The sequence below is a fragment of the Hippocampus comes genome, unplaced genomic scaffold (genome assembly GCF_001891065.2).
Source record: "Hippocampus comes isolate QL1 unplaced genomic scaffold, H_comes_QL1_v1.1 scaffold82, whole genome shotgun sequence".
Lineage (NCBI taxonomy): Eukaryota > Metazoa > Chordata > Actinopteri > Syngnathiformes > Syngnathidae > Hippocampus > Hippocampus comes.
In genome coordinates this window covers 1,099,900-1,171,988 of record NW_017805135.1, presented here as the reverse complement: position 1 = coordinate 1,171,988, position 72,089 = coordinate 1,099,900, and the positions used below count along the sequence as shown (strand labels likewise).

The following is a 72,089-nucleotide window of genomic DNA, read 5'->3' as shown; positions in this document are numbered from 1 at the left end:
AGCATCCGGGTTGGGCTGCTGCGGTTCGAGTTGTCGACAATTCCAAAAACGCTGCGTGGACTTGACGCTAGTTTGCGCCCTGTCGATCATGTGTGTTTATTTGTATAGCTGTGTGCGTACGTGTGGCAGCAAGGAAACAAGAGAGAGAGGGGCCTTCTGCTTGCCGAGAGGAAATGGTCTCCGCGCATGCGCAGCCGGACGATCGGCAGCTGGCTCGGCTTCACGGTCGGCGAGCACAACCCAGCGGCCAATATAACAGGCAACAATCAACCGATGGTCGACTTGTTACTACCAACTCGTGTTTGGCGATTCTCGTCCGGATAAGACGACTCATTGTCGGGGTATGGGTCATTCCAGGAATGAAAAAAAAATCCTGATAGTCTCGCCACCCCATGTAAACTCAAATAATCCATGTGCAAAATACAACCACAAGCACGAGTTTCGATATTTATTTTTGGCCGAAGGAAAAAAAAAGTAGTGTAATTGTGCTGTTGATCAAGAGATTTTAAATATTATTCAAAATACCCAATGGACATTTAAAATAGCTTGTTTCTCTTATTCCCTCGTTCTTAGATTCAGGAGTTGGTGACCTCTGATGTAGCATAATTGCGTAAATCATTTCAAATCAAGTCAAATTTATTGATAGACCATTTCATCATAAAAGCGCCTCAAAAGGCTTCACAAACCCACTGTTGACGAATATTAATTTTAACAACATCCCCAGATCTTACGGGCAAGGAAAAACTAAATTAAGAAAAAACAAGAAAAATTAAGAAACCTTGCTAAGTGGCTTTAGATGGGGGATCGCCTTTCCAGGATGAGCAGACTGCAATGGATGCATACATTTAACACAAAATACTTCTTCATGGGCCGCATAGAGTCACGTTGAAGGATGCAAGGGTCACTTTGAAAATGTCCGACTTTCATAAACATACTAAAACCAATCACTCAAGCAATTATTTATTGTAGTTTTTTTAATAATGCCAAATACTGTACAGTGATTACAGTATATGTAGAGTGGGGCAATTTTCAGGGACTCAAAAACATTAGTTTGCAGTCAACGACTTCCTGAAGTCTGGAATTGTGTTATGTTATAGTTTATCCACGAGAGGTCAGCATTTGTCTTTGACAAATTCAGATAAGTGTATCCAAATTGAAGAGCAGCCACCCTCGTTTCCAATGATGATGTTGATTCGAAAAATTCCAGAGACATTCTTGCCAAGAGACTAAATGCGTAACTTAGACCTAAGATGCCGTCACATCACACCTTGCAGAGGAAATAACCACGTAACCTGACCTCGAAGATACGAAGCAGGTAGACACCCACGCGGCTTCTCAGGGCGATGCCTGTAAAACAAGGACCTGATTCCGAGTTTTAAAAAAGCCCCCCTTCCTCCACATGAGCAGATCTTGTTCCCATCCTGGAGCATACACTTATTCCTTCTTCTGTTAGTCACTGCTATCTGCTCAACAAAGGGCAAGATCAGCGGCTTTCTGATTCTGATCAGCGGCTTTAACAAAACGTAACAAACACAAGGCAGGCCATACGTTCTGTCGCTGTTGTTAGTTGGGTTCCAAGAGATTTTCCGAATGTAAAATAAGGTTCTTGGCTCAATGAAGTCAAGGAAAGAACTAGCTTGGACCAAGTCAAAACCAGGAATTTGTGGAGTCAAGACCAAGTTAAGACTATGAGGAGTTGAGACCAAGTCAAAACAAGGACTTTGAGACGCTGTGACCAGGTCAAGATCAGGATTTTGTAGAGTGAAGCCCAAATCAAGATTTTGAGCAGTTGAGAACCGGTCACGATAAAGACTTTGAGAGATGGAGACAAAGTGAGTCCAGTGGTTAGCGCGTCGACCTCACAGTGCAGAGGTACCGGGCTCAATTCCAGCTCCGGCCTCCCTGTGTGGAGTTTGCATGTTCTCCCCGGGCCTGCGTGGGTGTTCTGCGGGTACTGCGGTTTCCTCCCACAGTCCAAAAACATGGCAGGCTGATTGAACGCTCGAAATAGTCCCTAGGTGTGAGCTCAAATGGTTGTTCATCTCTGTGTGCTCTGCGATTGGCTGGCGACTGGTTCAGGGTGTCCCCCACCTACTGCCCGAAGACAGCTGAGATAGGCTCCAGCAGCCCCCGCGAACTTTGTGAGGATTAGCGGATCGAAAAATGAATGAATGAATGAAGTAAAGTATAACATGTCGAACAGTTATTGCGGAGTTCCGAGTGTCCGCTGTTACTCAGTGCGCGTTTGTGGCGCTCGAGCAGTCACGTGATGGCAAGAATGCCATGAGCCGCGGCAACCTGTGCTTTCCGAATACTCTTTTTAGTGTACGGATGCAAATAGCCAAATAAGGCTTGATGCTAATGCCAAGACCTTAACCGCTTGCATGTCAGAGACCAAGCGGGCTCATGAATGACTTACAGTATATCCCGCACTCCAGCTGCCCAAACAGTGAAGGCTCAAACTGCCTCCCCCCCCACCTCGTTGTCCTCAAGTATCCTTGACCACAGCACTTGACCTCGCGACTGTGGGATGACGCAACAAAGGTTCAAGCAGCTGAGCAATAAAAGCTTTCAAAGGATTTATCGCATGATTACTGACCCCGATTTAACGTTTTATTGCGATACTTTCCAAAGACAACTCGAATGGCACATGTTCGAGAGCAGACCTCGGGCAGGCCAATCAGTGATGAGTGAAAATTCATCGAATGCCACACGATGCTCAGGATCGTTGTCAGACTTCTCAGATCCGGCGGGATCATTTGAATCAGGTGTGTTGGAGGAGGGAAACATTTAAAACATGCTGGATAGGGACCCCCCGAGGACCGGCGTAGGACACCTCTGCTTTCGTTCTATAACTGGCAGTACTAGGCGCCAACTGCCACACACAGTAACCTTTTTTAACTAACTCGGTGTTTATTCTCATCATGAAGAGTGGATTTCTTTTTTCTTGCGCTTATCACTTAAACAGCGAAAATTAAAAAAATAAATGAACAATCTAACAAATGGATAACGAAAATCCAGCTTTGAAGTGGTTTCGTAACTAACAGACGGAAGGGGCGGACGGACGGGCTGACATCAAAATAAAAAGTGGTTTGAGGTTTCAACCATTATGATAGATTTTCCTAATGCTGCCGACTTACTAAATTGGTAAACAAGCACCCAATTAACCAACGGTAATCATAAAACAACTGTTATGGATTACATTTTTTTTTTTTTTTTTGTATCGTCCTGCAACACAGCGAACAAACAGAGTGACGGGGAACAAATTTCAGTTATTTCTAGCATAATCTTCATAATTCACTGACTGGTTAACAGGCTTTATATGTTTTAGTTTAATAGTTTGTCTCAAAACCTGATAACTGACTGACTGACCGACATACCACCCAATGGCAATCCAACAGCAATTCTCATGTTGTTATTTGGGTTTTTAATTATTGCAAAATTCTTCTCATGTTTTAATGAACTAACTACAACTGCAATAACAAATATGGATATATTTTTTAAAAATAACTTGAAAAAGGAGTATTTTTGGCCTCATATTTCAGATCAAATTATCTTTGTCCACCTACGTTGGGTGTTTTATGACAGTGATTTTTATTTTTTTTGGTTATATTTCTGTCTATTGTCAAGTACTGAAAATCAAACACAGCTGTTCAAACTGGAGGTTTGCCTTAGAACTACTAACGCGCTCCTATGCTAATACATATTGTCATATCTCTTGTCTCTTTTCCGCACACCACCCGAAATCCATTTTCTAAATTTTGTGAGTGGCTGCAGGCTACCGATCCCTTCAAAAAACCTGTCCGGCACTTTTGACTACATTCAAAGAACTGAGGCGCAATCTCTTATGTGGTTTTAAGAAGCCATTATCCACGTGCTGGGTTCTCACGCATCCTCCGAAGATAGATAACATAATACAAGGCACATATGCCTTTCTATTACGAATGACACCATCTTGTTTCTGTGCAAACTGGCGACCTTTTAAAGCACAGATGTCAAACCCAAGACCCCCGGGGCCAGATCTGGCCCGCCATGTCATTTTATGTGGCCCGTGAAAGCAAATCAAACTTGTCAACTTCCATGATGCTTGCTAAAATCTCCACCAAAATTTTAATTTCTTTCTTTAATACATAAGAGAGATATTGCAAGCATTTTCTTGTTACCAAACACTCATTACGGTAACTGAAACAATAGTTGAATAAACCGTTATTATTGACGTTTTTTTTCTGGTTTCAGTGATAACTGCCCTCCAAGGGAAACGGTAACTACAATGTGGCCTACGACAAAAATGAGTTTGACACCCCTGTTTGAAAGAGACCCCTCGCTAATCCCCCCGTGCTGCCCTGCTAGTGGCACATTAGCAGGGCAATGAAAGTCAAGCTGCAGGGAACTGCCCGACTCAGGATGTCTTTGACAACTAACGCTGCTGGGAGCCTGTTAAGTCCATAATGGCCCCCCGCGGACCTCTCAGCTCGCTCGCCAAGAACCTGATGGCCCCGCCAGAAATGTGCGCACACCATCACGCTCGCGATCGTCACGCAAACACGCACAAGACAATTGCATGAGCACACGTGGATCCTCATCTTGACCCTATTCCCTGCCGCTTATTGTTTGGCCCCGTAAATACTGTTGAGGGTGCGACAGGAAGAGTCAAGCACCTCTTGTCATGCAAACGGCTGCTTGGAGTGTTAGGCCAGCAGGAAGTGGGAGTTGTAATCGTGTGCACTAATTGCCGCTCAAGTATTCTGACAGGTAAGAGGCTGTTCACACGACACCGCTTTGGCTCTTTTGTTGACATGCCGACGCCAAAAGAGAGCATTTACCGGTAAGTGCTGTATTATTTTTTTTTGGCCTCTTTCTCACGTACATCCCACAAAATCGCCACGCCTGAGTCCTAAGAGAAGTAAATGCTGCATGCGTTTCACAGCTGCTTAAATGTTTACAGTCACCTATCTTAAACGTTTAAACAGTCAATATTAGTAATAATAATAATAATCCCCCAAGCAGCTCAATATCATTCAATTTGTGTGAGCTTTCATACAGCAACCTGGCATCCCACCATTGGATAATTAGATGATGTCATCACCACCACCTGGTGTATGAACTACATTTTGGACAACGACATCGTTTTCAACACAACGAGGCCGGAGGAATGACTTCCCCCGTACAGGTATTGCCACATTAATTTTATCAACATGTCGCATCAGCTGATTTGTCTTTGATTTTTTTCACAGAACCCGGCGTTCCAAATGTTCAAAAACAAAGTCGTCCGTCAGCGAGCTGCAGCGGGTAGTCGTGAGTATGCAACCGAGCTAAAATAAACTTGTGCTTGGAAGCGATCCCTCAAGCATGACCAGTGCTGACAGCTCACACATGATGGTTGGATGTGGGCCAAGTTGGACTTTCACAAGCATGCATTCCGCGTGGTGCTGCCATGTCAGGAAGACGCTGGAGGGCAGCGCATTTACAGCACAATTTGTTGTCATCTTCTCTGGTGTTAGTTTATGACAGCTGGGCCCTTTCTCGTCGGTGACTGTCTAGTGTGGGACTTTATGGAAAAATAATGCACCAGTCACCATGAGGGTTTGGACCAAATAGTCCACCGATCGCCGTGTGGAGTATGTCATGTCGCATTTGCGATTATTGAAGAGCAACTGAGCAATTACAAAATGCTTCCTCTACCACTGCAGTATTAAGTTGTAATTGCACCGGTCACCACTAGAGGACAGATCTTGCTGATTAATGCTCACAGGTTCAACTCCACTAGAGAAGAAGACTGGAATGGAGTTGGCAGTCATGATTGGTTTACTGGTGTTTTTGAGTCGTTGTCGTTAATGGGAACACTTCCATCATAGAGGAAAAAAAAGGAGAGTTTCTTATGTAAGTAACAGGAAAAGAAAACTAGCATGTCCTGGTGAAGAACAAGGTAATGATTGCCTTAACCTGATCTTGGGCTCTTGCAGAACTAACCATTCCGCTCTCATACAAATTTAATGCATAATTGAATTAAGATACGCATTGAATGAATATCTGGTAAAATAAACAAACTCAAACAAAAATGATTAATGTCCATATAACGATCAGCGGATCAGGTAATCGATGGATGGAAGGTATACGAGAACATCTAAACTTTTTGTTCCGTTAATTGAATATTGGCAAGCGTCTGCTCACTCCAACTTTTAATTTCAATTTGAATGCGATTGGTTAATTCCGAACACAGTTCCAGGGTGTGGGTTGAAAATATTAAAAAATATAAAAATAGTATAAAAACCCTGTTTGTTTTGAATAATTTCATGAATGTTTTTGTGTCTTGTATTCTGAGGTTGTTTCACCGAATCATTCTAAAGACGAATCACTGACTGCAAGCGTTGGCAGTCTAAATGTTGGCAGAGCGTTAATCAATCCGTTGCTCCGCTTCCCACCTCGTCACCTTCTTCAGATTGACATGCATCATGCAAACCTTGGACCTGCGGTGTCGTGCCACACACTTATCATGTACTGTATATGTGTGTTAGGTTATGCAAGGCACGCCGGTTCCTGAAGAGAAAGTCAAAAGTCACCCTCATGCTAAACAGTAACATAGTGATGGTATCATGGAGTTTCATCCACAGTGGGAACCATTTTGTTCAGATTTCAAATAAATTCGTCCCTTAGGAAACATTGGAAATGGAAATAATTGGTGCGTCACATCACATTTTACCATTATAAAATGTTAGACACATGTAAAATATGTGTCCCTTCATATAAAAATGTAGCAATCACACAAGATTAGCGATTTGGGATTTTAATTTACAAGGATAAAAAGTGCGAACGCCAAAACTATTTTTTTTTGGAGGGGGAGGGGGTCATAGACTTACAAGAACATAATTTTTTTGCAGCATGCATTTTGCTGTCATTGATAACACTCAATGCTTATACTAACAGCATGGCTGTGAACAGAAGTGAGAGTAGATCGGGATTTTTCTGAGCCCTCTCGTAACTTCTTTTCACAAAAGTGTCAATCAAGTTTAATTCCCGCTAAGAAAAAGACAACATGAGCAAAATCGTGTTTGCGTGGTTAACATAGACAAAGACACAGTGGCCAATTATATGTTACAAAAGTGGAGATTTATCCAAATGTTGGAGTTTTATGTCCTCCCAATCTGGAAATATTTTGCCGAGTTTGCCTTGCTCAACCCGAACAAAGATCCGGATGGGGTGTGATGTAAGAGGCGGAATTCATTTTCACATTCTCTGTAATAAAAATAATAAATAAATAAAATAAAAATATTGTTTTCTATTATTTCTGGTTTCATTTTTTCAGTTTGTTGAAATAAAAAAGGTTTTAGAAGCTTGTTGAGTATCAGGACATCGGCCATGTCACTCTTTCCTAGTTGAAAGAGATGAACCACCATAGAAAATATTAGCTTCCGGTTCGACCGCGATTGCTGCCAATATACCAATCCAAGTGACCTACTACTTGGTAAAGTTTAGATAAATGTAAGCACGCAAACAAAGTGAAATGAAGTGAGGGGAAAAAAAAACAAGAAAAGAAAAACTGGAAAAACCTGGCCTTCAGCCCTTAGCTCTCACGCTAACCAGGAGCCGGGGAAGTAAAGTCACACGCTACTTGACATTGTGACAGCCAAAACACTGCGGACTGTCACGCAAGGTGAGAAAAGAAAAAAAAAAAAGAAATGCCCAACTAAACAAAAACCACAACAACAGAGACAGACAAGACTTATTATTTATTTATTTTTTTTGCGGAGGAAGTCATGTTTCTAAAAGTGACCCAAATGTGCCTCTTAACACCGATGAGTGAGGGGAGGATCAGGGAGGGGATGGCGAATTGGCACGCTCACCTGCGAAGGCAGTGGCCATGCCACGTTATTAGCAAAAGCAACAATGTCATCGTTGGCTCGGAAATGTTTTGTCACGCCGTACATCGGCATATGAAAAAGGAAGTAGGCAGCGCTCCAAGCCATTAACTGGCAGCTTCTACTTTTGACAAAGCCCAGCAAAAACTACAAAAGAGGAGGATGAACACTGTCGAGAACATCGTTCATTCGGGTGTGGGTCTCTTCCCTGTCCCTCAAAAGCATGTCTAGCATCTCCACTTTGTGTGTATTTTTTGGTGGTCGACTGGTTCGCACGTCGGCCTTCACAGTGCAGAGGTCATGGGTTCGATTCCGCCTCCAGCATTCCTGTGTGGCGTTTACATGTTTGCGTGGGTTTTCTCTGGGTCCCTCGGTTTCCTCTCACATTCCAAAAAGACGCATGGCAGGTTAATTGAACAATCCAAATTGTCCCTAGGTGTGATTGTGAGCGCGAATGAATATTCGTTCATCTCTGTGTGCCCTGCGATTGGCTGGCAACCAGTTCAGGGTGTCCCCCACCTTCTGCCCGAAGACGGCTCGGAAAGGCTCCAGCACTCCCAGCGACCCTCCTGAGGATTAATAGTTCAGATAATGGATGGAAGGATGCTGGTCAATGAAAAAAAAACAGGAATCTCCAAATTGTACTTGCAAAACAAATGTGTTTTGGGGTTAAAAAAAAAAAAAGAAGTTACGAGCTTGTATGGAAACAATACAAAATTAAAAACACCGAACTGTACTGTGAATATAACATTTCTGATTAATTTTTGTTTGTTTGTTTGTTAAAAACAATCGAAATTTAGCTGCGCATCTTTTTGGGTTGAACAGCGATATTATATGATTAGCATAACATTGCTCTCAAATGAAAATGTTTTGTTCCTTTTGTGTTATTATCTAAAATGCAAAGAAAAGTCTTGTTATTGTTTTTTTATCTGACAAAAATGGAAAAAAAATCGATATATATATTTTTTTCCACGACAAGAATAATGTAAAATAAGCAGAACATTGCCGTCCAATGAAGAACATGCATCCGTAATTGGACGTTTTTTTCCCCGAAACATAACGACAAGTCGCATCCTTATTTTGGTGTTAAAAATGTGAAAACTTAAGATAGCTGGAGATACATTCTTTTTATTCACAATGACTATGGCTGAACTGCTATTATTATTTTCACCATTGAAAAAAAAAAAATCGTGATACAGTACCGAATCATATCCTAATGCAGGGACAAACTTTACCTTACAATGAAGGCAGTTTAGCTCTCGTGCATTTCACTTGGACTTGAGAATACAATTCTCACTTGAACTTTGGAGATCTCCCGTCGTGCTCTCCCACACAGATCAATGGATGATATCACAGGAAAATTCCTGAAGGGCCCACCCTGCTTTCCCTTGTTTGTGGCTGAGGAAAGAGGAGGGGGTTGGGGGGGGGGGCGGGTCGGAGGATCAGCGATGGGGCTTCTCAGGATGGTATGGCATCGCGTGTAAAGGCGCGGGCCCCGCCCGGGCCCCTAGGCACGTTGACCCAGTGCAATTTGGCCAGCGCTACCCAGCCACACGCCTGAGAGCGGGAGATTAAAATAAAAACTCCCCAAGATAAACTTCCACAATTGATATCGCGCAGGCCGTTTCCAAGCACTCTGGGACAACACTGCTTCCTGTCCGGTCGGGGTGCAAGGGCGGGTGCGCGTTTCCTGTGCTGAGCTGATTGGGGGAGGAGGACAACACAGAGGCATGAAAGGCATTGGACTTCTCTTAACTAGCAGAGAGCCAATGGGAGGGAGGAATGTTTATTGATCTTAGTCACACACGTATTGTAAAGAGGAACTTTGCTATGAGCCGCTAGCACGCTATGGGAATCGAGACTGGGGGTGGGGGGGGTTGTTGGATGCATCGGAGGACTTTTCTCGCTGCGGTGCTCAAGCATTTGACCAATATATACTCCTAGGAGTTAATTCTTGCCAACACAATGTGAAGAATTCTTCAAACACAAACCCAATAATTCCCCAACCGTATTTTAACAAATACACTGGAAAGAGTTAAAGACTGCATACACAATAGGAAAAATTCCCCAACACTAAACCTTGCCTGACCCTAACCTTTACCCGACCCCAACCCATATCCTGAACTCCACTGCCTGATCATACCCAAGTCCTTCCCGTACGCCAACTCTATCCCCTACTCAGGATCAGACTAATATTTATTGCTCAAATATGTTAAAACACACAAGGAATTTGTCTCCCCAAAAAAGTGCATGCTTTATTCTCGGATGCCATTTTGAGATCCGCAAGTGACCTCCTCCATTGTGTGTGAAAGTGAGTTGAACTGATGAGTTGTGCACACATGCTTCCTGCTGACCCTTGGAAAACGCTTATCTGCGCTTATCGCAGAATGCCGAGCCATGCATTGGAAGAGGACGTTGACAAAACAACCCAGTAAAAACTTTCTTCATTTTTATTTATTGAAAAGGTAAAAAAACAAAAAAAACAACACATGAGCATTTTTGTAATGGGGTTTTCTGTTTTATAAAATATATATATATATTTTTGAGAGAGAGAGAGAGAGTGTTCCGTCAACCTGCCATGCATGTTTTTGGAACGTGGGAGGAAGCCAGAGTACCCGGAGAAAACCCACGCAGGCTTAGCTCCTAAGCAATCGGCAAGACGCAGACCAGCACTACATTTTTTTTTTTTTTTTTATCCACTGAAAACAAACATTTAGTCATGTCTTTGCGTCTGTCAGATTGGGTTTTGTCGAGATATTGAATTGTTCCTTGTGAAAACACAAAGAACAATAGCCAGTCAACTGGTAAGAATTTATCAACGTCGCATTGCCCGCTTGACATTGTTTTCCTCTGGCTGGTTTCCATTCACTTTGTCCTGCTCTTCATTAGTCATATCCTTCGCATGCCATGGAAAAGTCGTTAGTAAATTTGCAGACAGACTAACAGCTCGTTTTTACTTGGGTTGTCATCAAAATCTGCAAGTCATTGCGGCAGTTTGCGCTTGACATTCTTACTGAGAATGAGAAAAAAAAACCCGAATTGCACAATGTGAGCGATGTGACTGTGTCACGTTTCCTTCCGTTATGTTCATCGAGCCTAAAAATAAATCCATGTCACGGAGTGTGTGATTCCCATGATGTCAAAATAGGAAATTCATTTCACAATGAGTCAGCAAAAAAATAAAATAAAATAAAAGGAAATTCACTTTCACAACGAGTCAGCAAAAAAAAAAAAAAAAATGTAATCAAAATTCAAAAGTGACCATGCATGACTTTTATCCTTGTATGGCAATTAGAAAAGTTCTCCCAAATGTCTGGCCTAATAACATGTTTGTGACATGTTTTAAGCCTGTCTCATGCAAGTGAGGGACTGTACCGAATATCCTGTGCCAATGGAGGGTCTGTTTTTTTAATTCTGAAGATAATCGGCTGAACTATAGCATGACACCGTATACAGAAGACGAGGCCGGCAAAACGCTCCCATCCCTGCGAACGGAGAGGAGCTAGTTTACAAAAGTAGTCAGCGAACTAAGCAGTTTGATCGCTATATTTAGCAACTTTTCTGACCACCCTCGTGCTGATATTTCAAGTGACAAGCGGCTTTATTCCTTGCGGAGAAACAGAAAACATGAACAGAATTTGCAGAGGTCATTTTGCGTCACCTGTGCAACTCTATGTCAAAAAAAGAAAAAAAAAAGCTGCAGGTGCACCAGTATTCTTTCCTACTTTTCATCCATTTAATGCCCAGGAAAAAAAATATTTCAAAGCCTGTTTGATATCAGGGGAAATAAAGCAACCCCCCCAAGTAATTTGCTTGTTTCTATTACTGAAAGGGGGGAATTGGAAATCCCATTTCTTTTTTCTACATTTTGACAAATAGGCAGATAAAAGCTGTATGTGGTTTGATCATTTCACACTCGATGGGTGGTCAGGCACACCAGAGACCCAACCGTGTGTATTTAAAAAAAAAATATATATATATATCATCTTCAAACCAGCTTCTTGCTTTTATGTAAATTGGATGTTAAAATTTCACTTAAAATACACCTGTAGCAGTTAGTTATAGCCTTTAAAATTGTTTGGCACCAATCTCAGACTTTCTCACCTGAATGCTACCTCAGGAAATGGAAGGCAGCTGACCTCCATTATTGTGCTTTTTGGTGCATGTTGTATTCCTTTCCACATCCCTCCGGAGAAGCTCAGCACGCGGTAAATAGACCAAACACCATTGGGGCGGTCCTTGGCCTCACTGCCCCCTTGTTCCTATTGCCGCAGCACAAGACACAACATTAATCAACACGACCACACATTGTTTTTAGAAATGAACACAATACACATGCTTGCAATTATAAAGGATGTTTCCAGAGAATAGTCTGCGACTTTGTTTCCCAAAGTTCTTACTCAAGATAAACAAATTTGCTGTGTTTTTTGGAAAATAAGTTCCACAGAAGTCCATCCATCTGTTTTATTTCTATTTTAAAAATGGTGCTTGAATTTACTCAATTTTATTTCATCAAGAAATAAAATCATTTGGATCCAGCTTCACTTTTTTTTTTTTTAAAGTAGACTATCCAGCTATCTATATCCAGATGATTCGATTGTGTGCAGCCACTTAACAAAATCAAATTGAATAAATTCAACTCATTAGTGTCATCACTGAAAGGGCACATACAGTACAAACAAACAACCATTCACACTGACATTCACTCATGGGCAATTCCAATTGATTTCAATGAGCAATTGAATAAGAATGGTGTGGGCCATGCGTTTTGTATCAAGCACTTCTGTTTTGGAAAAAAAAAAAATAGCATTTCTGAAGCAAAATAAATTAATGATCTCTTTCAAGAAAAGAGGCTAGATTTTTTTTAATTGACATACAATTAATATTTACCTACCAGTGGCGTCATACTTCTTGTTTGAGTTAAGTGCAACAGCCTACAGCCACGCAACCGACCATTTTGCCGAATATTGCCAAAAAGCTCCCAAAAGGCCCCAAACTATTTGATGCTCATGCAAAGCAACATTGGGAACAGGGACGTGTGGTGTGGATTTATACAGAGCAGGTATGTTAAATTTATTCAGTGTCCAGGCTTTTTCTACAGCTTTGAATTGTGGTCCGGGTACAAGACATTATTTACAAAATAAGATGCTGTACAAATTAAGCTGCACTAGCTCATATTGTAACTTACTGTTATGATTTATAACCTGTTGAATATTCATGTCACTGTATATCATCAAGAAGACACATTTACTGTGTAGCGTATCATTTCAAGAATAATGAAAAAAAAAAGAATTTAATCGAAGCTGGATAAATACAACAAAATAAAAGATTTAAAAATACATAAATGACTGCAAAATAATCTGCTATCTGCTTTGAAACAATAAATTTCTGATGCAAACGTTTCGCTTTTTATTCCAGCAAATGTTAGGCGTATGCATATGTATGGGGGTGCCAAGAAGTGTAAACGGAATTACAAAACGATATATAAAGAAAAAATCGTCAGTTTTCAGAGAACATATTTTTATTGCGTCAACCATCACATGTTCACTTACACATGTGTAATCATAAAACAATAGAAATGCAAAATCTACTAGCTTACTGTTGCATTACAAAAAAAAAATCACTTTTTGGCATTCTTGCAAATCAAATCAACATGTGTGCCACACATCTGAATACACGCATGTGCGTATACACACACACACACACACACACACACACACACACACACACACACACACACACACACACACACAGCAGAATAATTTCCCCTCAAATATATACAAATATTAGCCCCATAAAATTGCTTTACAAAATACTTAATAAAAACACAAACGTCACATTTTCGGATACAAATATAGCTTCAGTGTCCTCACATCCACATTATATTGGGTTATAAATTACAAACGGTCTAAGCTCATTTGTATTTCGTTCAGAGTCACAGAATAGCAGCGGGACTAAAAACCACAACAAGGACACCGGTAAAAAATATAGCTTCAACGTCGCCTGTACATTACATTCTGACAATATGACCCTGTTTGTGTGAGCCATATATATGTTAAAAGTCGTTTGTTATATATATATAACAGCATTACTGTTGCTGAATTGTAAAGTGGCATCATAACCAATCAGTGTTGCTGCTATTACAATAGCATTTGGTCCAAGAGTCACTGAAAGTGACTGAACTGCTAGACTGGGTGGGGAGGCGGGACCAAAATAGAAACGCACATCACACACAGAGGAGTACAGTAAAATCCTGCACATTTGTGTTTGGCAATTCAGAAATGAACAGATATTCGCATTTTTTGGTTCGCTTTTCCTGAAACGCCAGAAGATTACACAAGACGCTGCCAAACTCCTGCTTCAATTGGTTCGCTTTTCCTGAAACGCCAGAAGATTACACAAGACACTGCCAAACTGCTTCAATAGGCTGCTTAAGTAGTGCAGTAAATTGGTCCAGAGGAAGAAGAGTATTCCCCTGCTTATTTGCAATCCGATACTCCAGGGTCATTTATATTTTAGAGGTGAAATGTAGCCTCCGAAAAACTCACCTATTCACTATGTTTTTGCTCAGACCAGATGTGAATGATTATTTAAGGTGGAGCCGTCGGACAATATGAACTCAAATGCAGTATAACGCGCATTGTACATCACTGGGATAGTCATTGCGGTTGCTTATTTTCTCAGCTCCGCACATCGTTCATATAGACGTTTCTCCGCTGTGTCTTCACTGCACGTCAAACGGTCGCATGGTAGCTCTCAGGTGGCAGCGTTTGTGCTTCATGGTGAGGCCATACTCGGGCGTCATGTCGACAGGATCGCCGGGCATGGTGCGGAAATGCAGCCTCTGCACAATGATGGCCAGGAAGAGGAAGACCTCGTGCCGCGCGATGACCTCACCGATGCAGCGGCGCTTGCCCATGCCAAAGATCATCACCTTCTCGCCCTCCTGCTTATTGAGCTCGGTGCCATCATCACTCAGGAAGCGCTCCGGGTTGAAGGTGGATGGATCTTTCCAGATCTCACTGAAAGTTGCAGAGCAACCATTGTGGTAAGTCTCCATTGCCAGCCGTGCGATAAAAAAGTTAGCATTCTACTTACGGGTCTTGATTGATTTGCCATTGATTGATAAAGACGCAGGTGTCTTTGGGAATAAAAAAGCCGTTCAGAGATGTGTCCTTTGTGGTACTGGAAAGACGGCAGCGAGGTCATGCATTAAATGTCACGCTAGCCCAGCGATAGCATCGGACGCCTTCCGAGAAGTTAACCTTACCAATGGGGGATAGTGAAGGGCAGGAATGAGGAGTGACGAAAGATTTCCAGGATGAAGGCCTCCAGGAGGGGCAGGTTGACTTTGTCGGACAAAAGAGGAGAGCGGTGAAGTCCCACTTTGTTCTCTGCAAATGAAAAGATTCGGTGAATAGTCTGCCAGGATGCGGAAGGGGGAATTCCACTTTCAGGGACTTACTCAGCTCTTGATAAAGCCTTTCCTGCATCTCCGGATAAGCCACCAAGTACATGACAGACCACGACAGGGCGGTCGAGATGGTGTCGAAACCTAGGGGACAATCAAACATCATTTCATTTATTTAGAGGTGACTTTAAATCAGCACTGGTATAGCCTCAAGACCAAAACCAAAGGTAGGACTGGACTCTGGACTCTGGTCATCTGAGGCTATTACTAGAGTGATGAAATGACTGGAGGACTCAGGTGGCTTGGGTGCTGGAAATCTCCAGTGGCTCGGATGCCACCTCCCAATCTTCAGTAGCTTTGACACATTAGCCTACAAAGATCTCCAAAAGCCTAATCAACCTAGATCCGAACCACCAAATATCTACAGTAGCAGCACCACTCCAGCCAGCCACGGGAGACCACCGGTCCCACCAGAGATCTCCCATAGCGCCAACACACAAGTTCTCCAGTTGCCTCTTCAGACAAGAAAATCTTGAGTTGCCACCGGAGATCTCCAGTGACCTAACCACAGAAGATCTCCAAAAATCCGAGGCACTGGAGATCTCCTCGAGCCTCATTCTAGCCACTGCAGACCGACCCCAAGCAATGTAAATGGGTGGAATGCACAACTGCTTCGACACATGGGAGAAGTAGAAAGAAAAGAAGAGCTCCAACCAACCGGCTCCAAAGAGGTCATTGACGATCCCGACGACCTTGCCATCCGACACCTGGACATTGGAGTTCTCGTCAAGCTTCCTGTCCTCGCAGTGGTCGATGAGAGAGTCAGTGATGTCCCGAATGTTGTCCTGGAAGTCAATCAGTTGGACAACTCTGATTAGTACAGTGAAAACATTTTTTTTTTTTTTTTGTCGGGGATATCGTTCACAATCACCCTGTGTATGTATATATATATCTATCTATATATATATATATATATATATATATATATATAGATATATATATATATATATTTATCTATATATATATCCATGTAAAAAAAACAACAGCTTTTGTGCACAGTTTTACCCAACTACTTCTGCTGTTAACACATAAAAAGTTATTAAAACAAACACAGTGTAAACGTGTTTGAACATAAAGGAATCAAATGAATGATAGAGTCTAGGTGTTAAACTGTCTAGCCAGGGAACACTGTATGACAAAATGGAAGAAACGGTGGTTTAAGATTGGTGGTTGGTACCTTGTTGAAGGTGGCGTAGTGGTCAACCACAATCTTCCTCACAAAGGCGTTGAAGCGGGCGTTGAGGCTTACAAACGCCCTCATGGTGGCACTCGGCAGGTACTGGAGAGCCGGGATGAAATCGGCTGGGTTGCCGCTGCCCACCACTTGGGTGAACTCGTCACTGAGGTTGACCAGGCCCAGAAGCTCTTGGTCGTCGTGGTCGTAGCGGCGGCCGAAGCACATTCCGCAGATGACGTTGGCCACAGAGACGACGATGTGGCGAAAGGGGTCAAAGCTGCCGTCGGCCTTCATGACTTTGTTGAGCTGCTCGACCAGGTACTCGCCTTCCTTGCAGATGTGTTCCTCCAGCATGCACGAGTACTGCGGCGAGGTGCCATTCAGGGTGGCAAAGGAGCGCAGGGCGCTGTAGGCCAGCTTCCGGCGCGCCCGCCACACACCTGCCTGGTCCGTGCTGAAGGCCAGACTCTCGCCGTCGTTGATGAAGCGGAACGTGTACAGGTCGGGCCTGCCCGAGAAGTCCTCTCCTTGTTTGATGAGCGCCTGTCGCACCGTTTCGCTGCCGCTCAGCACCACCACGGGACGCATGCCAATCTGGATCTTAAACACGGGGCCGTAGCGCTTGCTCATGGCGGTCAGGCTCAGGTAAGGCCTGTTGCCCACTTGGAGCACGTTGCCGATGATCGGCAGGGGTCGGGGCCCCGGGAGCCGCCGCAGCCCTTGCGGAATGTCGCTGCGGAGGAACTTCAGCAACAGGTAGACCAGACACAGCGTGGTCAGGGCCACCAGGCTCTCCGACACGGACACGGCCCCCACCAACGGCAGTATCATTAGCACCATGGCAACGTCCTTTATTATTTTCTGGCTGCAAAAATCAAAGCACCTGGAAATAGAGGAGGCAGAGGTGTGTTAGTGCAGAGGCAGGTTGCGCAACATGTCGACCAGCTGCTGTGGAGAACGAATGAGGACTGCACGTTATTTTACCCTGCATGTGATGCATTGCATGTTAAAAAAACGAACAGAAATTTAACAGTGGAGATCCAGCAAAACATCTGCAAATTTCCTCTGATGACCCAATCTCTATCTCACTCGAGTCCACGTAAGACACTTGTGAAGTCTGTGGTGCAGAAAGTCAGCTTACCCTCAAGCAACCAGATGAGCAATGCAATCCAAGAGGACTCCAAAGATGTCAAAATAGTGCTCAGACCCAAGTTCACACTCCTTGTGTCCCCAAAAGAGAGAATGGGATTCTGCTTTATAGCGTGCTCCTCCACTCCATTGGCTGCAGCCCGTGATGTAATCACCCCTCCTTCTCTTTGTCATGAATGAAATCTAGTGCGCTGAAAAGGTGTGTGCGCGAGCGCCTGGGTGATCGCATGTTTCGAAAGCTCTCTAATGCATGCGCTCAGCGGCATGCAACAAAGCAACAGACGTTCATTGCTTTATCAAGGCCTTTTTTTCTAGTTTTGCCGATGAAGTCATCACGGGGCCGTTATTGGTCTAATTACCATGAGTTGAAAAAGTATGTGAGAGCAATTTAACTGAAAAAAAGAAGTCGTACAGTGACAAAAATAAAGATGTAGAATGAAGAGGAAAAAAAAAGTTTTAATGCAATGACAAAAAAAGTCAGAATGTTAGGAGAACAAAGGCATAATGTTACCAGAAACAGCAATTGTTACAAGAATGAATAATTTCCTTCGGTTGGATTCAAGCTACAGTAAATCTGCCAAACCTAATTCAACCATAATGTTGTAAAATAAATCGTTATGAGATTAAAGCTGCAATGTTGTGAAAATAAAAATCTAATGTTACGAGTGACGGGTCGTAATTACGAGAATAAAGTTGTAATATGTCACGAGAATGAAAAATTAATGCAATGAAAAAAAGGTTGTTAAAAAAAAGTACTGTCATCAAAATAACGTGAGAATAAAACTGTGGTATTACCACAATCAAGTTATGGGCTTCGATCCATGTTACCAGCTCAAGTCTGGCGCAAGGTGTGAGGTAAATGTGCACAGGGGCGGGCTAGATCTCGTTTTGGTATTTTTGCTGATGCACACAGTTTGAAGCAGTTTAAAAAGGGCGTTTTGGGTGCAAACACGGCCGACTAGATTGGCCGCCAATCGAAGCGCGTCCTGTCATTCCCTTTAAAATTGGCCTGCAAGAGGTACACGGTCCTTGACTTTGCGGTAGAAGAAACTGATTTGCTGGAGCCCGTGGAGGAGGTCGAAACAGACCTCCACAGACGGATGATGTACAGGGAAGAAAAGTTGCAATGTTTAAAATATTTCAGTCGTTATGTTACAAGATTAATAGGTGAAGAGCAAAACATCGTGATAAGAACTTATCTGCCAGTCTAATATCCCCGTCGCTAAAGCGATAATGATATCATTTATGGTTCATGATGTGATGCCTGCCTGTTAACGCTGTGTTTGATAAACCGCTTGCAAATCCAACAAATTTCAATGACTGCAGCTGTTTTTGTGTGCGCTTTTAATACTTGAATTTTGTTGCATTTTACTCAATTTTGACCACCACCTTGGCCTGAGGGAAGAGGGCTGGGACAAGCAAGGGTGGGGGTTGAAACCAATCGTGCACGTGGAGACTCATAGTGTGAGGGAGGACTTGGGGGTGGTTCTGTTTGAGAAAGGGCATCAGTGACAACATCTACCACCCAGGCAGCACTAAGTCCTGATAAAACACTCAGGTCGAATGCCATTGCGTGCTAGTACCTGTGAGCCCGAGTTAAACATTGACCAGTTGCGTGAGAGCGCAGTGATCAAACCTTCACCTCCCCTTTGAGGTGGCGATGCTGGGAAGGAGCGGGGGCCGGTGGGTGGGAGTAGGGGTGTGGGGTGGGGATTCAGTGTGTCTGTGCAAGTGCAAGGGTTGACCATTTCAATGCGATCATTTTGCGGAATGGTTTGTATGCAGCTAGGAAACAAACACTTGATGTAAATGTTAGAGGTGTCAATTTGTCACGTGAATTGCGAATAATTAATTACAGTCATATTCAGCGCGTTATGTTTTTTAATCGCATTAATCTAAATTTTAATCTCTAACTTTATTGTTTCTGTCGGTGGGTTGCCTTTTTATAATATCTCTTTCCATGTGTTGACTTCCTGTGTTCGAGTATTTGAGGGTGGGGAAACAACTGTCAGTCACAGCCTGAATCGGACATTGATTGGCTGTCATTATGATGTTTAACCCTTTTATGCACCCTGTGACCTGGTAACATGATAAGCTGTCCACTGTAGTAACCGCTGTACCTGAACGGGTTAAGTTGAAACGATAAAAAAAAAAAAATTAAAGCCACATCACATAGAAATCGTGTTATTGTTCCCTTTGGCATTATAAGTATCCACCTAACCGAGACAGAAAGAACTAATGAGTAGTAATGAGAAACAGAAATAAAGTTGCAAAAATGAAAGTGGCACTGCTACAAGGATGAAGAAAATGAGGAAAAAAAAATCACAATGTTGCAAGATTAAAGTCGTAATGTTACGAGAAAAATACGTAATGTTGGGAGAATTCAATTGGAATGTTTCTTGAGAAAAATATAATACATTGCATTTCAGTCGGAATGTTACAAGAATAAAAGTTGCAAAAGTATCAGATCATGTTACAAGATAAAGCGTGATGATGTTACCAGAAAAAAAGGATGCAATGCAACAGGAATAAAATGATAACTAAAAAAAAAAAAATCAGTGCAACTTCCCAAAAAGTTGAAAAGTTGACATTATACGGCCATTTTTTTTTTTTGTTATTAGATATAAATCCTAATGTTACAAGATAACATTTTCACAGAAGAAAGTAACAAACTGACGAGATTAAAGTTGGGATTTTACAAAATTGAGTGTGACAAGATTAGTTATAATTTCAGGAAAATACGATCACAGCGTAATGAGAATAAAGTCAAATTGTTAACACAAGAAAGTCGTCAGGTTACGAGAAAAAAAAAGGTTTCAACATTACCTAATGAGAATAAAGTTAGAATGAAAAATGTTGTGAGTTCAAAGTCAGGATGTTATTCCCCGCCCCCCTCCAAAAAAAAAAGGTTATGAGAATTTTAAAAAGTCACAACAAAAATATAATGTCATCGGTTAAGAATTTTTAATTGAGGAAAAAAACTGGAGTGTTATTAGAAAAAAAGTTGTGATACCAGAATGAAAAAAAGTCGTAAAGTTACAAGAATGTAATGTCACGAGGGATAGGCTTAATTTCGAAAAATTGTAATATTACAAGATTCAAGATGTAATAATTCTACTTTTAAAACCTAATTTAACAAGAAGTTCTCGTGCCACGAAAATAATGTTGTAATGTCGCAAGATTAACGCTGCACGGTCGCAAGAAAAAATGTTGGGGGTGTGGCAAGATACAAATTGCGATGCTAACATTTCCTAACATTGAAACTTTACTTTCTCTTATCTTTTCCATCATGATATTCAGATTTAAATTTAAGCGAAACCGCTGAACTGATGGGGTCCTATGTAAAGAACTTTGATGAAACAGTTAATGATTAATGCTCAAGTTTGAAAGGATTAGTTGCACATGTGGCATTTTCGTGCAAAAACAAGCTCTCCATGCCAAGATTGTGCAACAACAAGCGTTATGAAACAAACAAATAAAACACTCACACACACACACACACACACACACAAAAAAAAAACAAAGCCAAAACTGTGAATTGTTATATTCTAATCTGCTTTGTTTCGTTTTTGTGGCATTGTATTAATATTAATAGCGAGATGCATACTGTAGCTTGTTCTTATTGGCTTACTTGCAAATCCTGCCTTGACACAGCCAAACAGTTTTTCTTTTTTAAATAAGGTTTCATCTTGACCATCAACAATAAATAGACAAATAAATGAATACATGTATAAGTAAATACATGAATAAATATTTTTTTAAATAACTGAAAAAAAATTTATGAAATAAATGGGTAAGCACAAATAAATAAATAAAACATGAATAAACAAAAAATAAATGTGTGAGTAAAAACACATACTTTAATTGAATAAATAAATAAACAAACACAAGATTCATCCTCATGATATGTTCTTGATCCCAAGAATAAAATTTGTCTGTGGAGGGGGAAAAAATACCCCCCCAAAAAGAGGGAAAAAAAATTGATATTAAACAAAAAAACATTTTTCAAAAGCAAAATTTGGGACGAAGAAAAGACAAATAAAAGAAATCAATAAAATTGATCTTAAACCGTTAAAATGTAAACAATTTATTCTAAACAAAATAAAATAAAATAAAATAAAGTATGAACTTAATGTTGGAATAAATATGAAATAAAACTCTTAAAATGAAATACATTTATTTGAAAGTGGTAATGTAAAGTCAAAATGAAAAACCCCCAGAATTAAAAAAAAATTAAACAAAACAGAAGCTCAAATATCATTCAATATTACAATAAATTAGTAACAATGATTGCATTTACATAAATAGTTCAAAACAATACAATGAGTAATATTAATATTCAACATAAACATTACGATTCACATTATATACATTTAAAGCTTAAATAAAATAAACTCTAAAATCATTGTAAGCAATAATATTACGTTAACAAAACTCACCAGTTAAAAAATTGTTCAAACACAATAAAATAACAAAGACAGAATTAATTTAAAAACACAAAAAGGCCAAAAAATATAAAATAAAATACAAGCAATATCTTATTCTTCCATGTAATTCACAAATAAAGTCAAAATAAGATGAAGAAAAAATGAAAAGTAGCATTTTATACTTTTATACTTGCAATGATACAGGATGCACATTGAGAGCACACTGGTGACGTCAGTTGTAAAAGATCATAAAAATCAAATGAATACGTAGCATAATGTGTATGGAAATAAGTGTATAAATAAATACATATAGGCTAACTGAGGCACGAGACGAGCGAAATAGCTGAAATGGATGGAAAAAAACAAATCAAAACAAAACAGTCGAGTCACGTGACGTCCATCAAAACAAAACGCGCTAATTACGATAGCGTGGCCAAAGGTAGAGAGGGGCGTTAAACTGTTATTGTCCAGAGGGTCGGTGCATGCGGACAGAGTGCGAGAGAGAGAGAGAGAGAGAGAGACAGAGAGAGAGAGAGAGAGAGAGAGAGAGAGAGGGAGAGAGAGAGAGAGAGAGAGAGTACTGTGTGTGTCCGTGTGTGCGTGCGTGCGTGCGTGCGTGCGGCTGCGTTTGCGTGAGAAGCGGAGGCTGGGTCCAGAGGGAGGGGAGGGTCTCGGACTTGCGGACAATCCTAAATCTGCCGGCTCAAGTCACGCGAAGGCGGCACCCACTGCAAAAGACACACAAGGCTCTTAAACTGGCAGAACAAAGAACAACGCACGACCACCACTCCGATCTGTGCGTGTGTGCGTGAGCGTGTGCGAGTGTGTGAGCGGAGCAGGCGAGGATCTGGCGGCTTTGGAGTCATGCAATGTGCCACTCAGCTCTCGCTCATCGGACTCATGCAACACGAGAAGGCAGCGAGGAACAGGGCTCTTTCAAAACAAATTGAACAAATCAGGATTAAGATGATGTCACAAGTGTGCGGCTGCACCGGATTCGCTTTCGAGCTCCGCGTTGCCAAGGAGTGCAGTCAGATACTTTGATTTTGCCGACAAAAACAGTGTTGTGTTGGGCACAAAAAGCGATATATCTCCAGGGAAAGATGTTTATGTCTTCAAGAGAAAAAAAGCTGTCTATTGAGAAAAAAAAAGGGAGGGGGGGAAGTACTTTTGAGGCGTCTTTTAAAACGTCACAATTTCAAAGGAAAAGGGAAAAACGTCCATTTTGCGACAAAACTTAATTTATTGGGGATTTTTTTTGGGGGGGTTGGGCATTTTTAGAAGACAAAAATGGAAGAAATAAATATTTTTCAGAAAGTTGTTTTTGTGAAGATGATTTTAGAATATATTTTTGAATTTTCTTAGATTTTCAAGGAAAAGGTATTTGGGGAAAAATGTCAATAAATAAATAGCATAGTATTCGATTTTTGTAGTGTTTTTTTTGGGGCGGGGTTGTAGAGGATTTAAACGTTTCAAGGAAAAAGTCATTCTTGTATTTCCAAGAAAACAACATATTTTTGAGGAAAAATGTCATATTTCCAAGATTAAAAACAATATACATTTTGTGTAAAGAAAATGTGTATTTTTGTGAAATTATTTTTTTTATATTTTGCAGGTGGGAAGCTTATAGTTTTGAGAATTCAAAAGTTACATTTTCAAGGAAAGGCATGGAAATTATATTTTGAGGGGAAAATAAATAAATAAATAATTTAGATTGAATAATTTAGATTTTTTTTCCATATTATATTTTTCAGGAGAAGTTGCATATGTTTGAGAAAATAAAAAGAACTAAAATTTCAGTCAGAAAAACCACCCAGTATCCGGTAAGTCCACCATTTGGCTGACATAGTGCAACAAATTAATTGCACAAGTGTGCCTTTGGCTGCCCGCAATAAAAGGCCAACTTCAAATACGCAGTTTGTTTTATTGTGTGTGTGTGTGTGTGTGTGTGTGCGTGTGTGTGCGTGTGTAGGTAGGCCACACAATTGGACAGTAAGTTCACATAGCAGAGGCGTGAGCACAGTTGAGGAATGACTGGTAGAAGCTTCTTAAACAGATTAAAGTGATCACATGTTCCCCCGCAGGAAGTGAGGCGGGTCTGCTACTGTTAGCAAGCTAGCCAGGGTAAGCTGCAGGGAAAGCTTCAAGACACACACAACAGCAGATGAGTTGGAATGTGGCCTCATGCTCCTGCTGGAATGAATGAAAGTGAACTCCCGGTGGCTTTTCAGGCCTGGCTTCTCGAGACTTTTTTGTGGGACTACTTGTGATAGAAATGCCACCCAAATGTCTTGTTGTAAAGTGAAATCAGCTTCTAGGGGCTGATTTTTTTAAACAATTTTGAGACACGCTACTCTGGAGAGCTTGAAACCTAATTTGCGGACTTCCCTGTGAACTTTTAGGGTCAACCTTTGAAATTTTATAGAAAGTGCTTGGGGTCTTTTTTGACCCCCTGTTTGGAAAAATTTGGTTAAAAAAATACTGTAATCACTCAAAAACTAAAACAAGTATTTACAAATTCATCCAATTTGAAGAATACATGGAAGATTACACAATGAAAATATTGAACATATTGCAAAAAAGGAGCCCTAGGTAACTTGAGCATCTAAAAGTTAAGTCATATTTTTATGTTACATTTCACGTAAATGTTCCATTTTTTTTAAAAATTCTTTCTCCACAGACAAAATTATTTTCCAAAAAGAAAATTAATATTTGAGGGCTCAGGGATGTTAAACTAATTTAGTTCAGGGGCCACATTCACCCGAGTTGAGCGTGAAGGGGGGCTGGACCAAATGATGACATTTCCATTTTTTTTTCAATTTTTTTTTTTTTGTGCAAATAATTACAAATACATTTGGGAAATGTGCTTCATTTATTTCGTTTTATCTCTTGCAAATGCAATTTCAAATCATATGATGAATCTGAAATTCTGAAAACAAATTACTGCAATTTCAACAATATTATGAATCAGTGTTTCCATCATCAAAAAAAAAAAAAAAAAGATGTTCGGAACCTCTTTGAAGTGAATGTTTTGACTGGTATATGCAATAGTCACCCTCTTCAAATATTTCTAATGGAGGTACTCGTCACGGAACATCTTCCTCACAGTGCAAAGCTGACATTCATCCTGAAGTCGGCTAACTTTGCTCTCGGTGTCTTTTATCCTTCAGTTGTCAAATCCTGATTGAGAATTTCAGAATACTACGGCCCGTGGGAAGTGGTCATTGAAGTGGTCGTCAGTGCGCCCTCCAGTGGACAATTTTAGCAACAAAAGTTATTTCATTGAAAATTTGGAGCTTATGTGTTCTATCCCGGTACTGTCTTTGCTTAGTCTGAGCTTGACAGCAAGCTAAACTCTGAATAGACAATGGAAGACATGTCCTCAGAGTTGGTTATTTATTTATTTATTTTGAGGGGTCTTTAATCAAGGGCCCCCTCAGAGTGTGGTCAGGGGCCACATGCTGCCCACGGACTGCTAGTTACTTATCACTGTCAGATTATTGAGTTTATTTTTTAAGTTGCTAATATTTTTCTGGAATTCTATTCATTACTTTAGTTTTGTAATTGATACTCTTCTGGCAAATTTGAAATATTTTTTCCAGAATGTTTGTAGTTTACTTTTGTGTTGTTTTTGTTACATTTTCTAAGTTGCAAACATTTTTTTCACTTAATATGTTTTATGTGACATTTTTTCCAAGTTTTGTTAATCATTTTTTTGGGGTAGATTCTTTAAGTTGCAATTATTGAAACATTTTTTTCCTTATTTGCTGATTTGTCTTTTTGGTCAGATTTTTAAATGGGTAATTTTGCCTGTGTGTTAAAATAGTTTCAAACCATTTCAATACCAATTCCAATACTCCGTTTCATTCCGGCAATTCGTGTTAGCTTGTCGCCAGCGCTGCTGTTGTTGATTGACGTGCCATTTTTTTTTCTTCTTCCTGGGGGGGTGGAGTCGTGACAGGAGCCCCTACCGGGGTCAGCGGGGGTCACATGCAAGCAGCACGCTTCACACGCAACCCTGAACGCAACACAAACACCACAGGGACACATACTTCTGCCATGTGGCGTATGTGTGTGTGTGTGTGTGTGTGTGTGTGTGTGTGTGTGTGTGTGTGTGTGTGTGTGTGTGTGTGTGTGCGCGCGCGTGCAAGTAGATCACCTTCCCTTCCTGACCTGGCACAAATAGCAGATTAGTAACTGAGCTAATGGTCCCCCCTTACCCACCTCGCCAGCTCCCTCCTTTACAGCCCCCATACGAGCTGGTGTGTAACAATAGTTGCGTGCGGAAGTATCTCGGTCATCCATCTTCCTGTCACCTCTGACTCTGTGCTACTAAGGTGTCATAAGTGAGTGCAAATACTCGAGGAAGAGGATAAGGAAAGGAGGGAGGAAGGGGGGGGGGGGAAGTGCCGTGAGAGCAAAACATTTTCAAGTTGCATGTCTGAGGAGAGTTATGACTCTCCACAAGGGAATAATTGCCGTGTTGTCAGCTCGGTCGAAGCAAAGTCGCTCGGGGGAGGCATCATGGGATGTTTGAAAAGTACCGGTTGGTCATTTTCGAGCTGACAAGACAAACATTTCAAAGTAGAGTGATTAAAGTGGACATTTCTGCAAACATGTCTTAACACTGAATTGACACAGGACCTGCAATTTGTGATAATCTGTTGATTATTTTGTGGATTAATCAATGAATAGGATGTAAAAAAATGTTTTCATTTCCACCCCTTTATTAAAAAAACAGGACATTATTTTAAATAGTGCAGAAAAGCAGTGTCGTAGATTTTTACAAACGGTCCCCTTTTCACGACAGTTTATGAGAACGGAGTATGAAATTGCCTGAAGTCAGGATGACGACGCTCATGAAAAGAAAATGTTGTCAATGGCACGCAGAGCCCTGCTAAGTGCAGTGTGAAAAGGGCTTTAGAAAGCTGTTTTAGTGTGCATTGTTCAATGGCGGAAGGAAGAAGTTGGAAAAGGTTGAGTTCGTCGTGTGTTCGATCCCGGCTCCGGTCTTCCTGTGTGAAGTTTGCATGTTCTCCCCGTGTCTGCGTGGGTTTTCTCCGGGTACTCCAGTTGCCTCCCACATTCCAAAAACATGCATGGCAGGCTGATTGAACACTCGAAATTGTCCCTTGGTGCGAATATGAGCGAGGATGGTTGTTCGTCTGTGTGTGCCCTGCGAATGGCTGGCAACTGGTTCAGGGTGTCCCCCGCCTAGTGCCCGAAGACGGCTGGGATAGGCTCCAGCAGCCCCCGCGACCCTTGTGAGGATAAAGCGAATCGGAAAATGGATGGATGGAATCTGAATTAAGCAGAAAAATCCACCTGTTTTTATCCATCTCGGTGACTGGCGACCGGTCCAGCGTGGCCCAAGTCAATCGGTAGAGGCTCCAGCTCACCTGCCGGATGGACAATTTATCGTAAAATAAATATGAACATTGTTCATAACGTATGCATGTCATGCGTGCTGCATTTTCTGTAAGACTCAATGTGATGGCATGAGTGAGGTGTAGGTAGAGCGTATTGATTGAGGCCTCCTGAATGTCCCATTCACCGCCTTGTGGGCTGTGTTTATTTATAACACTGTCCCCTGCATGCACTCCGCTATTTTGATTCTATTCCATAGGGCGAATCGTATGGAGGAGAGCAGCATGTAAATCAAGTCATGCGTGGCTCACATTAACCTCTTCTGCCCTCCTTTGCACGCACACATGCACACACCCGTACGCACGCATGCACGCACATTCTATGAATTTACCCGCTGAATGACCTGGCAAAGAGGTCTCACTCTGTTCTCGCAACTCCAGTCATGGTTTTTTTTTCAATTTGAGCAAGAGGAAATGAATAAAATAAGTTCATGCTATCATTGTGTGATTTTGCTAATTCTGGGAAAAGTGGACAGATTGAAAATCATCTTAGTGGCACTTTGCCTTGATAGATGGAAATGAGCACCTTTGCACGTTTCCACTGTGACTGCAAGGCAAGGCAGGACAGCTTGATAGCTGGATTTATATGGTGCATTTCATGTAACTCCAAGTGTTCCCTTAAATATATGTATATATATATATATCCTTTTATTTAATTGTTGTGTCTACTTGTTTTGTTTTTTAAATTATTTGTTCATATTTTGGTGAATTAAATTTTCAGTGAGATTTTTGAAAATTATTTTATTCCATTTTTTTTTACATTTTTTTAATTGGAAAACTTGTCTTTGTTGCTTGGGTTTCTAAATAACATTTTCATTAATTTGTTGTTGGTACTTCCAAGTCATTTTAATTATTATTATTATTTTTTCAGTGGAATATATGCTTATAATTTAGCAAAATGTCCTTTTTCTATTTTGGTAAGGTAACAGCCTCTGATAATTGCTCGTAACCAAATACAGTTCTACATTCCAACTGTAAAAGGTACATCTGAAAACCATTTTGAAATACATGAATAAACACGTATAAAAAAATAAAATAAAATCATTTAAAAAAAATCTTTGGATGTTCTCCAACATAGAACAGAACCATACTTTTACTCTGGTGTAGGCTATAAATGTTGTTTTATATTTGGCATGCAAATTTGCAAACAAACAAAAAAAAAAATAAAATAAAATCTGAAAAACCATATTCCAGCCCTCCCCATCTTTTTTTTTCCCAAGTATGTATTATGAGCAACATGTTGATACAACAGCAGTGACTAGGAGCCTGTGGTTTTTCCAAGTCAGAGACGTCGATCCTTTTGTGTTTCCCAGTGATCCCTCACTTGAATAGAGGATCTCGGGGGGTTAATGATTGTGCATTGCGTGCAGACTGTGTTTGCTCTGACAGAGCCAAGGGTCGCCGGGCCTGTGTACAGAAAGAGCAAAGGGACGTATCGCTCGCCATTTCATTCCCTATCAAAACAATCGGGCGGCCGCTGTTTTAGACGGCACGCCAAGTTCAGCACAAAAAAAAAAAAAAGAAAAAAAAAAGCATACAGGCTTTGAACTTTCGACTGTTTGGACTTGTTCGTCTAAATGGCAATTATATCTGCCTAATTACACATAATGCTTATCATTTTAATTCAAACTTGCAGTTTATAACAGATTCATTGTGTCACATAGTATCATCACTGATAACCGGGGTGGGCAAACTTGTGCTCAAGGTGCCATCTTTGAGATGAAAAATGGACAAATAGGCCAGGTCTTGTGGATGTGCTACAAAATGTCAAAATAATATTTCAGTGTCATTTTTAATTGCATGATGAAAAATGAATGATTTAAAACAATTTAAGCAAGAAGTGCAGTAAGGTCCGTGCCGGCCCCAGGCGAGGTACACCTCCAGGACACAGAAACCAAGAATTACCAGCAGCCCAGGAACCTGCTCCATCTGGTCTACTCAAAACACTCAGGCACACCGTTTGGTTGCAACTCGTATAGGCCCCAATGAACCGCAGGAGACCACTCCACCTCAAACCCGCACCCACCCACACCCAACCAACCATGGTGGGCCAGGTAGCACCCACTAGCCCAGAAGGCCGAGGAACAGAAGAGAGGCCAGTGGAGGGCTCACAGCACCACAACCACAAAAATAAAATAAATACATGAATTAGGTTATTAATCTATCCATCCATCCATCCATTTTCTGATCTGCTTTTATCCTCACAAGGGTCGCGGAGGTTGCTGAAGCCGTCTTCGGGCAGTAGGCGGGGGACACCCTGAACCGGTTGCCAGCCAATCGCAGGGCACGCAGAGACGAACAACCATCCGCGCTCACACTCAGACCGAGGGACAATTTAGAGTTTCCGATCAACCTGCCACGCATGTTTTTGGAATGCGGGAGGAAACCGGAGTACCCGGAGAAAACCCACGCACGCACGGGGAAAACATACAAACTCCACACAGGAAGGCCGGAGCCGGAATCGAACCCGGTACCTCTGCACTGTGAGGTCGACGCGCTAACCATTGGACCACAGGGCCAGCACAATGCCACAAAAATAAAATACATTAATTAAGTTATTTATTAATTAACAAAAAGATCCATTAGTGGAAAAAGAAGATATTCTGAAGCCCTATATAACAATTTGGTTGGGTTCCAATTAGTATGACTTCGTAGGTTTTAATTTTAGGGTTCCACAGTGATTTGGTGTCCATAATTTCTTTCATGTATTAAAAAAAAAAATCCTAAAACCAGATGCACATGTGCAAAAACAAATCAAGATGTGCTCAAGTCTCATCTAACATTTTGTTCAGTTTTCAATTCATAAGACTTCTGGCGTTTGCAATGTTTTGAATCTAATCACAGCGGGCCATAAAGATGCAAAGAGGAAGTCAACCCATTTAGAGGGTCCACGGTTCAAAGTTAAAAGTTAACCAATTTGGAAGTTCCACTGTAATTTTGTGTCCACAAACTGTTTCCCGCATTAACATGACCGCAGCCGTTTAAAAATCTAAAATACAACTAAACTGAAATGACAACAGAGTCGCACTTGTGTCACGAACTGGGGGGTTTTCGTGGTGTTGGAGGCACTTCCTTGTGACGTGTCTAAAAAACAGCTTAAGGCTGCAAACCAGCCCAATGCCGCCATCGTTAAAGCAATGTGTTGCTGTTGATAGTGCCATCTCTGTGAAGGAACGATCAGGCTGACATGCTCCCGCACACCCTGGACGCATTGCTTCGGCGGCGACTAGGGGTTGGAGCACAGCTAAACTAGTCAAAAAAAGTTACCAAAAAAAGGATACAGTATGCGAGACAGTCAATAGCGTGACAGGACACAAGGGAAGGTGGTGGGTGAGGCTGCGATGATGCACAGCCAATCAGCTCCCGAGATAAATCTACTCGAGGTCTCATTGGTCAATTTCGCGCTGGGAACCAATCACGCGCCTGTATGAGTGCCAGTGGCTTTTACAACACAATACTGGCATTTACAAACCCTCTGAGTCGTTCGGCATGCCAGGAAATCATTTGCATTTTTTTTGCAATATGGCTGCAAATATGACGATATTTTTTTCTTCACGAATACAGGATTTTATAAAAACCCGCAAAGCACAGAAGCCACCAAACATGAAGTGGCAAGGGATGACTGTAATCAAAAACAAAAACACATCATGCTACTTTATATTGAGGCACTTTTTTCTCCTTTAAAAAAAATCAGAAAAAACATCGCAAAATCTATAAAGGAGTAGTTGAACCAATACGCGGTGAGTTTAATGAGTTTCCTGGCGTGAGGAGGTGCGTGCACGGAGGATAGCATGTGCCGCGCTTTATCTCCCGAATCACGCCCCGTTGCCACCACTTCATCACGTTAGGCGCATTCCTCAAATGCCAGGATTCTGACGCCACATTACGCCCTGTGACCAGGTGTCCTCTTTTTCTCCCATTTGTCTTCTTTTTGAGTGCCCTGTTTTCAACCTGGGCATGATTCACTCAGCGGGCATGTAGTCATCGATTGTTGCCATTTGCAGGACCCCCTTTTTTCGGCCATTGACTATAGTTGGATTTAAACCGGTTCTTGCGTATCAAAGCGTGCAAATTCCAATCATCCACACGACTATTTGCTACCAAATAACACAAGTCGAACACGGGCAAGTGAGCAAAGCTTCATGGGAAAGTGTGTGATGTTTGCATGCATGATAAGCAGCTTGTTAGCTTGCAGGAGAGTGTCTGCAGCTGTCGTGATCGGCGAAGACGCCCTGCAGACGAAGAAGGGACTCGCACACTTGGCGCATGCATTGCATGGCGCAATCCTCATTGCTGTGAATGTGTGTGATCCACTGCAGGTGTAAACAAGCATGTGTGTGCTGGATGCCAATGGGTGTAGCCAGCCTTAAATAAACTCTGATCACTGCAGGGTATTATTTTACTCGGCCCCCTTCTAGGGAAAAAATCCAAACGGTTTCGCTTGCCTTCTGTCCCAGCTGTGATCAAAGTATGGCCCGCGGGCCTTATGCGGCCCGCTCTGTTCTTCAATCCAGCCCACCTAACATTTACAATAACAGGTGTCCTGTTGCATGAATTAATTTTTTTTAATTTTTGTTCACCAACGCAATTTTTTTTCATTTCATCTACCCCCCCCCCCATATTAGCACAATTAGCCATTTTATGCATTTCTGTAATTTTCTTTTACGCTGGAACACCTCCCCCATCGCTCGAACGTGGATCACCGCGGTTCCCCGAAAGGACGACGCGGATCTCTCTTCTCATGGGCTCATCACTTGCAGGAGTGGCCAAGGAGGTCAGGTTTCGTGCAATCTGTCTGACAGGGAAGGAGCCTGAGCTGGAGAAGACCATAGAAGGCAAAACAAGTTTCCGTATGCATTCAAACCATTTCTTCATGTTTTTAAAAAGTTGGTTGATTCATTTGTTGTGGCACTCCTTTGCTCAATCACCAATGGCTTACAGTGTGACCACCACCTTTTGAGTTTGCGTTGAATCTGAAGCCATCCCGTGCATTACAGGTGTAATTGAAGAGCATTGTACAGAGTCTGCACGAAAACATGACTTGGCCTTGGGACACACGGTAGCGGCGGGCACGGAACCGTTTTGTTTGAAAGAAGTTTGGATACTGACTCATCCTACCAGCAGCACGCTACTGTAAACTCATTAACCGCTGCACAATGAGCCTCCATCCATCCATTTTCTATCGTGTTTGTTCTCTCGAGGGTGCCAGGTGAGCTGGAGCCACTCTTTGCTGACTTTGCTCAAGAGTACAGCCTGGCTGGACTAAATGCCAGCAAACTACGGGGCACGTACAGTGTGTGAAAAAAGGTCATTTATCACACACACGTAGGGTGAGGTCGTTTGGGATTTTTTTTTTTGTGCCTTAATAAATTAAATTGGCATTTAGAAACTGAATTTTGTATTTCCTTGAGTAGTCTCTGTGTGACATTAAAATTGGGTTTGATGAACTGAAACTTTGTGGGTGATAAATATGCAAAGAACACAAAAAACAGGAAGGGGGTCAATACTTTTTCACAGCACTGTATGGACATACACTCATTGACAATTTCAAGTTTGCATGTTTTTGGAACGTGGGGATGAGCTGGAGTACCTTGAAGAAAAGTTATTTTTTTTTGTTTGTTTGTTTTTTTGTGAGTTAATTTGTAATTAATTAGCAAGTGAGTTAGTTTACTGGTACAACAAAATTGTCATAACAACTTGCATGTCCCTTTACAGGGGGATGAAAGTGACGAGCTAAAATGACTGACAGGTGAGCTGGAGCCACTCTTTGCTGACTTTGCTCAAGAGTACAGCCTGGCTGGACTAAATGCCAGCAAACTACGGGGCACGTACAGTGTGTGAAAAAAGGTCATTTATCACACACACGTAGGGTGAGGTCGTTTGGGTTTTTTTTTTTGTGCCTTAATAAATTAAATTGGCATTTAGAAACTGAATTTTGTATTTCCTTGAGTAGTCTCTGTGTGACATTAAAATTGGGTTTGATGAACTGAAACTTTGTGGGTGATAAATATGCAAAGAACACAAAAAACAGGAAGGGGGTCAATACTTTTTCACAGCACTGTATGGACATACACTCATTGACAATTTCAAGTTTGCATGTTTTTATCTACGGAGCTATTTGTCCCATTCCCCAAATTCCCACCTTTTCACAATAAACTACGACATATTTGAATGAATTAAGACACATTGTACATTGTCTCCTCCTCATGCCACATTTCTCAATCTATTTTAATCATTCCAACTTGAAAGCATTCCTTACACTCAGGACATCCTGTGTTTCCCCCCCCCCCCACCCCCCCCCCCACACACACTAAAAATCCTTTCAAGTGTCCGTCAAAGGCTTTTCTATGGGCGGAAAAGTTTCCTGCCGGCTTCCCCGCCCTGCACGAAAGGCACTGCACACACCTGGTGGAAGGCTCGCACGCACACATACCAGCACTTGAAAGACGGCACGCTCAGGGCATGAAAATTATGACCTGTTCGCTATTTTTTACGCACGCAAACATACTCACGCGACAACACTGCAGCTCGACATGCAAGACAGAGCTGGGAACCGTATATAGTGTCATAATTGGGGTATTTATGGGGTCCATTCCTGCTCACAGGTTTGTCACGTGTTGCTAGGCAGAGTTCACGGGGCTCCAGCAAAACGATGGTGTTGTTGGGCGAAGTGGGGCAGGGGTTTGCTTTTTTTTTCACACTGAACTCATTGAAGAAGGACACTTTACGAAGAGTCATTTGGCGCAACTGCTGCGGCTTCCTGCTTTCGGATAATTAGATGCATGCTGATTTCTTTCAACAGAAAGGGGATGGGCAGTGAGAGCAACTGCTGTCTTGTTTCCTGTACGCAAAAAGGCCAAGAAAAAAACATGCTCAGGTTAACATACTTCAATGTCACACAAATACAAATAGTTTGGGCTCTGGAGAGATTTTACATCTTGTTGCAAGTTAATAAACGTACCACATTGAATTGAATCGAACCGAATCGAAACGTTATATTTTGAAATTGTTGCATCCTTGAATCATATTGAATCATATCGTGTTGAGAACTGGACCAAATTATTTTGAGTGAAGAAATGCACACCCCTAGTAAATCTGTGGGTTTTTTTGGGGGGGAGGGGGGTTGTTGTTAAAATTCTTTTTAATTATAAAAATTATGTAATAATGGTGGCCCGGTGGTCCAGTTGTTAGCCTGTCGACCTCACTGTGCAGAGGTACCGGGTTCGAATGCAGCTCCGGCCTCTCTATGTGGAGTTTGCATGTTCTCCCTTGCCTGCGTGGGTTTTCTCCGGGTACTCTGGTTTCCTCCCACATTCCAAAAACATGCATGGAAGGCTGACACTCTAAATTGTCCCTAGATGTGAGTGTGGATGGTTGTTCGTCTCTGTGTGCCCTGCGATTGGTTGACAACCGAAGATGGCTGGGATAGGCTGCAGCACACACTTGTGAGGATAAAGCGAACCAGAAAATGGATGGATGGATGGATGGATAATGTCACAATATATTACATTAACTAATTTGTTGAACGGAGGTCTAGTAAATACTACTACTACTACTACTAATAATAATAATGGTATTGTATTGGTAGGGCTTTGATGCTGGCTGAACTGAGCAATTTCACAATTTTGCTCCACATCTCAATTTCCTGTTCTGTGGTTATCATGAAATTCCCACCCTTCTAAAGAGACATCATAAAAAAGGAAAAGAAAAAATAAAAGCTCGTGTGATTCAGTGGTTCAGTGGTGAGTGTGTTGCTTTGCGTGCCATGGCCGCTGTGGTTTGGCTCCCAAACATCATCACGAAGTACTCTGCGGCTCTTCACATGAATTGTTACAACTTGTATTTGTTTTCCCAGGGGAATGTTATAACGCACATCATCATCAGCGGTAGAACATTCCGTTTACGATGGACTGACATGACAAGATGATGTCTTTATGTATGCACTGTTTTGACATGATGAAAATTTTGAGCAAACGAATGATCAACGAGTGACCCGATCACACGGCTAGATGGTTATCAACTAACTAATGGAGACAATGCGCAGCTGTCAGTGGCTAACACCGAGCTAACAGAATCGTTCGGACAAATATCGCTTGGCTACTTTATTAGCACACAGCTAATGAATTAGCACCAATGTTCACTCATTCATTAGCACACGGCTAATGAATTAGCACCAACGGTCACTCATTCATGAGCACACGGCTAATGAATTAGCACCAACGGTCACTCATTCATGAGCACACGGCTAATGAATTAGCACCAACGGTCACTCATTCATGAGCACACGGCTAATGAATTAGCACCAACGGTCACTCATTCATTAGCACACGGCTAATGAATTGGCACCAATGGTCACTCATTCATTAGCACACAGCTGATGAATTAGCACCAATGGTCACCAATCATGCACTCTGCTGCACTCTGGAATATTCGTTGTGTGAATGTGCTGTTTGGTTATTTCGGGTGCCACACTCAAATATAAATACATGTACAGTAAGACCAAAACTTGGGCTAGCCTGGCCCGATGCAGATCCACACCACGCTACCTGCCACACTTGGAACTGGTCATGAAAATAGAGTCCTTTATGTGAACGTGTACAGATATAAGACTCGTAACAGCAGCATCAAATGCACCCTCCCGACCCTCCCTGCCACCGGCCAGGTCAGAAGGTCAACGGTGCTGGAGACGAAACAGTCTCGCTGACTTAACCGTCCGGTTTTCCCCAAGCCCGGTCCGCGCTAGCGTGCATGTGAAGCGCTCGTCACCGGCGCAGGAAGCTGAGGTGTTTGCACCCCCACCGCCTCGGGCTAGGGGAGTTTACATAGAGTGTTGCTATTAATCCGCCCTCTCTGCAATTGTGCTGTTCAAGTCTTCCGTAACAATGCCTGTCATGCTGTAACATTCCCGTGAAGGGAAGCACAAGTCCTCACGCATGGCTTCAATTGCATGGCGAAACAAATAGCAGAAGTGGAGCGTTCTTTTGAGCCGCGTTTGCATGATTGCAACATGTTTGTTTCGTGCATGTGTAGACACAGCGCAATGATTTAGCATTGCCGCGGCTGTGTGAAAGCCGAAATTGGCACAGGTGTATTTTGTCACTTTTAGCTGTTTGCTAATGAGGTAGCTCTACATGGTTCGCAATTTGTTTTTAAGTCAAAAATATATACATTTACATCTTGAAAATAAACACATTTTTCCTGTCAAAACTACAAAAACCTTTTTTTCAAAGCTTTTCCTCACAAATGTTTTCATTTTTCTTTTATACAGTATATATATATATATATATATATATATATATATATTTTCACACTGCATTGTCGAATATTCCATTTTGTTGCCACAGATCAATGCAAATATCTTCTCAGCTTTATTTTTGTAATATGATTTTTTTCAACTTTTTCAGGCATTTTACAACTTTTTATCTTTTTGAGTAAAAAAAAAAATGCCAATTTTCTGCCTTTCCCCCCCCACTGTTTTTTTCTTCATTTTGAAAACATACAGTTCAATGTTTCGATTGAAAATGCATGATTACCATTTTCTCAATTTCAATTTTTTATTGGGAAAATATTGTTATTTTTCCCCTCAACTTTATTCTAAAAAAAAAAAAAAAAAAAGAAATGATTCTCAAGTATTCTGAAATATCACCACAAAAATATACAACTCTTTTCCCAATTTTATTTTTGCGATATTATGGCTTCCATATGCACTGAAAATATATCATTTTTTTCCCTCTGAGTATTGCAGCTTCTTTCTCCCCCACAATACTTTCTTCTTGAAAATATAAACACACACCTCTACACTTAGACACATGGGAAAGCAGGCTGGAGCTCAGCATTGCGCCTGAGGCGCGTCACTTCGTTTTAAGAATGAGTTAGCGTGTCAAGGTAGCGTGTCTCGCCGGCAGACCACGCCCGCACCTGGCAGGTGTTTCGTGCAGAAGAGTGTGTGTACGTGTTTGATACTGAGACCTGTGTGTGTGTGTGTGTGTGTGTGTGTGTGTGTGTGTGTGTGTGTGTGTGTGTGTGTGTGTGTGTGTGTGTGTGTGTGTGTGTTGAATACTCAAGCGATGAGGGACATGATGTTATTAAGCTATCCCTGGAAACACGCTTAAAAAAAAAAAAACTGGAATATTTGTATACCCATGTCACCTTTGCTGACATCCGCCATGAACAAAGTTTTCCTCTGCCAACTAACCAATTTTATGTGTGTCACGGAGTCAACACGCTGTCATGGGGCATACATTTGACCTCCCAACACGACGTAATTAATGCATGACAACAATGTCCCCGTAGGTAATAAGAATTCAAATCATGCATACCGGGACCAGATTGGTAGGCATCTTAAACTTTATTAATGATGCACCCAGTGTTTTAACATACATTTTACTATAATACAAGTGTAATATGAAGCAAATTGTGGCCAATTAGTTATTATTATTAATGAAATAATATTCATTTAAGGCGGTGACTGGTTAGCACGTCCGCCTCGCAGTGCAGAAGTGCAGGGTTCGATTCCGCCACGGCCTCCCTGTGTGGAGTTTGCATGTTCCCAAGGTGCCTGCGTGGGATTTCTCCGGGTACTCCAGTTTCCTCCCACATTTCAAAAACATGCATGGCAGGTTCATGGAACACCAAATTGTCCATCTAAATATATTATCAGTGATTTTTAAGTCTAAATGTTCACACATATTCTTCTTTCTTGCTCGCTCAGCCTCTTCTGTCAAACTCGCCTCCAGCCCGCCCGCAGGCCAGGGTATGGGCCTCCAATCTCATGACAAGAACCCCTCGGAAGTGAGCTCATCTCTTGGTTCTTTCTGGCATATGACACATTTTCTTAATTATGACTTCATGAGCGAATTGTTTCCTGGGTTTTGGGGCCCCCCTGGCTGTTGGTCGCCATGGCAACAGGTGAGGAGACGCCTATCATGCGAAGCACTTACTCACATACATTAACCAATAGCTCTTGTAATCATGTATAACCACACACGTAGCGGGACTCAAACAGAACCGTTGGCCCGGAGACACTACCACACATCAGACAGACACATAGATCATGTTTGTGCGCGTGTATGTGTGTGTGTGTGTGTGTGTGTGTGTGTGTGTGTGTGTGTGTGTGTGTGTGTGTGGGTGTGTTGTGTGTGTGTGTGTGTGTGTGTGTGTGTGTGTGTGTGTGTGTGTGTGTGTTTTGAGTGGTGTTGGTGGTGGTGGTGGTGGGAGCGAGTCTAGGCAAGCGCCCAACACACCACCAACCCCTCCCTTCACTCTGTAATTATCCCCTTCAGCTGTTTTACCTCTGACCTCTGCTCCCTACATTTCTCATAATGACAACTTGCCACGCAAGGGTTCAACTGTGTGTGAAGATTTACGTGTGTGTGTGTGTGTGTGTGTGTGGGTTGGGGGGGGGTAATTGGGAAATACGCACATACAAAATTTTGAATATTTTGTGGAAAATAAAGGTGGATTTGTTGCAGCAAAAAAGTCAAGAAAAACAAGAACGTTCCATGCAGTTATTATGTTATGAGAACATTTAATAAACTTTGAAGAGAAAAAAATGGCAGAATTTTACAATAATGTATAGAGAAAAGTAGCAATTTTAGAGTATAAAAAATATTATTCTGAGAATAAAAACCTATTTGATTAAAAAAGAAAATAAAACGAAACCAAAAAAAAAAAATGGTAGGAAAATACACATATATGGGTGGTAGTGGTGCACTGTAGTGCCATCCTCTGGTCGAGACCAAAAAATACGAGGGATAAAAGAAAAATGCAAATAAAACAAGAAATAAATAAAATAAATACAAAAAGATTTTTACAAAGAGCATTGTATGTTCAGGATGGAAAAGCTGTAATTTTACAAAAATAAAGTTTTATTTGACCCAAGAAAAAATGCCATAATTCTATTAGATCTCCTTTATGTCTGTATCTAAAAGGAAATACGACTTACAAATACATTTTATGATGAATATAATAGGGTTGAAAAAAGCATTCTAATGTCACGAGAAAAAAAAATCTAGTTAAACCATAATATAGTTTTTTAGTTTGTTTGTTTCGAAAAAGTTGCTATTTTCCAACTAGACAAATGAAACAAAGTTATGAAATGTTGAAGGAAAAGTTGTACCTGTACAGTCAAAAGAAAAAAAAATTTTTTTACAAAACTCAAGTTGTTTTTCGTCCAAAAAAACCCCATTCTAATTCAATGGAAACAAATATTACCAGAAGAAACGTACATTTTAAAATACAGTTTAAAAGTTGTGAAATACTTGTGAAAACTTTCAATTGTTACAAGTAAAAAAAAAAATTTAAAAAAAGACCAGAATAGGATTTTCACTCATAGATTTGTAAGAGTACAAAATGTTGTCTTCTGACAAGAAAAAAAATGTAATTTTATAAGAATATTTTTTGTCATCATTTTAAAAGCGAAATGTTATATTTCTGTAAGAAGAAAAATATAAAATAGAAAATCAATTATTAATCTCAGTGGTAATTGGGTACAAAACAACGTAAGCGCTACTTATTAGCAGTATGTCGTCTCCCTCTTTTGATACTTGAAAGAATTACTGCCAAAGTACAGTTCAGTTGTATTTAACTTTGAAGTGAAATACATTTCCACGTAATCTTTCAGAACTATTTTTATTAAATTTTGATTTAATTCAAATTTGAGGGGGTAACATTTAAAAATTTTTGGGGGGTTACATTTAAGTGAGTCTTCATTTACGTACTGAAAGATTTTTTTTGCTTCCCACATTTTAGCACAACGTTAAATGTCATTTTCCTTACGATGAGCAGGTTATTTGTTTAACTTCTCAGATAGCCTTTGGATGTTTATCTTGAACATTTTTCCGGCACACTCTAATCAGCCTCGCAACCACTCCCCCCTCACCCCTCCCCCGCATTATCAGATAAACATTGTGATAAAAATAGTACACTATGCTTGTTTGTTATTTCATTCATTCTGATTTAAAAAAAAAAAAACATGCAAGGGATTTCCTACTTCAGCCCTTCTAATGACATACTGTATACATTTGTTGTAAACAAGATGCAAAGGAGAACACACACACACACACACACACACACACACACACACACACACACACACACACACACACACACACACACACACACACACACATCAGATCAGATCAGATCAGGGTTCAAAGAAAGCCACTTCAGAAAAGTCCATAGTTTTGTTCTTAGCCATTCTTGTATTGACTTGAGATTTCAATATATCCTACACAGATTCAAGACCCCCTGGACCAGATGTAGCAAAGCAGCCCCAGAACATCACAAAGCTGCCTCCATGTTTCACGGTAGGGACAGTGTTCCTTTCTTCACGCGCCTTGCCGAAAAGTTCCATTTTTGTCTCGACTCTCCACAGGACATTCTCCCAGAATCTTTGTCACTATGCAGTTTGACGATTATTTTTAAGGAAGTTTTTTCCAACAGTGGTGTCCTCCTTGAAGTCCACTCTGGCTCGAACATTGATGGATGATATGATCTGATACAGATGGACCGTCACCTTGGAGTTCACCTTTAAGTTGTTCGGATGCTGCTCTGGGCTCTTTTGGAAGATTTTTTTCCGTTCCACGTACTCAATTTGACATAAATTTTCCTCTTGCGGCCATGTTCAGGGAGGTTCGCAACCAGTCCGCTGAATCTTAAATCTCTGAATCAGATGTGCAACTGTAGCTACAAGGATGTCGAGCTGATTGGAGATGGTCTCGCGGGCTTCGTGTCCACTCACATTTTATTTTTCACCTTTAACTTGGTTGTTTATCATTTAATTTCTGATCTCCTGAGAAAACTCGCTCCTTCGCTTCCTCTGGGTCATGTTTAGTGTGGTAAACACCGAGTCACCAAACAGCACAATTTGAGCTTTTTTTTCCAGAAAATTTAACAAAACTAAGGAAAAAAATAGCTCTATGAAAAAAAAACAAACAGAAAAACAGAAAATTGATTAGATTTTTTTTCTTGAAACATTTTTCTCACCAACCTTTTCTCGTGACACCAAAAATGTGTTTCCTATAAAAATACAAATCTTTTTTTTAATCTATTTTTCTCACATGACGGCGACTTCATGATTTTATTTATATTTCAATTCTGTATTTACACTTGTTATTGTAATATGATTTTTGTCACACCATTTTATGTACCAGGTATCGCATAAAATAGTAACTTGAGTGTGAGATTATTCTCTGAATTTTATGACAATTTCATCGATTTTTTTTCTCCAGTTTTTCTTGAAAAAGAGACCCAATTGTCATTACACTGACACGCTTTCTCATAACAATATGACATTTTCTTTCTTTTATTGAACAAATAATCCCTCTCGCTGCACATTGGCAATAAAGAACCTCGTTTTAATTTGAAAAGAGACTCTCCGTTTGCATGCTAACCTGTAGCAGGAGGAGAGAGGATGAGGAAGAGATGCGAGCAAAAAGGCTTGACCTTTCAAGTCCTTCGTGTCCTTCGGGAGTCCTCTTTTTGTCTTTAAATAATGACACCAGCAGCATTCAAAAAGTTCAGGTACTGAACATGAGGTCCCCTTGGCCGGACCCCCACTCGGCAAAATCAGGCTCCCCACCGGAGGGAAAAGAGTCCAACGAGATGCCCCTCTTGTCTCCAAACACTTTCTCCTGCAGTTCAATGATGTCATTTCGAATGTCGGCCATCATCAGCAACAGGAAGTCGAAGGAGCCTGGAGGGCCCTGACAAACAGATCGCAAGGATTTACGGGTGGGCAATGATTGTTCAAAATGTCTTCATGAGACAAACAATGCTCAGTTTTGGTCTTGAAGAGGATACAATGTTAATATTAACATGAATAACACGTTTAAACGGTGGGAAAAATGGATGAATGGATGGAAAATAATAATGCATTATAATGTGAAACAAACTTACAGGGGGCCCACTGGGACCATCAGCTCCTCTGTCACCCTGAAAATGGCAAATTGTACATACAATATTTTTAGCAACAACAACAAAAAAAATCACATGACATATCACAGAAACGACGCGAGCATTATGGATATGCAAATGCAGTATTTGACCCTGAAGAGACTCGGCCATTGGTTAATTTTGAGCTGCTGCGAGATGTTGTTGTAGTTGCTGATTTGGCCACCAGAGGGCAGCAGGCCACATACATGGACATGAACGTGAGCAAATTGTTTTTATATATGTGTATATAAGGATGTTGAAGTGACCTTTGAACCGTCTTTTCCGCGGGCCCCTGGTGGTCCCTGCATGAAGAATAAAACACAAGTTTCAAATTTTTTTTCCAAGTCAATGCAAAATGATTGCTTTCTATTTACATGCATATTATTTCAAATACACCCAGGACTGTAGACTATATACGGTACTGTATTGTTCTGTATATTTGTATTTTTTATTATTTACCACTGGTCCTCTGCGGCCTCTTTTGATATGCCTTAGATCAGGCTCTGGACCCATGGGTCCAATGTCCCCCCGGGGACCCCGAGGCCCTGGTGAGCCTCCCTCGCCTGGGTCCCCTCTAGCTCCTGGCCCCCCTGGGTGTCCTGTGGAGTAGGTATTTTGGTAAATTAGGTGATTTGACGATTCGGGTGGTGGGAAGAGATGTACGTTAAGCAGGAAGTTAGATTGTAGGTTTTGCAATAGGTTAAGGAGTAGGATGTGTTCAATAGGTAGTTGGATTGGTCAGTAGGTAGGTTGGGAGGGAGATAATAAAGGTAGGTGGGTATGGAGAGAGGGGAGGAAGATAGATAGAGATAGTGAGATGCATACATTTACATTAAGAAAAAAATTGTGTTTACTCAATTTTATGTTGGATCCATTTTTTTTCAAGGAGACTATACTGTACATCTAAATCCAGATGATTCTATTGTGTGCAGACACTTGACAGATCCATTCAGTCATTTACCGATCCGCTTTTATCCTCACAAGGGTCGCGGGGGATGCTGGAGCCTATCCCAGCTGTCTTCGGGCAGTAGGCGGGGGACACCCTGAACCGGTTGTCAGCCAATCCCAGGGCACACACAGATGAACAACTGTCCGCGCTCACGCTCACACCTTGGGACAATTTTGAGTGTTCAATCAGCCTGTCATGCATGTTTTTGGAATGTGTGAGGAATCGGGAGTACCCAGAGAAAACCCACACAGGCACGGGGGAGAACATGCAAACTCCACAAAAGGAGGCCGGACCTGGGATTGAACCCACAACCTCTACACTGTGAGGTCGACGCGCTAACCACTGGATCACCGGGCCGCCTACTTGACAAATTAAAATTGAGTAAATTCCATCCATCCGTCCATCCATTTTTCTCATCCATTCATCCTTACAAGGGTCGACCACCGTGCCATCCCTTGAGTAAAATCAACACACCATTTTGTTTTGGTGTTGGTAGGTCAGTAAGGAGGGAGCAGGGGGGTGACAGACTAGGTGGGTACAGTAGGTACATAAAGGTCGGTAGGCAGGTAGGTAGGTGGGCAAGTCGGGGAGATATAAGAGTAGATTAGGTTCGGTATAGTAGTTTGGTATACCAGGTTGATAAGTAGGTGGGTAGTTTAGTGAGTCTGTATATTAGATTGGTGGATTAGGGAGACTGTTTAGGTTGGTCTGTCGGTAGGTGGACGAGGCAGGAAAATTAGGTAGAGTAGTTTAGATGGCAAAAAAAGTCAATTCTGGACACAGATATGTAAATAGGTTGGGGGATAAGATCGGTGGGCTATATTGGCGATGTAGAAGGCGTCACCTGGGACCCCAGGAGGTCCTGGAGGTCCAGGTAGACCAGGACGACATGATCTCTCAGAACTTTTTCCCCGCTTCCTGAGAGGAGGAGGTTTGTCACTGCGGCTGGCCAGGAGCTCACTAACCTGCAAGTACAGCAAGCATAACTGGATTAACACAACAACTATAAACAACAACCAGCATGAGACCTCCACCAAGGCTACCTGCGAACTGCCCAACCGTAGTTTTATTTGCAACAGATTGCTTTTCATGTTGATGAAGTCCTGGCAGGTAAACGAGCAGGTATCCGCGCTCATTAGCGTGTCTGACTTCCCCGATGAGCTCACTGGAAACCAGCACAACACACTTTCAACAAAAATGAAACAATCACTTATTGTTGCTTTAATTATGTACGTCATACACAGCTTGGTCACTTTGTTCCATAATTGATGCTTTGCCGTAATTATAATGCCCACTATAAAGATCATGTAATGTTTATTCGCACAAGATCAAAGCTCGTGTCATGAGGTCTGCTTAGGTGGACCCGCCGAGTCAAAAAGAAAATTCCACACAGTTGCTTTAAATCCAACACATCTGCGTTGACAAATGAGCACCACGCTGTGATCCCCCCCCCATAATATATGATGAATTCCTCGTACGACATGTTGCTGCGCCTTTGGCAAGCCACACACAATGCGTTGATTTATAGCTGCACTTCACGCTTCGGAGTTACAACATCAAAACATACAGCTGCTCCACTGCTGGATATAAATAGATAGAATTACTACATGTCTACTGCACATGCACCAGCATTTTATATCTTGATAGCGCAAAATGTGTTTCACATGCAGGAAGTGCACCTGCCATCAATGAAGTCCACATGCGTGTTTTGTTTTATTTATGCAGCCCATTTTATATACTCACACACAAGTAAACTAGTCATATATAGGGCAAGCCATCATATTTGGTATTGCAAAAATATATATATATAAATGATGCAACTTAAAGTATTTCCCACTTGGTTGTTGATTCCTCAAAAAAAAAAAAAAAAAAATCCAATGTTATACCATGATGTTAGAAGCCTGAAATGTCTTAGCATCTTACGGTTGTGCACAGCGATGCAGGAACGCTGGTCGGGAGCCAGAATGTATCCACTGTGACATCGACACAGGAAGCTGCCGCTCGTGTTAACGCACTCGTGCTCGCACACGCCGCCGCCCGACTCCTCACACTCGTCGATGTCTGCGCAAAAGGATGAAAAAAAAAGGACATTGTAATATTTAATTGGAACCACCAATTCAACAGTAGTCTGTAAAATAAAAAGCAGCAGCAGATTCCATTCTTCTCATAAAAGTTGTTTTCCTTTTCCTTTCCCCCCATTTTTAACATCAAGCAACAAATGACCACACTTTGGTGTGAGCTAACCCCAACGCTGCCCCAAAAAACACAAAGCAGCAAAAACATATAATGTCATATACACTATATTTGTATATGACTAGCCAGGCACAAAAAATTTGGCCGTAGTATTTTAACCGGCGCGTGTTTGTCTATGTGCTCACAAACCCCTCTGTAACTGAAAAGGCATTGTTTGTCATAGCAGCCACAGTCAGGGGTTCATGAAAACAATGCAATTCACGTTGTTTTCTTGCTGTGGTGTGAAAATAATTGATCTAATTCTATTCGAAAGACAAGTTTTTCCAAAATTTGAATTCACACAGGACTCCTGATCCTCCCTGACTACCACGCAGCTCTGCTAAATGGATTCATGGGCCGTTTCCTCGAAACTGTGGGGCAGTCTTTCGGGGTAAAATTGAGGGAAATTATAATTAAATAGCACCAGATCAGCCCCGAGGGATGCAGGCCCATCTTCTCGATATGCGCCAGTCTGAGGCTTACACAGAGGCATTGTCGCGCTACTGACCAAGACAATATGGAGACTTGTGGTTGCGATGTCTCTCCCGGTCGAAGCGATAGCCCGGGTAGCACGTGCACACGACACGTCCGAAGTTGTCGGTGCACTGTTGCTCGCACGGCGACTCGGCACACACGTCCACGCCTGTGCAGAAAAAAAAAAAAAACATCGGGGGAGCTGTTAAAAATGACGGAACAGACAGGACTTACAAGTGGGTGAGTATTTTTGGACCCAAGATACATTTTTTATCGTAGTGTAATTTGAACAGAGGTGGCCAGCATCCTGAAGACAAAAAAAAAAAAAAAAAAACAACTAACAAACAGTAGGCCATTATTTTATAGCAAGTTAACGTGTATTATTTCATATTTATTTATTCATTTGTTTCTTTATTTTCTCAATACACTTTTTTTTTTTTTTTACTGTATTTACTGCCAATTCTGCATCTCTTTCATAGTAGAACTCCAGTGGGGAAAAAGACACTGCTGGTCTTGTTTTATTCTTTATCTGTAGTTCAATGTATTTAGTGTCAGTCAATCCCTTCTTAAGAATGCAAGAAAACACCCGATGATTGATGATACTGTATATTCCATATGAAGCACAACAATGAAGCTCAAATGTGAGTTCAACCGCCAGGGCCGCTTTGTTGTGGACGCCAGCAGTGAGCTTATTTGGCTCACGTCATCCTTCCAAAGTGACAAAAAGGCAATGATGTGGAATCCTTTGGAGCGCCGCACAAAGCAATATGGTCTGCAGACCTTGTTTTGGCGCAGGATGTTTCTCAGCAATAAAGGCCGAGGAATGGGAAGATGACATGGGATCATGGGAATCACAATGCTTGACTGTGTGTGTGCGTGTGTGCGTGTGTGTGTGTGTGTGTGTGTGTGTGTGTGTGAGAGAGAGAGAGAGAGAGAGAGAGAGAGAGAGAGCGAGAGAGAGAGAGAGAGAGAGAGAGAGAGAGAGCGAGAGAGAGAGAGAGAGAGAGAGAGAGAGAGAGCGAGAGAGAGAGAGAGAGAGAGAGAGAGAGAGAGCGAGAGAGAGAGAGAGAGAGAGAGAGAGAGAGAGAAGAAAAAAACTTTGAAAGTGTGTTTTACCTACTTTCAGGTATGCACTGGCCCATCACAAACCGGAAGCCGTCACAGCATTTTCTCCTGAGAAGAGAAAAAAAAAAGGTTTGAGTATTGCTATCGTCATATCATGACACAGCTTGTAAAGTACCATTTTTATCATGAGTCAAATTATAGCTCTGTATAGTCTTATGAACATTTATAGGGATGAAGTTACTGCCTCTGTCCCCAAGAACGCACATTAATGGCGGCGAACTGGTTAGCAAATCTGCCTCACACTTCTGACGTTGTAGGTTTAAATCCTCGGTCATATTGCCTTAAGTCGAAATATTGGGAACATTTTTCAGGAATATTACCAGGAAAAAAATGCCAACTTATTCCCGCCCTTTTCAGTGTGGTCCCGAAATCCTTTTGTACAACGCTGATCATGCAAATGCTTGAAAAACGTCTGCTGTGCTTCTAAAAATATCCATCCGTTTTAATTCATTCATGGAAGCCATTACGCCCTAAGAGTGATTTCGAGCATTTGTCACATGTGGCCCAACACATGTTACGCACATCACAAGAGGAAATGACTCAAGCGGCGTCACCCCACAACAAATATCACACACGAGGGGAGGAAACGCGTGAGAGTGTGAATTAGTGCGAGAAGTCGAGTTGCCTTTTATTAATCTGCGACCTCCATGCAACGTCACTCTAAATCACCCCACTCCCCAGAGTGAAGAGTCCCCCCATAAACCGCCGAGACAGGCCTGAACTGATGAGAACCAGATGATTGGGCCGCTTCAATCCCAAAGCGAGGTGGAGACAGGTGGGTGAAAGTTAAGATGAAAATTGTCACTACTTCATTGAGTCCGTCGACAAATCAGTCATTGGAGGTAATGACTTGCAGATGGGAGCCGGGTCCTGCGGGAGAAACTCATACCTTTTACGCCGCTCAGATTAAAGCCAGCGCAAGGTTACGTGACGTGAAGATTCCAGTCGGTGTGATTCTGATGTTACAAGCCACGTAAAATCAGGCCGAAAGTGCTCTTTATTTCGGATGACATCACTTCTAGGAGACATGCGTGCTGTGAGGCCAAGGTGGGACTCTTCAACATCCTAAAATAGTAAAAAACTACTTTTTGCTGTTGTTAAGAAATCACTACAGAACACCTTAAAAGGGGCTTATAATGTCAAAGCAACATTTTAGTAGATTGCACACATACATTATCGTTGGTCCTCTAGAATCGTGGTCCCCAACCACCGGTACTGGTCCACGGCCCGTTTGGTACTGGGCCGCACAGAAAGATCCCTCCCCAAAATATTTAGTTATTTATAAATAGTGAAACCTCACTTATCGCAGTTAATGGGGACCGGGACCCCGCTGTGATAAGTGAAAAACTGCAAAGCAGGGTTGGCTCCACCACTAGGAATTTTTGTGTAAGTGTATGTGAGTAATAGCATGTTTAAAATATTCATTCATTTGTTCATTCATTTTCCGATCCGCTTATTCTCACAAGGTTCGTGGGGGGTGCTGGAGCCTATCCCAATTGTCTTCGGGCAGTAGGCGGGGGACACCCTGAACCGGTTGCCAGCCATTCGCAGTGCACACAGAGACCAAAAAAAACATCCGCGCTCACGCTCACACCCACACCCGCACCCACACCCACACCTCGGGACAATTTTGAGTGTTCAATCAGCCTGCCATGCATGTTTTTGGAATGTGGGAGGAATTCGGAGTACCTGGAGAAAACCCACGCAGGCACGGGGAGAACATGCAAACTCGACACACGGAGGTCGCAGCTGGAATTGAACCCGGTGCCTCTGCACTGTTAGTTCGACGCGCTAACCACTGGTCCACCGGGCCGCCTGTTTAAAATATGTAAACAGTATTCATACTTTACATATTTGAGACAAAGACTATAGCAGTACACATTTTTACTGACATCTTTAATTATAAAACCTTATACAGTAATTAGTACATTCATCAGGGAGACGAAGAGACTTGTGTTTGTGGCATCGGAGGCGGATCTCAGTTTACGCTCTGACTGTGTAACCGCCGTTAGCCTCCAGCTAGCTCCAGCTAGCTCTCTCTCTCTGAACAGGAAAGCATGAAAATGCAAGCAGAGTTTGTCCAGCCTGCCAACATCAACATGAGCCGTTTATCCGCGAATAACTAGCCATCAGCCACCAGACGAAAGCAGTAATCAATCGTGTCGTCTTTTGATCGCGCACATTTGCAAGTAGCAATGATGTTAACGCCGAATGTAGTTTACTCCATCATTATTTTTGCTGTCAGTGGCAATACTGCCCATCACTGAGTTGCTCCGCCCATGACCTGGCAGCTACGTTGGTTGAAGATCCACCATTTTCAAGTGACGGTCAGACTACAGCGAAAACTCGATCAATTCAAAGCCAAATGCTAAACACACCGATGAGCTAAACAAACGATACCGAATTAAGTGTCCAAAAAGGTACGAATATAGAATCACTTCTTCTTGCTTTCGTGATAAAGCGGCGCATGAACGATGATCTGCGGGACAACGGTGTACGTAGTCAGCCGGCAGCCTCTCGGCCAGCAGTTCTGCATCAATGTCTGCGAACGTGTCCCGTGGGTGCTCCTGGCGGAGAGCACGGAGGAAGCCGTGGTGTCTGGACGAGCAGATGAGGGCAGCAGGAGAGCTGACCCGTGTATATTTGTTTTGCTGTGTGAAAGTATGTCGGGTAGACAGGAAACAGGCCCTCAGAACACACTGACGAGCGCGCGGTTGTTTGTGTGCACGTGCACGTGTGTGTCTTCACGTTTGATGGTTTTGTGGATGAACCGTCTTCTTTCTAGGATTTCTGGCATCATTCCTACAACGAGCTCCAGACGCTTATCCCGCGCAAGATTCGCGGTCCTTAAGCCACAGCGCGTTTAACCTCCACTCCCACCCCAACTTGACGGTCTTTCTCTCGTTGGTGCTTATTTGACAAGATTGCTTAATGGAGTGCTAATGCCTGCTTCTGGTTACGGTCAACTTGAAACTGTCAACGCCGGATCTTGACATTGTCAACCGCCTTGAGCACGATCTACCATCTGGTCTTAAGGACTTCCAGTTGGTCCTAGAAACTTGGGTTTCTGCACACCTTTTTGGGGCGAGAGCAGATTGTCCATACGTCCTTTTCAAGATACAATCTGCACCGCTGGTTCTCAAAATGGCCTCCGAGAGCTTTGGCTTGTGCCTCTTAAAATTAATTATTAAATTAGATTTAGGTGGCCCGATGGTTGAGTGTTTAGCGGGTTGACCTCCCAGTGCAGAGGTCGTGGGTTCGATCCCGGCTCCGGCCTTCCTGTGTGGAGTTTGCATGTTCTCCCCGGGCCTGCGTGGGTTTTCTCCGGGTACTTCAGTTTCCTCCCACATTCCAAAAACATGCATGGCAGGCTGATTGAACACTCTAAATTGTCCCAAGGTGTGAGTGTGAGCGCGGATGGTTGTTCGTCTCTGTGTGCCCTGCGATTGGCTGACAACCGGTTCAGGGTGTCCCCCACCTACTGCCCGAAGAAATCTGGGTTAGGCTCCAGCACCCCCCGTGACCCTTGAGAGGATAAAGCGGATCGGAAAATGGATGGATGGATGGATGGATTGGATTGTTTTTACAGTGGGTCTTTTCTTTATGACGGAACAGACATACAACGTTTTCAACTATTTAGCACAGAATACATGATCATCCATATTCCATGCTTCTTAACCTATTTAGAGTCATGAATGGACGCTTAGCTAAGGAAGAGCTGAAAATCATGACTTTCCTACCAGATATAATATCCATGTTTTGTTTTGTAACACAGTGCTGTCTGCCCATTACAGCAAAGACATACTTGAATGGTGAATCTTTCAGCCTTCATCGACATTGTCAAGTGTTCCAGGTCCAGCTCTGGAACCCGTCTACTGAAGTGGTGCTCTGCTGCTTTTGGCACCAAGAACTCAGAATGATGGCGGCATTGAAGGTTAGAGATGAGATGTTCAAGACCCATGCCCACACCGGCCCCCATTCCAACACCCGCATGGAAGGTCAATTTAGTCTGTAGACAATCACACCCCCTCCGATGCATCCATCTCCAAGAGGGATTTGTGCTCCTTGTTAGTTGAACGATCTCAAATCCTCCCTATCGCTCCCCCGACAGCTGGCGTGATGTGTTGCTGGGAACAGACAGCAGATCACTTTGAGTCACGTAATGCCTCGTTTATTCTAAAGGGAGCCTATCTCACATGGTGTGTAAAAAAAAAAAAAAAAAAAACAACAACAGTGAGGAGCAAGAGTGAGAGACTTGATTCAACCCTGATTGAAAGGTAGTGGGGACTTGAAGGTCGCAATATCGAAAAGTTTGATCAATATCTGGTGTTCTCATTCTTGTATTTGCCCCCCAAAATCCTCATGGTTCATTTGAATGCACGGCGCCATGTTGGACGGTAGCCGACGGGTTAGCACGTTGGCCTCACATTGCAGAGGTGCAGGATTCGATTCCGACCTTCTGGTGTGGAGTTTGCATGTCCTCCCTGTGCCTGCGTGGGTGTTCTCCGGGTACATCAGTCTCCTCCCACATTCCAAAAACATGCATGATAGTTTAACGGAACACTCTAAATTGTCCCTAGGTTTTATTCATCAATACGTGCCCTGACATTGACTGGCAACCAGTTCGGGGTATACCCCGCCTGCTGCCCGAAGAAGAAAATACTTTCTCCAATGAGAATAAAGTATCAACTATCACGATTTTATGACAATAGTATATAATAGTATCATTTTCCTGTGCCATCTAATGCACTGTGCATGGGGACACATTGAATGTAACCCCCCCCAGTGTTATTTTCAACCGGCCTGTACAGAATCCTCATTTACCGAACATCAGCATTTTGTTATGTTCACATCAGCAGATGTGAGCAAATGGTGTGTTATTTCCCAATTCCTGGCATTGGTGAAAACCAATTGATGAAATATCGGTGCAATATTTACATATTCTTACAGTTGTGTTGACAATGTTGAGTGTGCGGTCGTCGGTTTTCGTGTACAATAAGCTCCAGATGCTGCGAGTTTGGATCACGAAATTCTTGATTTTCAGTGTGGAAAAATCTTTGCCAATGTGTGTGCGTGTGCGTGCGTACGTGTGTGTGTGTGTGTGTGTGTGTGTGTGTGTGTGTGTGTGTGTGTGTGTGTGTGTGCGCTGTCGTGGTTGTGTTAGCTCAACAGGCCTCGCAGATTCCCTTATAAAGATGGATTGCACTGTCAGATTTTGTAATTCAAATATTAAAGTGTGTTTTATAGACGACGGGTCTATATATATATTTTTCCCCCCCATCTCGTGGGACCATTTTTTAAATATTTGGATCTGTACCTCCGCCAGAGAGGATTTGTTTCCCTTGGATTTACATTCTTCTTACCAAACGTTTCTCCATATTTTTTTTTTTTTTTTGGTTTCTCCATATTTCTTCCAAGGATGTCTCTGTTAAATCCATGCAGAACGATTTTGTCAAAATTAAACTAAATGAAAAAGACACAAAAAGCAAGTTGTAGGCTATTTTTTTAATGTCATGTTGCCACAGGAATTTTTTTCCCTCCTATATGTCGAGTATATTGGAGTGTGCATTTTTCAATGAGGGTTTAAATCTGTAATCTTCATGCAGTACACTTTCTCTTTTAACAAATGCCAGAAAAACGAAAGGTCTGGTGAACAAGAGGACACTCCAATCTCCCAGACTTTGTATTTTTTTAAATGTATTTGAAAATTAAGTATTCCAAAAAAATGTTTTAAAATTGTATTATGTTTTAATTTTTCTTTCTTTTTATTGTCATTGCAATTTTTTTGGTCATTGTAGATACAATTTGTCACATGTCTTCCACATTTGCTAAACTTTTAGTTTAGACAATTGAATTCTGTGATAAAAGAAACTATATCTGATCTTATATCTGATCCGTTTATCCTCACGAGGGTCGTGGTCGTACCGGAGCGGTTTGGGCGGTAGGCTGGGTACACCCTGAACTGGTCGCCAGCCAATCGTAGGGCAGATATGGACAACATGCACACAATGTTACTTTTGTGTTCAATGAAGCTGTATTTGAAAGAATAACCGATTGTAATAGACATGTGACCTACTGTATTTTTGTGTAATTTTACAACTCTTATTATTTACAGATGAAAACCAACCAGCAGGTTTTATGAGGCAGTTTCCCACAGCAGCGTGTTGCAGCTTCTTTGGTGTTGCTTCCTAATTACAGACCGTGCGAGTGTGCGCTCCTCTTGTGTGAAGGTGTTACACGCCAAGACCTCCTCCAAGGTCTCCTTCTGGCTGTTTATTTGCCCTGCCAGCCCACCCCGCGCTTCCAGGACGTCGGCCTCCGGGGAGACATCAGAGCTTCGCCTCACAGAGGAAGCTTTGACTAGAGCGAGTCGAGCAGGAGGTCCTGATGGGCTTCCGCCGCCAAACACGTTTGACCCGCACTTCCTGGTTCACTTCCCATGTGATGCTTCGCCTCGCTTCCGGCACCGGTGTCACGTGTCTATCACATTCCCATCTTCCTTAAACCAGATCCCAGGTGTCTTCGTCACACCTCTATGGTACACTTTGGTTAAAATATCACAAGAACCAAGAATTATTGCACACTTTTTATCCTATTTTTCTTGTCTCTCAGAAGTGGGCCTTGCATATTAGTCAATGCTCACCCAACTCCTCAGCAGGTAGGGTGTTGCAGCAAGGCAAGCGGCTACTTGTTCTCAAGCAACTCACAGTCTGAAGAGAACAGTGATAAAATATTTTCAGTGGGAGATGCCGCACTTCACTCACTTCGCTTTTCAAGTTAGTGGATTTGTGCATGTGGTGCATGCAACGGACAAACAGCCTCGCAATACGTTCCCCCAAATTGTGGAATACTGTGCACTTCAGTTTGAGCTTTGAACGGCCTCTCTACTTCGGATTTCTAGTTTTGTTTGTTTGTTTGTATTAACTGTAATTGTTTGTGCTTCTGTATCGTTGAAACAGGGTGCCACAAAAGTCACCATGCAATTCCTTTTTCTCGACAGTATTTCGTTTCAGGTATAATTGGGACAGAAATACTTCTTGCCAGACAGCAAATTTGCAATGTTGCTCCAAGATCAATTGCTGTGCCATGGGCAAAGAAATGATATCCTGACACAAACTGCTCAGCCAAGCTGTCAAATGTTAAATCATACCTAAAAAAAAAAAAAAAAAAAAAAAATGTCAAAACATTCTTCAGACACCCTGTATTGTTATATAAAGCTATTGAATCCTCTCGGTCAAAAGATCTACATGAAAAACAGTTACTAGTACACAGGAAGAAAAAGGTGATCTACAAAAGAAGACGGTGAAAGCTTGGATTGTATTTTCACTGATGGAGGCATCACTTCATCACCAGCCCGCCAAAATTCGAATGCTGAATCTCAGGAGTGTGAGGCCGATGTGCCCGAGGCTGATATACTGCCCACAGTGGACATTCGGATGAAGGAAAAAAAATGGAAATCAGCAAAATCATGCACTGTACTTCCACAGAATTACACTTATCGATTAGTGTAGCAGATCCATGCATGTGGCGCATGCAGCAGAGATCACCTGAAGAAAAAAACTAAGCCCTCATAAAAGCAGCCAAAGTTGAAGTGAGAAGTGGCGAGAACGAGTGAGTGGGACTTCCTCGGAGATGATGAGCATTTGGAATGCACCCCTGACCCCACAGAGGGCTTGGTGTCACCACAAGAATTTGGCATCGGTGACCCTCTGAGCATCTTACTATCACACACACACACACACACACACACACACACACACACACACACACACACACACACACACACACACACACACACATCAGCACTCATACCAAGTAAAAGTAACAGTTACCCATTTGTGATAGTGTAAGAAATAAAAACACACAAAAAAGCAAGACAAAAATGTTGAAGTCAAGAAATGAAGGCTCATGACATTTGCTAATGTTAGCTTATTTTTCCTTTACGAACATATTGTTTCAAATGTTAAATACATTTTATGTAAGAGTAGACAGAGAGTAACAAGAAGCGGGGGATTGCAGCTAAATGGAGACTGTGGAGGCTCAAAGTGTCAATCTTCACGGGCACAACAACAAGGTAAGCTAACATGGCCAAATGTTCTCCTCAATGCCACAGCATTTTAATTGGAGAGGAAACTGAAGTCAGGGAGAAAATGTAATGCTGCAGCAAATTAGAGACTGTGGGCCATGACACTAGAGCGACAGGCTAAGCTAATGTGTTTTATTTGAAGCCCTGCATTCTCAAACTCTAGCGCAGTGTCTGCAGTTGTGTTTCAAACAATAGAATGGCAACAGTGGAGTTACAGTGTGTTATATTGGCCTGCTGATTTGTTGTGTTGATGGATACGCACTGACAGCCTGAACACAGCTAATGAAGAACACATTGTCTAAAAAAAAAAAAAACATTTTAAAGGCGGCTACGGTGCTTTTCCAGAGGGGCGTTCAGGTGCACACTAATCAGAAAAAGATGACTGTTGTTTTTGTGTGTGTGTGTGTGTGTGTGTGTGTGTGTGTGTGTGTGTTTTGTTGGGGGTCACACTCCTCCAGTCTACAACCCCTACCAAGACAATTAGGCTTCCATTAAAGACAGAAAATTCAACACAAAGGGCCCTGTCAAAAGATCTGGAGAATGGGCGGGAGAAAGGAGAAATGCATTCAAGAGAAATCAAGCAAGTGTGAGAGAAATGATCTGGGACCTCATCGACAAAGACCAGTGTCAAAAACCTTGCATGCCCAAATGAACAACCCCTCATTTGAATCAGGTGTGTTCGGACTAAGGACCGGACTTGGAGACCACCTGGTCTAGAATATGATATTATATCCATAAAACTAATGCTAAATCTAAAACAAAGCATTCCAAAAACTAAAAACGAATACAGACTCGCAAACCCATTCTAAAAACAAACAAAAAGTAACTGAAGTTTAAAACCAAAAGCCAAAAAAAAACCATTATAATGAAAAATCCAAAGCTCTCGTAACCTTGTGATGAACAAAGGGCCCATTAAGAAACAAGAGACAAGCGGATACGCACAAAGTAGGTGACGTGTAGGCTTTGGGAATGCAAGAATGAAAGTACTCTGGAAGCATGAGGGATTTCTTCATCCAAATGAAACAAAGATACTCGCCGTTGGTAGAGGGGGGGTTGGTGGGGGGGTGAGGTTGTCCAATCCAACAAACGGAACGGCAGCCTGACACAACAAATCTCTTGAATGCTGTCAATGTTTGATTTTATTTCACTTTCGCTGGCTTTGTTTTCGGATTTCTGCACCAGACATTGATGACGGCATCCCCCCAGAGTTTTGAGTTGCTTCTCTTTTACTTCCCCTCGTCTCGTTCCACCTTCTCCATTAATCTGTCACTCATCGTCTACTTTTTATTTGCACTCTTGTGCCACAAAATGACAAAACTGAAGATGGCGCATGGATTTAAAAATTTGCCATAAAAAACTTTTGGGGTGGGGAGAGAAAGTGCGCCGACTTTGTTGCGATGATGAAGGTGATGAAGGTGCGGCTACAATTGTTTCCAATACAGTTTTTCATGATTGCAAAAGCACGTTTCTTGAAACGTCCACCCTTTCTTATTGTCCACCACCTCTCATGCCAACTCTTCTGCCTCTCTGTAAGTTTTTGTTCACTGTGGACAGAAGCACGTGTGTCACCTGTGCGCGCTGAGACGGAGTTCATCCTGCCCCATCCCGTCTGTGACATAATCAACATGAACATGCAAGATCGTAAACAAGCTGACCTTAGCCGCGGCTGCTATTTGTCCTTGGAAGCAGTCCTAGATGAAAGAGGAAAGAATCCAAGTGTCCTTTCGCCAGTGGATCAGAGACGTCATGCTCAAAATGTGCACACGTCTGCTACAATCCAAGTTTGGAAGTAAACAAGAAGCTGTAGGGTCCATTGATGAAAAAAGAAATTGGTTCACTTTTCCAATCCCATGTAAATCCGTTTCAATTCCAAGCGGCGACTCTCAATTCCAAATACGCATCCACGCTCAGCGCTGATACGCCTCTCTCCTCATCCTCGGCTCCACAAGCCATTTATCCAACCGCACCAGCGCAGACTGTCCAACAGCGCCGACATCTCCGCTAAACAAAACGGGGCTGTGAAAAACGCTGCCCATTACAGGCGCAGAAAACAAGCACCTTGGGGCTGTCCAGCAGCGACAGTTGAATAGCGGCGACATGCCTCTCAATGAAAATCAGTGATGGTACACGCGTGCTGCCGAGAGGGCGCAACCCCCGAGCATAGATTCTTCTTTTTTTGACGAATCTCATGGCCAAAAACGTTGAAAACAGTCCACATGGGGTCCACACGAAGTAACAACAAACAACAAAAGACCAAAACAACAAAACATATGCAAAACACAAAATGTTTCCCGGTTTGATGTTGTATTTTTGAGATGTTTGGAATGTGAAAATAGAAAACGATCCTGCTGGTTGTGTGCAGTGTGTTTTAGAAGAATAATTGAAACAGATTGTATGCATAAAGATAATTTTAACTTATTAAATGCTCAAAATAACTTCTAAAGTCCATTGGAATCAAACCATTCACTGCCAAGTTTGTGTTATGTTGTGTGATATTTTTTTCCCTCTGATATGCGTTTGATGCCCCCCCCCCCCTTTAAATTGCCAGCAGCTGAGGAGTTGTAATGAGCCAATCCGCTCGCAGACAGTAGCGGCACACCATTTTGGATCGAAAATGCTCTCTGTTTGCCAACTGTTGACAGTGCGGGGGGGGCTTTGTTTCTTATTTGTTATGAGAACAGAGGGAATGAGCTAACTCAAAGGTTTGGAGATGAACTTGACTGACTATTTCATTTTCTGAACTGCTTATCTGCATGCGGGTCGCGGGCGTGAAATCTTTCATTCGTCATTATGCATCCAGGTAGCCTGTCACTCTTTGCTGGTCTTCATGTCATTTTATCTTTTCTGTTTACTCTTCAAATGTCTTGCTCTCCTGTCTTGCCCCCAGCGCTGTTTGCTTAGCTGGACAACTCATTAGCTCTGTTTGTTTTCATTCTAATCTACCGTGGAGACCCCCCCTCCCCCACACTAGACCTTCTGCAAAGCCTCATTACAATTGCTCTCATTTTGCTACTAGACATGAATGGACGCCGATGTGTGCGTGTTTATGAGCTCAGTTTGCAGCTTTTTAAAGCCAGAGTGGAAGTGAAAGCCAAGTGTAACGCCATAAAACAAAGAAGGCGAGTAAAGCGGGGTCGGGTGTCTTCTGTGTGGAATCATCCCACTTTATCTGCGTGATAAAAAGCAAACACATACACGCACTCGGTGTATTTGTCACGGTCTCCCTTAGTGATGCCCTAAAGTTCAGTGACGCGTCACTTTTATGAACAAGAATATCTGTTATGAATTTGGGAGCAGTTTTCATCTTGCCTCTGTGACTTTTACACGGATCATTTCAAGACCGACGAATCCAAGAAGATGTGACGTTAACTTTAAATACTGGAAATGTCTGACTTTTATATGGTTTGTCTAAGAGCCTTCTAATACAACCTCCAAAGCAAAAAAAATTCCCAGGTCACATTTACTGTTCCGTGTCGAAGAGCAACTCAAAGTAAGGCAGAAATATGGCGTCTTTCACGACCAGTCTGAGAGACAATTCTGATATTACAACAAAGGTAGGAATTGACATGGAAAAAAAGGTAAGAAAAATACGTGGACTTAACAGACAGCATAAAAGGGGCTATTGCTACGAAATCCAAAAACAGATTTGAGGGTCGACTTTGTTTCCCCAATTATGTGTCAGTGCAGTTTTAAATCCTTGACCCGAAAAAAAAAAGGTAGACGAAAACATTTTTACAGGCATTGTAAAAGGGTCGTCTGATACTACCTCCCAAGACGGAAGGCCAATTCACAACCCCACCAAACACACACACACACACACACACACACACACACACACACACACACACACACACACACACACACACACACACACACACGCAATTTATAGGCAATGTCAACGTGACTTCTGATACGACCTCCAAAGGCAGAATCATGCCAGGTTGGTTCCATGGTGGTGCCGCTTACATAGAGAAGCAACCCCCAAAAGGGAAGAAAAAGGCAACTTTTAAGGGTCAGTGTAAAAGTGGCCAGATGAAATAAGACAGAATATAGACCTTGTTTTCCTGCTATCCTTATTTTGATTCATTTTAATGTCTTAGCAAGCAACATTTTTATATGTTGGTACCAAAGGGTAGCGTCCTCAGATATTGTCTTGTATTGTAAACAATCAGAACAAAGGCGATTCTGATTCTGATTCTGAAAGTGGCTTCTGATACTACCTCGAAATACAAAATTTTTGAAAAAAATAAAAATGATGGGACCTTTCCTTTTGGTCATAATTTCTCAGTGGATAATGCAGGAATCTTGGCTGCACGGTGGGTAAGCGGCGTGTCGGTTTTCTCCAGGTTTTCCTGCTTCCTCCCACACTCCAAAAATACGCACGTTAGCTTTGTTGTTGGCACTAAATTGTCCATACAGTAAATGTGAATGTGAGTGCGAATGGTAGTTAGGCTTAAGGTCCCTGCGACGACTGGCTACGAGTATATGCACTATGGATCGAAAGTGCATAAATCGCAATGGCATAATCCATTCAAACGTCAGAAGTTTTATACTTTGGCACTGAACCAAACGACTCTAATTCAGCCTCGGCGGAAGTCTTCGAGCCACTCTGGTTTTGTTTTCCCTGCGTGTTATTGATGGGGACTAAAGTCAAGAGGGCATGTATACTTTGCCTGCAGCCCTCGACACTTCATCCCAAAGGACGAGATTTACGCCTGACCGACAACCTCTGATGACCTCATCTGCTTAGCGCAAGTGTGACACTTGCAAAACTCACCGTTTACCCCACCTGACCTGACGTTAACGCCGCGGCTACTAGGACGTCTGGATTGTGTTTCTGTCCTGACACATCAGAGCGCTTGGGAACAGGAAGTTGTGGAACTGGAGATAAAGTATCGGTGCCCACTTTGTCCCCGTCTCTGAGGAACATTTGAGGTTAGCCACCACTAACCACCAAAAAAAAAAAAAAAAAGGAGTCATTCACAAGACATGAAAAATGCTTGTTTCTACATAACAAACCACCTGAAAATGACCTATTCAGCATTTTTCCTCCAGTTTAAAACAGTTCCCGGGTGTCTTATAACTCATGGATACTCAAGTTGGTACTTTTTTGATACAGACCAATTTGGGTCTATCCTACTGAGCACGGATTCCGCCAAAATATACCAAGGATCAAGAATTACATCACACTCGCCATTCTATTTTCTAGCACCTCTGAAAATAGCTACTTTCGGAGAGGTAGTCCTGCCTCATGTAAATGAGCCACTGCAGCAGCCCCAACGCCGTGTATAACTTTCATTACAACGACAACCAGGGCAGAGCTCGATTATTGTGACTAGACGCATAGCTACTTGTTTTCAAGCAGCACTGTGTCTGAAGAGAGAAATACGAGGCCCACAACGACAGTAAAGGCATGGATTGTATTTCCATTGGTGGAGGCAGCACTTCACACGCGTGTCAATGAATGCGATACAAGCAGCAGACATACCCATCTCACCCGAAGCCCACTCCCACGTCGACAGCTAGCAACCACGTCTGCATTTTATCAGAAGCTAACGTGGTCTTCTAATGATAATCTGCGCATCCAACAAAACTCAATGCGGCTCTGCTTAGCTTTTGGCATTGACATGATTTCAGACAGGGTATTATGGCAAGGAACCTGAATTGTGACACAATTTGGCAAATCAGGCTTGCTCACAGACACCATTTTGAGAGCTAGGCACCTCAAAAAATGTAGAACTTGGTTGTCTAATTTTACACTTGATGGCTGGGTAGCGATTCCTGACACCACTTTGTATATAATCAATAGAAAAAAGTAAATGTCACCTTTAAATTATTTACGTTTGACGAAATGCTAACCTACTGTGGGTTACTAAAACACAAAAGGAGTCCCAATCCAAAATGCACTCAAAGTCTGAAAACTGAGCCAACGATAACAACGTTCACCGACCGCATTGGTGTTTCCCAGGGTACTTTACGCACAAAACAATGAGCACGCAAGTGGTCACGATAATAGGTTGTATGGTCACTAAATTATGAGCTAAATGTTTGGAAAAGACCACAATCAACACAGAGATAGCAAAAAGTTTCTTTGTTTTGCTTCAGTTGGGTTTTCTGCTATTTATCACCTCTGCCAAGGCGGTTTTACAGGCAATAAGACAATAAGTCATATATGTGGTGAACACTGTGGAAGACCAGTTCAAAGCTAAGCTAAGAACCCAAGCTACCTCGACCACTTGGAATTGATATTCGTTCAAATATAAAAGACAATAAAAGACAACAACAAAATGGATGGTAATAAACAACCACAATGCATTCCACACAGCTGTTTCAAATTACTTCCTCAGATATGAACTATCACACAACATTTGAAGATCGTCGGTCAAGAATGGTGATTGTTCGAGTGCAGAATAGAAGCCAAGTTTTCATCAAACGCTGTGTTCCACCTACATTTGACAAGGGCCAAGTTAAGCGAAGACAAAGGCGCTTTCATTTTTTTTTTTTTTTAGAAATCTTGAAACGCTTCCCTTTGATGTGGTTTGATGTCGCTGTGAGCGAAAACAATTCATTGGCAACGACAGTACATCTGGTGTTTAATAAGATAAGACTGTCCGTTTCGCACGTATGTGGTTAGCAACACATCTTTTCACAGGAGGTAAAGATAAGACTGTCCGTTTCGCACGTATGTGGTTAGCTTGTAAGCGGTTAGCTTGAAAGCGGTTAGCTTGTGCCCAATTTGCTTGTAGGTGACCGACTTGTATGAGACTAGCAACACATCTTTTCACAGGAGGTACATGTGATCAATATCTCCCCTTTAAGCATACTCAGTTGTCTCAGATGTCGTACTGGAGCCTACTTGATTGTCCCTGTCATGATTGTAGTTTTCAACATTTTTTGTTTGCACTCCCTGAATCGCGATTACTTAGAACAAGACAGACCACAAACAAGACAAAGGTGCTTTTAGAACCTTTCAGCCCTGTGGTCTGTGAACCACGTTCAGTTTTGACATTTTGACAATTTACATGTGGGAAAGAAAACTGATAGGATCGAAGAGAGGTTGTTTTTGGTCATTTATGAGTGGAAATAGACACGAATGAGAGAAAGTGGACATATTTGGAGCATTATATGTCATGTTGAGAGAAATATAGGCCTGAGGTTTATGGTATAAAATGAGCCACAGAGAAGAAAGTACATTATTCCTGGGAAAAAAAACAACATTGTCGATAACAATTGCTGACTGCTCATCAAAAATCTTAAACGGCACATGTAAGTAGTTGGATACGCCAACGCACACACTCACGCAAGCTCACAAAGCACACACACAGCGAGCACAGAATCCTTCCTTTAGGCTGGAAACTCCTGGCAGACATTCCTACACGGACGTGGATGTGAATGAATCTAAAGTATCCCTGATGGCGACACAGTCCAGACTTCACTTGCATGGGAACGCTTCCTGGCCATGTTCACGGGAGGGAAACCCTGCACGGGCGCCCTAATGAGTCAAGACAGGAAGTGGTTGCGGTTAGAGTGTAATGTCAATCTTGCGTCGCCCAAGTCCCGAACAAGAAGAGGCTCTTAAGAGGTCGTTCAGAGATCCAAATGTCTGTTGTTTCTCATCCAAAGCGACTTGTGAGCGCGGTCATTTTAGCTTTCAAACAACATTAATTAAATGAGACGAGGGAAGTGGGAAAAAATTGAGCATGTGGGCAATGAGAGCCAGTCGCGATAAACTTTTAGCCGCTTATTGAACGAGACACAAACTCAGAGACACAAATTGAAATCACTCGCAAGGAGCTGCTCGAGGACACAAACAGACTCCAGCTCCTGAACCTCATGAGACCACACCCCTTAAAAGCACACCTCCAGCACAGAAATTCTATGTGCTCCCAGTCATTCATAGATGAGGTTTAAAAACCGTGTATGTAAAATAAGCTTATTTTATGCAGAAAATGTTGTTCTCATTCATTTTTTATGATTGGAATTGATTTATCACACCGGCCATCCATTTTCTAGACTCCATATCCTGTTTGGGGATAATTCATAATTTCATTCACTAATTACAAAGCGTATTCTACACATGTAAAATGATTTATTTCAAAAGTAGCCATGCATTTGATTTCTTACCAAAACAAATAAAATAACCCATTTTTAAAAGAGTTATTGAATAAAAAAAAAACCAAAAGAAAAGTGAATACACCATTTTAATTAACCAATTTTAATAAAGGAATGGCTAAATGAACGCTTTTTGTTCGTTTTACTCATAGTTTATTTCATATTATTCAAAGAGCGGCCTTGCTTTCACTGCAACAAGACAGGAGAAGTAAGTGTCAGGTGTTAAACTTAAAACTGCCCCGCTGGCATTCTGGCATTTTGCCCTGCCTGCGCATGTTACGCCTTCCTGAAATGGAAACTTCCCAGTTTGACTTTTGTACCGTATGTACATTGCGTTTATAATAATCAGGCTGAAAAAGTCCTAGTTCTTGTACCTTACTACATCCATGGATGAAAAGTTGCTTATTTGTCCCCCATACAGAATGTCATCATTATAAAGACTATAAAAAATAAATATACTATCGTGGAAACAAGAGGGCAATTAATTCATTCATTAATTTCCACTAACTCTATCATTATTTGCTATTATTGTCAACCGGTGACTTCCACGCACAATTTTGTTCCAGTTGTCCTCCATTTTTTATTTCTTTTTTTTGTTTTGTTTATTCACCTGTTTGTTGCAGCAGCATGCTGCCATCACACGTACTCTCCACAGCTGCGAGACGTCCGACTCCACTTCGAACGTTAAATCTTAACGTGTTTACGCTGTCTTCAATTACACCATGTGTGTGGGGTCTACTTTTAGGGTGCGTCATTTCAAACAAAAGTGCTTGTTGTCATGTTGTTCTCTTCAATTGTGAGAGCTTTCCACAGCTGAGAGCATTTAGCCACACATACACACCCAAAAAAAAAAAAAAATGTAACGTCATCATCCTGACAATTTAAAACATTTGGAGGGAGACTCAACATGCACACTAGTGGCCTATTGCCAAGAACGGGTAATACGAGCAAGAAAAAAACCACAACAATGAGAATGTTAAAAAAATTCGTTGCTGTGAGCAAACCGCAGAAGGCGGGATGTAGCGGTCATTTTGTCAGCGGGTGGCAGGGGCCTTCAATCTGGTTTGACGCTGCGAAAACTCCTTGGGGACAATAACATTGGATTTTGATTTAGGAGATCTGTCAAAACACTTGAGAGTGCCGCAAAGGCGGACATTTGCAGCTCGATAGCATGAGAATCAAATTCCCTAAAGTGGGGGGATCAAATTAAAATACAAAATACACAAAGGGTGAAGCTTTACAACACACTTTACATCCATACACTAGTTCAAATCGCACGTTTTTTGGGGGAGCGGCGTGGGGGGGGCATCATAAGTTTAAGTACCGTATTTTCCGCACTATAAGGTGCTTCAGAGTATAAGGCGCACCTTCAATGAATGGCCTATTTTAAAACTGTTTTCATCTGTGGGGCACACTGCATTATAAAGTGGATAGAATAGATGTTACAATAGTGGCGGCGGTTGCGTTATGCATCCACTAGATGGAGCTATGTTAAAGGAAATACAATACAATACCGTTTTATTTATATAGCGCTTTCAAAACCGTTGAAGCGTAAACAACGCGCTTTACAGAACATTTAAAATGCTACGTCCAAGAAATCCGAACACTGATCCATATATGAGGCTCATCGGATTATAAGATGCACTGTCGGCTTTTGAGAAAATTGAATGCTTTTAGGTGTGCCGTATAGTGCAGAAAATACGGTACTCTACCGGTAACATTTTCAGTAATGTTATTAGAACAGTGATTCTCAGTAGAGGGTCGGGTCCCAAAACTGGGACGTGGAGCCATTTTGGGTGGGTCTTGTACCTGCAACAGTAACAATAAAGATCTATCCTAAAATTTCAGACTATAAAACAGTTACAGTTACGTTGGTCCGCAGTCTTCATTTTCTCATTTTCTAGAAAAAAATGTAAAAACTATTGATCTTGCACTCCTAAAAGAAAAGAGGTCAGTGCCAATACATACATTTCTTCACATGCGGTTAAAAACAAAGAGTAAATCAATTTAAACTTAGTTGCTCGCCAAAGGAGCAGCAGCAGCAGCACACAAGCAGTCTCCCAGATGAATTCAAGTATGGAGTATTCTTATCATTAAAGATGATCGTACATCATGTGACATTGATTCTGGTAGACTGCAACATGCGGCTAGTCCACAACATTGAGTGTTTTTGATTTACTGCGCCCAGTCTGCATTAATTATTGCCATCTCTTTGTATTCCTCCCATAATACAGTAATCCACTGCTATTCATTTGGGTTACGGACAGAAATTCAATGCAAATAGTAAAAAAAAAAAAAAAAAAAAAAAAAAACAGAATTGTCAAAGTATTCAAAAAAAAAGAAAATTGTTCTAGAGATGTCATGCTCAAAATATGCACATGTCTGCCTCAAGCTAAGTTTGAAAGTAAACAAGGAGCTGTAGTGTCCACTGATGAAAAAAAGAGATGGGTTCACTTCTCCTGTCCCATGTAAATCCGCTTCAATTCCAAGCGCCGACTCTCTGTTCCAAATACGCATCCGCGCTCCCCGCCGACTCTCCTCTCTCTTCATCCTCGGCTCCAGCAGCCATCCATCATCCAGCCGCACCAAGGCAGACTGTCCAACAGTGCTGACATTACAGGCACAAAATCGCTGTCCATTACAGGCACAAAAAACAACCCCGGGGGCTGTCAAGTGGCAACACACAAATCTCGCCGACATTCCACCCTCTCAAAATCAGTGCTGGTCCACGGGTACTGCCAAGACCATGAACCATCAAGCAAACTATTCTTCTACTTCGAGGCATGTCGTGGTCAAAATACTGAAAACTGTCCACATTGGGTCCACATGAAGGACAACAAACACCATATGACAAAACAAAAGACAAAAAAAAAAGCAGAGCTGCCGCAGAGGGCTGTCAACTATGGCGCCATCTTGAGGTAAATTACTCGATTGATTTTGACTCCAACTTCGGTCGGGTGGAACCACACAGCAGCCGTACCACATGACAGAATGTGTCATGTAATCATCCCAAGTCAAGAGAGCTTGTCGGCGAGGGTAATGGAAGCGCCATAAGTGGCGCAATTAGCCCGGCTGGTTGGACAGCAGCCAGGCCCTCTGCTTCTAAATGCTTAACACGTCAACGGCAATCGCACGGAAAAATACATCCGGCGCTTCGAGCGATGATTGGACTCGCCAGGTCCGAGTCAAATGCAGTTTAACGGCTTTCTCTCTGGAGATGTTCCTGAGAATAACTTATGTGAAAGTGTTGAGTGGCCTGCTCGTAACCCCGAAACATGTCGCCACCGTTTTGTGTATGTTCTACTGACAAGTGTCTAGTGTTAGCACATCCTAGCGCGCATGGTAGGATGTAGCGAAAGCCTTGTAAAAACTATAGAGGCTTCCTACTTGAGCATATTGATTGACAAGTTAACAAAAAAAAAAAAGGCACTCTTATGAAAGGAAAACATTTGAATATCCTGATTTTCCCTTGAAGTTATGTTGCCTGTTTAGTGAATGATTTTTTTTTATTTCTGGCTTCTGATTGGGTCAAATGACCTGATGGTTATGGCTTACAATGCCACCTGCTGTTTCAGAATGCCATCTACAATCTTTTCCGAGACCCAGCCTTGATATGATTTGAGTATCCTGAGCTGCATGATGGAATAATACGAGTTTGATCAGAGAAGTGACTCATTTAGCGAGTGCCAACAAAAGAAATGGAAAAAGTTGTATATTTTAGACCATGAAAAAAGATTAGTCTAATTCTTTCTTGTTTGTTTTTTCTTTTGCTACATTGTTCCATTTGGTGTGTGCTCCTGGTTTCAGCTAGTTAAAAAAAAGGCCTGCAATGAATCCATATCAACCCATCAGATGTGAGTTCATTTTTTTTAAAAAAGGGACAATTTGATCCAAGAGGGGGGAAAAAAATAACACGATGGCATCCATCTTCATGTAAAACTGCCTCCCGTGGAGTCGTATGTCTTTCAACGAGCCAAGAAAGCAAACAAGATGCAGTTCGACCGCGACTGTGAGAGCATCCCGACTAAACGCCAGCCAGTTTTTCCTTCAAGGGGAACTTGTCTAAACAATAAAAGGAGCCGCTGACGTGTTCCCCTGGCGTGTGGGAAGATCTATTTGCTCGTCATTCTGACATAAATCTGCATTGAATTCTCGATTCTGCCTATTTTTACACTGCACTGCCAGGAAGAAGTGTGATGAGAACCACAGATCAGGAAACAGAAAAGAATCCTGTTCAATGTCAAATACTCGTACACCTATCTAATTTATCGGTGTTCAATTTTGAGATAATGGTTATTGTGGTGCTAAATTATTAGCACATAGCTATCAGAGGCTAACACATAGCTACATGGTTAGCAAACAGATAAAATAATTGCAAAATATGGGCATTTTCATTTTTCATTTCTTTTTGTCGCTGTTGTTTGTTCAATTTATCAAGCTAGTGTTAGCTCATCAAACACACAGCTAACAAAACCTTTCACTCAACTAAAGAAGGGCTTAATCTTTAGCACACAACTAACTCTGCCTGTCAAACAGGTACATAGTAAGCAAACACTAAAATTAAATTAAACATTAGTCACCAGTGGCCAGTACACAACTGATAAGTTTCACACAACTAGCACATCGTGATTGACCAGAGGCTAGGCAGCTATATAATTAGCAAACAGCCAAAAGAATCTAATACTATGGCCATTATTTGTCTCTTTTAGCAGGCTAGTGGCTAACACACGGAAAATAGAATATTTCACGCAACTAAAGCAGCATTAGCACACAACTAATATGACCCGTCACAAAGCTACATTGTTAGCAAACAGCTAGTGAGTGGCTAACACACAACTGATAAAGGGCTTTAATACAACTAATGCAGATTGAAACCATTTACACATACTAAATAATCTCTATAGACTGTATCTGCAATGTGGGTGGATCATGCCCTCAAAAAGAGGAGTTTGCAGAGTTTTCTGGATTCTTCCTGTGTGAGACGAGGGCAATAAAAGTAACGTATCACATCCTCTGCTGTCAAATATTAAGTGAACAGGAAGTTGGGGAAAAAAATGGACATGATGTTGTCAAACGCATCTTGCAATTTGCACATGAATTACGATCATTTTAATGTCTTCCAAGTGGACTTTTTCAAAGCCGCTCTGTATTTGGGCATTTTTATTTATTTATTTATTTATTTATTTCCATGTTTGGTTTTTTTGTGTTTTTTTTTTTTTTAAACACCCTTTAGCAGGAGTATGTACACTGTTTGGGGGTGGTGGGGATGAAGGTTCTGGAAATGCTAGCCCAGGATGCTATAGAAAAAAAAAACAAAAAAACTATCAGGGTACCTTACCTGAAGCAGATGCTGCTCTTCCCTCCAGCTTGGACGCAGGGATACTCCATGGTTATGATTTTATCATCCGGGCACTTGGCGCTGAGGAAACAAAAAGATTTAGGTGATTTTCTTTTCGAAAAGAAAATGCATTTGCTCTGGTTATTTAATTGAATTTTGGCCAATGATTGGTTCCAGGTGGCATGTGATTTCCCAAGTATTGGGTTACTTAATGCGTATTAACCACAATGAATATTACATTGAGTACAGAGACCATGTGCTTGTGCCTAATCCTCCTCTAACACAATGGACATTCTCGGATTTTACAGTGGTTAACTTCTGTTTGCTTTTGTGAAGAAAAATGGTTTTTAAAAAAATGTCCTTAAAGTTAATACAGAGTGTTTTATTCTTTGGAACATCTCAGTATACACTGGTTAACTTAATATACACAGCTGTCGGACTTCATAATGTTGAAAAAGTTGAATTATGTCCTTTTACATTGTTTTCTATGGGAAAAATTGTGGAAAGATCTAACTTTGCAACTTCCTACCTGTCAATATGCCCATCGATCAGTCTTTCAAGATATAGTACCTACCCATCTGTTCATCTACCTACCTACCGACCTATTCGCCGATCCACCTGTCATCAACCTACATATCTATCTGCCTCTCTATTCATATACCTATCCACATCCCATCAATCAATTAAATCAATCGTTTAACTAATCAGTCAATCATCCATCCATCCATCCATCATTCCTATCCATCTTCAATCAAAAACCAACCTAAAATAAATCAAACAATCAATCACTCAATCAATCCACATCTACCAACCAATCAATTTGTCCATCTATCTATTTATCCCCCTCTCTCTACAGTATCATCTCTATTTCATATGCATCTATCCATCTCCAGTCCCGAGCAACCTATCAATCACTCAAGGACTGAATCCATCAATCCATCCATCCATTCGTATCCATCTATCTACGATTAAGCAATCCATCAAGTTACCTAGCCATCTACCAATCCATCTGCCAATCCATCAATCATCCATCCACCTATGGATCAATCTGTCGCCTGATCAAGCATCCATCATCTGCCAATCCACACATCTAGATCGACATACTGTATCTATGAAGCCACCTTTCTGTCAATCTTTTCATCTATCCATCACCTATCATCAATCCATCCACCTGTCAATTCTTTTGATCTATCCATCTACCTTTCCGACTACTTCTCCAGCCATCCGTCCATCCATTAGAATGGACATAATTTCACTGACAAACACGAGTCTCGAGAAAGCACCTACTGTGAGTCATCCGTCCCGTGCGCGGTCCTGATGGAGCCAGCACCAGAGTGGCAAAGCAGGACCGCACACATGGCGGCGCCAAACGCTAGTAGAGTGGCACCATCAATGTGACCCATGTCCGTGACCGATGCTCCTCAAGCTGCTTCACTTCTTCACATGAGTGTGCCACCTCCAAAAACCAGAAGAAGGGGGAGGAAGAAGACTTTGTCCTCCGGCGGGACCGCAGCGTGATGTTGCGCGCATGTGAGCAGTAGTCGCTTCCGCGCCGTGCAGTCCACCCTGACTCGACGCACTGAGGCGGAGAAGGAGGACTTTACGGTCCAGTGCGCTGCCTCTAATCCCCCCCTTGGATTTACATTCCTGCCCCCCAGCCCGCCCCCGTTCCTCCTGAAAAGAAGAGGCTGATTTCAGAGACACACTCCTGCTGCTTTCACCACAAAAGACAATGCACAACAATTGGCTCATTACGGCGAATGTCGTTAACATGGCCCTATTATTGAATGGCCTTCAATATGGTAACAATTAAATTACAAAGTCAATTTAATTAAGTCCTTGTGAAGGTTTCCCAGAGCCACAAATCTCATTTCTTGTGGGAGAGACATTCTGACCAATATCTAGTCGACAGCCGCAGACTTGCAGCTCAGCGCCAGCGGATTTGCAGAATGCAATTTTTCTTTCTTTTTTTCCCCTCTCATTACCCGATGTGAAAACATATATTGAATGTTTATCAGTGTCTTTTTTTTTTTTTTTTTAAGAATTTGGGCAATTTAAAGAAAAAAATTGTTTGGGGATTTTTTTCTGCCCATGCATTTCACTGAGCATCAATTGTCAATTAAAAGCATTTTTTTTGCACTGCGGACATGCAGTGATTGCATAAAGTGGGAAAGACACGCGCGTCTAACATCCAGCCCACTTTTTGTCACCCAATTGCCAGATGCGCTGTGGGCCTGCAATAGAAAACGCTGGAACGCCTCTCGAGGCAGAGCGCGGTCTCAAATTCGATCTGTCCCGGGCACGAAAGTGAAGATGCGCTGAGCGCTTGGGCGCCTGTCTATGAAAATTGGGCCCGTGAAGTTGGACACACTTGCCAACCGATGACACTGACAATTCTAAATGAACCAAACATGCCAAACATAACGACAAACATAACACAATGACCAAACAGTCCTCTGTAATAAAAATAAAATATGCAAAGCTAAAACAGACCCCCATCAAGTTATTTAATAACATCTGTGCGATGGCGGACGATTTACTGGAAGCAGTATGATTTAATTCAGGAGAAATGTTTCTTAAAGAATTTACTGTTCTTGTGTACGGATGACACATTGCATTCCTTCATACTTATTTCTCTTGTGCACACTTGGTATGGGATGAAAGCCAAAAAGTTGTGAGATCAGAATGAAATCGGTCATTTTAAATGAGTAACTAAAATGGAACCTGAGCCAAAGTGCAATACACCGTATCGCTCAACATCCATTCATGCTGTCATAAGATCTCCCAGAAAAAAATAAAATACAAACTATGCCTGAAGAGTAAAATTAAACCACCAGACCAAAGTTTATTCTCCGATTACTATTCTGTGTGTAATGATTGGCGTGTAAACTGAGCAAGGATTGGATAAAGAGGCGATGAAGGAATCATGAATTCAAGTGGAATAAAGTCCAAGGGTGACCTCTGGATGAAACAAGTCGTTTAAAATGAGTGAGTGAAAGGAATAGCAGCCAAAAAAAACGACACAATGTCGTGCTCAACATTTCCAGCTTTCAAAATCTGACAGTCAAATAAAACACAGCTATAAAATGTTACAAATAAACCACTGGGCCAAACATTTGAAATCGCTTCCATTTTCATGGGGTTTTTTTTTCTCCACTTTTTTCATTTTCAGCTCCAGGAAATAACCATGAATAATGCTGAGGTTGTGATTAAAACAAAACAAAAGAAATGAATGAAAAATGATATTTGGTATTTGGAAAAAAAAATGTTAAGGAACACATACATACACACACACACACACACACACACACACACACACACACACACACACAC

At 41.9% G+C, this 72,089-nt stretch overlaps 3 protein-coding genes across 3 annotated transcripts in view; all 3 read right to left on the bottom strand.

Annotated features, from left to right (window-relative positions):
* cskl (c-src tyrosine kinase-like) overlaps positions 1 to 185 on the bottom strand; it is a 29,472-nt gene extending 29,287 nt beyond the window's left edge. Inside the window, exon 1 of the mRNA XM_019866557.1 lies at positions 1 to 185. This exon is cut by the window's left edge and continues 73 nt beyond it. The gene's annotated coding sequence lies outside the window, so the exon portion shown is untranslated.
* Positions 186 to 14,369: 14,184 nt separating this feature from the next.
* cyp1a (cytochrome P450, family 1, subfamily A) lies at positions 14,370 to 17,755 on the bottom strand. The gene is made up of 7 exons (XM_019866775.1): positions 17,646 to 17,755; positions 16,505 to 17,387; positions 15,986 to 16,112; positions 15,322 to 15,411; positions 15,127 to 15,250; positions 14,955 to 15,041; positions 14,370 to 14,878 (listed from the first exon to the last, which is right to left on the bottom strand). Exons 2-7 carry the CDS (start codon positions 17,342 to 17,344, stop codon positions 14,581 to 14,583), a joined length of 1,566 nt encoding a protein of 521 aa, XP_019722334.1. The 5' UTR covers positions 17,345 to 17,387; positions 17,646 to 17,755; the 3' UTR covers positions 14,370 to 14,580.
* Positions 17,756 to 41,795: 24,040 nt separating this feature from the next.
* On the bottom strand, positions 41,796 to 70,362 carry LOC109513999 (collagen and calcium-binding EGF domain-containing protein 1-like). Its single transcript, XM_019866785.1, has 11 exons — positions 70,044 to 70,362; positions 68,757 to 68,837; positions 47,216 to 47,268; positions 46,130 to 46,264; positions 45,313 to 45,450; positions 44,433 to 44,554; positions 44,234 to 44,354; positions 42,900 to 43,039; positions 42,707 to 42,742; positions 42,405 to 42,440; positions 41,796 to 42,211 (listed from the first exon to the last, which is right to left on the bottom strand). Exons 1-11 carry the CDS (start codon positions 70,157 to 70,159, stop codon positions 42,026 to 42,028), a joined length of 1,164 nt encoding a protein of 387 aa, XP_019722344.1. The 5' UTR covers positions 70,160 to 70,362; the 3' UTR covers positions 41,796 to 42,025.
* Positions 70,363 to 72,089: the final 1,727 nt, after the last annotated feature.

Bases quoted from the DNA above. Each gene is read 5' to 3' on its own strand.
- cyp1a (XM_019866775.1), bottom strand. From the start codon at position 17,344: ATGGTGCTAATGATACTGCCGTTGGTGGGGGCCGTGTCCGTGTCGGAG. The intron at 15,251-15,321 runs GTAAGTCCCTGA...TTTCATTTGCAG, and splicing joins AAGGCTTTATCAAGAGCTGA to AGAACAAAGTGGGACTTCAC. The intron at 15,042-15,126 runs GTAAGGTTAACT...CCGTCTTTCCAG, and splicing joins CCCTTCACTATCCCCCATTG to TACCACAAAGGACACATCTC.
- LOC109513999 (XM_019866785.1), bottom strand. From the start codon at position 70,159: ATGGGTCACATTGATGGTGCCACTCTACTAGCGTTTGGCGCCGCCATG. The intron at 47,269-68,756 runs GTAAGGTACCCT...TTCTCTTCTCAG, and splicing joins AAGAGCAGCATCTGCTTCAG to GAGAAAATGCTGTGACGGCT. The intron at 46,265-47,215 runs GTAGGTAAAACA...TTTTCTGCACAG, and splicing joins GGGCCAGTGCATACCTGAAA to GCGTGGACGTGTGTGCCGAG.